General features: G+C 53.0%; 3 protein-coding genes across 4 annotated transcripts in view; 1 reads left to right on the top strand and 2 right to left on the bottom strand.

The window, feature by feature from the left end:
- Positions 1-2717: 2717 nt before the first annotated feature.
- On the bottom strand, positions 2718-13711 carry LOC129461789 (NADPH:adrenodoxin oxidoreductase, mitochondrial-like). The gene is given in 14 exon segments (XM_055241158.2): positions 2718-3167; positions 3297-3467; positions 4108-4279; positions 4361-4560; positions 4693-4777; positions 5037-5144; positions 5951-6052; positions 6362-6475; positions 6677-6799; positions 7013-7105; positions 12763-12834; positions 12925-13022; positions 13025-13039; positions 13578-13711. Coding segments are annotated over 14 exon segments (1563 nt in total). The 5' UTR covers positions 13657-13711; the 3' UTR covers positions 2718-3036.
- Positions 13712-18797: 5086 nt separating this feature from the next.
- Positions 18798-35559, bottom strand: FADS6 (fatty acid desaturase 6). Its single transcript, XM_063616528.1, has 7 exons — positions 35508-35559; positions 35173-35421; positions 34316-34482; positions 23807-23987; positions 22352-22539; positions 20533-20712; positions 18798-19587 (listed from the first exon to the last, which is right to left on the bottom strand). Exons 1-7 carry the CDS (start codon positions 35557-35559, stop codon positions 19525-19527), a joined length of 1080 nt encoding a protein of 359 aa, XP_063472598.1. The 3' UTR covers positions 18798-19524.
- Positions 35560-50863: 15304 nt separating this feature from the next.
- Positions 50864-61887, top strand: part of SUMO2 (small ubiquitin like modifier 2) — a 15129-nt gene continuing 4105 nt past the window's right edge. Inside the window, exons 1-3 of one of the 2 annotated variants that reach the window (XM_055241190.2) lie at positions 50864-51187; positions 52810-52941; positions 59283-59354. In XM_055241190.2, coding sequence (XP_055097165.2) covers positions 50972-51187; positions 52810-52941; positions 59283-59354 — 420 coding nt within the window. In that variant the 5' untranslated portion in view covers positions 50864-50971. The remainder of the gene's footprint in view (positions 51188-52809; positions 52942-59282; positions 59355-61887) is intronic. The other variant, XM_055241191.2, reaches the window with a different exon arrangement.

Raw genomic sequence — 61887 nt, forward strand, 5'->3', positions numbered from 1 at the left:
TCTTATACTCGGGCTGTGAAGTTCGGGGTATTTTTAGGCCGGCGATAAATAATTCACAGGGAACGTGGCACCAGGCTCTCCCCGCGGGAGGAGGGGGCGCGAGCAGCGAGAGCCACCGTCACCCGCGGCTCAAGGACACTCGCGATGCGGCGGCGGCGGCGGCGGCTCCGGGCGGGCACCCGCGCCACGCCTCCTGGCGGCCGAGCTGGGCACCACGCACCCGGTGCCCCGCGCTCCGCGCTGTCCCCCGCCGGCGTCCGTGGCTCCAGGGCCCCCACCCCCACTCCCCTGAGTCCCGCAGTCGGGGAACTGAGCCAGCCTGGCAGGCGGGCCCAGTACCAGCCCAGGCCCGCCCCGGGGCCCTGGGCGAACCCAGGTGTCCCGGACCTGCCCACCTGCCCCTGGCACGCTCTTACTCTTCGGGAGTTTAGAAACAGGCTCAAAGTCACTAGCACCGCCAAGACCTGGACGGGCTCCGAAATACAGCCCGCGGAATGGTACCCTCCCCAAATAAGTTTCTTTCCTCGATTTTCCTGTGGCCCGGGGTCAGGGACTGAACTAAGATGACGCCACCATCCGAGGGCTGGGGGACCGAGCCAGAAGTCCCCTTGGGCGGGAAACCGAGTGGACGAATGGAGTGGGCATCAGGGCCTGGCGGGAATTCCCGTCTTGCTCACCCAGCAGCTCCTTGCAGGGTCGCGGGACGAACCTGGGGGTTCAGGTTGCCGGGTGCCTTTGCTCCGCGTGTCCCCGCCTGCCCGCCTAGGCAGGAAACAGGAGGCTCGGGGCTTCCCCTTCCCGCCGTCGTGGGATCCTGGGCGAAGCCCCGAGAGACCAGCGCAGGCTGCTGGTGCGCAGCCAGGGCCCAGCGCCAGGTCAAGCTCGCCCGGTGCCCTCTCTGCCTGCCTTTCCCTTTGCGCTCTGGAAGCCCGGGAGCCGGGCACGGGCCAGCATCTGCAAGATGCCACTACTCTGGAAGCCCACTCCGATTCTCCCAGGTCGCAGGAGGGAGAGAGCTAGGCTGGGGCAGAGGAGATGGGGCAGAGCTAGAGGGGAAGAACCGGGACTCGCAGCGGGGAAAGGGGTCTGGGCGCCGCGGCAAGTGCGCAGCAGGTGCCCAGCAGACCTGGGGAAACCGGGGCACCGGGCTGGGGAGCCGCACAGCCCCCCTTTCGCCTTCTCGACTCCTTTCCAACCCCTCGTTCTGGTCGATCCCAGCCCCGGCCCCCGCTCCTGGCCCTGTTCCCCGCTCTCTGCCCCAGGGGATTCCAGCAGCAACAGTTGGGGTCCGCGGCAGCCCAGACTCCCCTGGTCCCGCGGTGCTGCCGCGCCAAGGGAAGGAGGAGGAGGGCTCGGCGGCCCCGGGGACGAACGTCTTGGACGCTTCGCCCGCGTCCTTCTCTCGCGTCCGCCGCGCACCTGTCTGCTGGGCCTCTTCTTAGCCTTCTCTCTGGCCGCCCGGGTCCAAACCCAAGAGGCCAAGTTCTTGAGGGTCCAGGTCCTCCAGCCGCCCCCTCCTTGCGCCCCGAGAGTCCTGCGCAGGCCCGACTCCCCGCGGGTGTCCCGCCTCTGTCTCCACCGTTCTTGCTCGCGCGCCGCGGGAACCCAGCCCCAAGCTGGCAGCGAAGTTAGCGCCCGCCGCCCGCCACTCACCGAAGGGAATGGGCGCTGCGCCTGCGGTGAGAGCCCGCGCAGGCCGCCTCCCTCGCGGTCTCTGTCCCAGAGCCTCGGCCCGGGAGCGCTGGCGCGCTCAGTCTCAGCTCCGCGGGCGCAGGAGCCCGGGCGCGGCGGGGCGGGGGCGGGTGGCGCGGCCTGGCCGGCTGGCCCCGACCCGCCCCCGCGCCCCACGCCCCTCACGAGGCTCGCACGGCGCCCGGCTCCGTCCGGAGCTGGGCTGCGCACCGCACCTCCTGCTCCCACGGCTCGCAGCCGACTGTGCGGGAGCTCTCACCGCCGCCCGCTAGGGCCCGCCCCGCCGGGGCCCGCCGCCTCCTCCCCGGCCCAGCCCGGCCCCCTGCCCCTCGAGGCCCCTCCCGCCGCAGGCCCGGGTCCCTCTGCCCTCTCCGGGACCGCGTCCCCAGACCCGACACTCGCGGCAAGTGCGCCTCGGAGGAAACACCAGCCTGCCCGGAGCGTGGGTTTGAGCCGGCAGCTCTCTAGTGTGTGACCTTGGGCTAATTTCGAGGACCCCTCAGTTTACACAGCGAGGCAGCATCTTGGGGGCTGCCATAAAAGGGAGTGACCACTCTCCGGACACTGCAAAGCCCTAGGGAGATTGAGGTACTATTTTTAAAGGCCAGTGGGTCTGACTGGAAACGGAAGCAGGAAGGCTTTGGGAGCTAAAGAATGGGCCCCGGGCTAGACTCGCCTGGGGCACCCAGAGGTACAGGGGACAAGCTGCTGCTCAGTCCCGCCCCCGCTCCCATTTCTTTTCTGTTTTGATTGTACTGAGGGCTCACCAGGGAGGGGGGGGGTCCCGGTCCCGGGCAGCCCTAGTGTGGACAGAAGACAGGCAACCCGCAGCCGCAGCAGGGCCGAGCGGAGAAAGGAAGGGTGCCTACGCCAGGGCTGGCTGACGAGCCCCATCAAGCCCCCAAGAGGCCCCTGAGCAGGGAGCCGTCTCTGCAGCGCCACCTGGTGACGGTAGGGGAGCTACGGCCAGAAGGTGACCCCCGACCCCAACCCTTCCAAAAAAAAGTCCCCCATCAACCATGGCCCTTGGTTGCAGCTGTTTTATTTCCAGCATGTTCCCAACCTGGTGACCCTCCACAGTCCAACAGTAGAGAGGTGGGTAAGGGGTTAGATCGGCCCACACCTCCACCTGTCCCTAAGGTTACCTCAGTTGCTGAAAGCTAAAACCTTGCGTGCAAGGGCGACCTTCCCCAGGAGGGAGGAGAGACGCTGGAAGAGCAGCCAAGCCTCCAAGCCAGGGCCAGCCGGGATCAGCAGAGGTGCACAGTCCCACTCAGATGGACCCAGCCCTTCCCCTCCCAACACTCACTCCTTCCCGGCTAGGGGCGGGGGCGGGGGCTGGGCTCAGTGCCCCAGCAGGTGCAGCATCTCCTGAGGATCCACCAGCTTCTCCCTGGGCTTCCCCGTGCCCCGGCCCCGGGCCACCTCCTCGGCATCCAGCTTCTCCCAGTCTGAGAAAGAGACTGGCCGGACCCCTGAAGCAGAGGGGAGATTGTCAACACCTCCTCCTTCACCCCTCCCAGAACAGCCCCCTCCCAAAGACTGAGGCCCCAGAGAAGGACCACCCACCCCACCTCCCAGGACCTCAGCATCAGGGCCCAGACCTCGGCTGCTGAGCAGGGCCTGGATGGCTGCGTAGCCAGGCCTGGGGCCAGAGGGGAGCAGCCCAGCCTTCAGGTCCTGCAGCAGCATCTGGCCGGTGAGGAAGCTGTCAGTCATGGTTGTGGCTATGACACCTGTAGGTCCTCTCTTCACCCAGCCGCTGCAGTAGAGGCCTGAGAGGGGGTAACAAAAGGGGAAGGGAGGGAGGTGGCTGGATACCACCCTGGCCATCCTGTGCCCACAATCTACACCCACGTGCACGCACACAGACACCCCACGCCTCTCAGCAGACAGTCGGCTGAGCCTGCTGTGGCCGCTGGTCCACTGCCCTGAATTCGTCTCTCCCTATTTTTACCAGGCCGACCCCCTTACACCTCAGTTTCCCTGTAGACGAGGGGATCCCTAACCTTAGGAGCTGAGGCTTGCTCCCCTGCAGTTTCAGTAGGCCCTTGGTAAATGTTTACCAAGTGAATTAATCACTAGACAGGTATGTGGGCACTTAGTAAAACTGGAAGCTCCCTGAGGACACAGGCTGCCTTATTAATCTCCAATCCCAGCACTAAGCACAGGGCCTAACCCAGAAAAGACCTCAGTAAATGTTTGTTGAATGACTTAATGACCCGACATATGTCCTAGCCAGACTGGAACTTCTCTCAGGGCCAAGAGGAGGGTGGCAGTGGGTCCTAGAGAGGGCCTGCCCTGCAGGAGCTTCTCAGTGCATGTTGCTAGATGAATGAATGCGTGGCCCCAGGAGATACCAGCTTCTCGGCCTCTCACCATAATTCAGCACCCAGCCTCCTCACACCCTCTCACCTGGCACATCCAGAACCCGGCCCTCCACATTCGGGATGACCCCAAGCTTGGAGTCAAAGGGCACGCTCGGGTCGACAGGGCGGCTCTTATACCCAATGCTGCTGAGCACCAGCCCACAAGGGAGGTCTTCCATGTCTCCCGTGGGCACTGCACGGGTGGCCTCATGGACACCCTGTTGGGGAGAGTGTGGGCAACAGCAGGTGGGATGGCAGAGGCCTGGGAAGGGGGTGTCTTTGGGAAACATGAGACTCACCTCCAGTCTAGTGACTGCTAGACGGACACCTGCTGCCCGCCGCCCATCTGGTGAGGGCAGCACCTGCTGGGGGCTTCGGAAAAAGCGGAGGCCCCAGGCACGGGAGGCCGATGCCTGGCGGGCAGCCTCCTCTGGCCCTGGCTTCTCTGTGGCCGTTCGAAGCAGCAGTTCCGTCAGCCGCTTCCTTGGGCGGGGGACCTCTGTCAGCAACATAGAATGTCTCCAGGCTGTCCCTGGGCCCCGGCCCTCTCCCTGCACACCCTTCCCCAATCCCTCTCTGACCTAGGCCACCCTCTCCCTAGTAGTTGGGGGGCCAGGCCAGGGCCCCTTACCTTTGATCTTGTCCTGGAGACCCAAGAAATCCGCAGGATCCAAAATGGGCCGGGCTCCCGGTAACTGAATCATCTCCCGAAGCTCCTTGAAGGTGGGAGCAGGGAATGGGGGAGGAGGTCAGGCCTGGAACACAGTCCACTTGAGCCCACCCCAGGGTCCAGCCCAGTCAGGAGAGACCACCACCCCCCTCCTCCCCAAAGGCACAGAGCCCCTGGGGCCCTGACTGCTCCCCTTCTTCCATTCCAGGCAGCAGCTACTCCCAGGGGCTCTGCCCCACCCCCACCCCTTAAGGAGAGGCCCCCTCCACTTGGAACCCTGGCTCCTCCCACTCTGGCCCCAGCACCTTAATGGTGAAGGCCACTTGCAGGGGTCCACGCCGGCCCACTAGCCACACTGTCTTCACTCGATTCTGCCTCAGTACACCCAGGGCTGCCTTCGTGATGTCCGTTCTCTGGCACAAAAGGAGGGCCTTGGAGTCATCAGACACTGACCCAGGAAAGGGGACTCTCCATTTGGTCATGTCCCCACCGGGAGCCAGGAGAAAGCTGGCGGCCCAAAATTGCACCACTGCTTCCCCCTGGTGGCCAGATGGAGCATTGCTGCCAACTCTGCAAATGGCTCCAACTAATAGCACACCAGGCCCACACTTTCATTCAACAAGTATTTAATGGGCCTCTACCATGTGCTCACCCCCGTGCAAAGAGCTTGGAGGGGCAGGGGTGGTCAATGGTGAGGAAAAGAGACAAGGAGCAGGCCCTCTCAGAGCTTGTGATCTGCTGGGGAGAGAAATACTCATCAAATACTCATCAATGTGTGTAAAATTGCCGTGGCGATGATATGCGGTGAAACAGAAGTAGACGGCTCTATGGGAGCAGGCACGATGGGGGAGTGGACCAATTCAGGGAAGTCTTGGAGGAAGGGACAACCGAGCTAAGATCTCAAAGATGAACTTTAGCTGTTAACTGGTGGGAGATGAGTGGGGATGATCCAAGCAGGGGATGGTGTGAGCAAGGGTCCTGTGGCTTACTGAAGAGTAAGAGAAACACGCCACTTAGCTGGAGTGCAGAAAGTGAAGGGAAAATGGTAGAAGAGGAAGCTCATGGCACTGCCCTTCAGAGGGCCTCTGCCTGGGCACCACGGGGAAACAGAGGCACTGAGCCCAGCTTGGAGAGGTGAGGCCTGAACCCTGCAGATAAGGGCACTCTCTCCTCAGGGTGACCCCACCTCCACGCCCCCCGGCCCCGACCTACCACTCACCTCCAGGTGCTCAGGTGGGGTCAGTAGGATGCGGGCCACGTCCAGAGCCACGTTCCCCTGCCCCAGAATCACGGCTGTGTCACAGCTCAGGTCTGGCTCCAGCTGGAGGGGAAAAGTCTTGATAGGGTCCCCCAGCCTTGCTCCACTCAGCTCATCTCAGTCTGCAGGTGCCTCATGCCTGGTCCCCACTGTGCCCTGGAGCTTCCCCACGCCAGGAAAGTCCACACCTCTGGTCCCTCCTCCCCCACCTGGACCCAGCTGTCCCCGGAGGCCCTCCACAGCTGGCCTCCCGCCTCTGTCAGCACAATGTCACATCTCGCCACTGGATGGCAGCTCCTCTTCCCCCAGGTCTGGCATCCAAGGGCTGAGGGACAGGGAGGAAGAGGCAGCAGGCGTGCTCCCCAAACTCACCTCCTGGTTCTCAGGAAGCCCGTTGTACCAGCCCACAAAGGCCCGGGCGGAGCACACACCTGGCAGCTCCTCACCAGGAATTTCCAGGGCCCGATGGTCCTCTGCCCCGTAGCTCTGATGAAAGATGGCAGGCCCAAGACCCACAGCCTTCAGCACCAGCACTGATAGGCCGGGCAGCCCCCTAGGCTCCCAGCGGCCTCCTTCCAGCTTCTCAGCAGCTTGCATCCTGGCCTCACCCCTGCTGCCTTCCACCCCGAGCCACCGGTCCCCTTCTGCAGCCCCTGCCTCCCCGACCCAGGGCCTGGCTGCACTCACCAGCACCACAGCATGGTAGGCCTCCCGCAGCTCCGGCACCGTCACGTCCCTGCCCACCTCCACGTTGCCCCAGAAGTCACAGCGGCCAGAGTGGGCCGTCTGGGTAAATGTGTTGATGACATTCTGCCAGGTCCCCCGGGAATGGGAGGGGTTAGAGGGTGAGGCAGCTCCAGGGACCATGTCTGCACCACCCTCACCACTCTGTCCCCAGGATGGAAGCTGGGTGGCATCGGCACAGATGGCATGAAGTCCTGTCATCCAGCCAGGGAGCCTCCCTGCCCTCCTCATCTTGATCAAAGTCTCCAAACCCCAGCCTCCAGGACCAGAGATACCCACCTTCACCTCAGGGTGATCAGGCGCCACGCCAAAGCGCACCAGGCCAAAGGGCACAGGCTGTTTCTCGTAGATGTCCACGTGGGCCTGGGGGTGCTGCTGGGGAACAGGGTGGCAGCTGGTGGGGCCGAGAGAGGCTGGGATGCCCCTAGGTCCTCCCCTTCCCCAGACAGAGCAGGAGAGTTTAGGACCTTGGGCTGAGAACACAAGGCTTCCACCCTCTGCAAGGAAAAAGAGTACTCACTCCTTGGGCGGCTCACGCCTGTCAGCCCAGCACTTTGGGAGGCTGAGGCAGGTGGATCACCTGAGGTCAGGAGTTCGAGACCAGCCTGACCAACATGGTGAAACCCTGTCTCTACTAAAAATACAAAAATTAGCTGGGCATAGTGGTGGGCACCTGTAATCCCAGCTACTTGGGAGGCTGAGGCAGGAGAATCACTTGAACCCAGGAGGCAGAGGTTGCAGTGAGCCAAGATTGGCCATTGCACTCCAGCCTGGGTGACAGAGCAAGACTCTGTCTCAAAAAAAAGAAAAAAAAGACGACCGGCCCTCAGAGATGGGGAGAAATGTAGCCAGCTGAGGAGGCCATGGCTTCCCCCGACTGGAATTATATAAGGGTGGCTTCTTTATCTTCTCAGGTCAAGCGCAACCCACAGCCCTGGCCTCCAACCCTTCCACACTTGGGACCCTCAGGTCCCAGCCAGTCTGAGGACCTGAGGGCCACCCTCTGAATTCACAGGTGCCTTAGCTCTAGTGCCCAGGACCGTGCTCTGGGGAAAGGGGAGCAGCAGGACAGGGAGGGGGCACAGCTGGGAATTCACGGGGAAGAGAGGTGGAAATGGGCCTGCTCCCAGTCTTAGAAAGACAGTCTCGGGCAGTGGTTCTGTGTTGACCGCTTTCCCAGGGCACCTTGACTTGAGAGGCCGTGTGGAAGGCACAGGGTCGGGGGTCTAGCAGGCAAGTCTGGTCTGGCTCTGCCACCCACCAGCCACATGATCCCAGCAAGTCCCAGGGTCTCCCCAGGTCTCAGTCTCCCCCTTTGCACACCAGGACGGATGACAGCTCCCTCTCATGGCTGCTGGGAAGCACCGGGAGGTCAGGGTGGTGAGACTCTGGGCCACGGGCCGGTTAGCAGTAAAGCAGTTAGGGGTCCCACGGCTGACACGCCCAGCCCCCCATCCTATCCTAGGTCCCCACTAGGACACCTCCAGCTTCACTGGGACTCAAGGCAAAGAAGCCCCTGCCCATCAGTCTCCCTACCCCCAACAAAGGCTCCCACCCACCTCCTCACCTTTGCCCAAATCCTCCCCCTTCCCCTCCACTCCCCTGCCTGCACCCAAGTCCACCCTGCCCCACCTCCTGCCTCTCTCCATCCCAGGCCAGCCACAGGGGGCTCCCCAAACCACCTCCCTCAAGCACCACGATGTTGTACCCACAAAGCGCTTCGGGCTTGGAGTCAAACAGGTAGCCTTGGATGCCAGTCCCAGCTCCAGCACTAGCTGGCTGTGCCCTGGGGAAAGTTTCTTCTCTGACCAAAAGAAGAGCCCTGTGGCGTCCTGCTCAAGGTTAAATGAGTAATCAGGCAGCCCAGGGTGCAACCTACTCTGAGTGTTCAATCAAGGAGGGAGCTTTCATTACTATTCTGTTGTTGTAGGTCACTGCCTTGCTCAAAAATCTTCGCTGGGGCCCAATGCCACAGCATAAAGTTCAAACTGCTCGGCCTGGAGGTCAACACCTCACCCAACCAACCTCTCTATCCTTATCTTCCATTCTTTCCTGCGACGGATCCTTCACTCTGGGTCACGATGTCCTCTCCAGGGCCACCTCCGGAACACTAAGTCTGCCGGATGTTCTTACCCCTTCTCTCTCGTGGCTGACCTCATCTTCCAGGTTTCCTCCTTCCCTCCCTCCCTCCCTCCTGTCCCTCTAGCTGCTCCCCGCTAACAAGGACATTCTTTGAGGTTCTTCCGATGTGGCCCCCCTCCCTCCTCCCTAGTGATTTAACCCACTCCCTCCTGCAACCCCAAATTCCCCTGAACTTGCTGATGACTTTCTACTCTCTCTCTCCTGCCCAGACATCTCCCCAAGCTCCAAACCTGAGGCCCCTGAATGTCCCACCCCAGACATCTCAAATCCATCCAGTTTCAAGCCAAGTCCCATTGCCCCAAATCGCTCCCCGCTTCTGCTCCTGTTCCCTCGACCCCATCCACTCAGAGCCCAAGCTAGAACCTGGGGCTCCTCCCTGACCCCCCACCTGATCCCATCAATCCCCACCCTCCCAGTCCTCTTCCTCACTACCACCCCAGCAGCTCCCCACTGCTCTCTGGCCACCAGCCCTGCCTGGATCTACCCTGCAGGCAGAGGGGGCATCCTGAAGGAAAACAGCACCCCGAAAACTCTCCAGTGAAGCCAACCACCTACAGCAGTGGGCACGAGAATCCTTCGGGGTGTTTAACATTGCTGACTCTTGGGCCCAGCCACAGAGCTTGATTAGGTCTGAGTTAGGCCCAGGAATGTGTATTTTGATAAGATGCCCCAGGAGACTCTGATGGGGGAAGAGGAGGCAGCTGTGGACACCTCCCAGCGAAACCTGCCTCCAGAGCCTGGTCAGTGGCTTCCAAGCCCCCCAGGATCTGGGTCCTACCTACCTCTCAGCCTCGGCTCTCACCTCCTCACGCCTTACTGCACACACGCACCTTCCAGAACTTGCCCTTTCCCCAGAGAGCCGTTCTCTTCCTCTTTGTTCACGCAGTTCTCTGTGCCTGGGACACTCCTGCTGTTGTCCCCCAACCTGACATCTGTCCTTCAGACTGCAATTGGGACATCTCTCCCTCCAGACTGGGCATGGACCCCCTCCCCGCACCCCAGTCTCTGTGCTTATAGCTGTCAGAGCCCTAAAATACCCTGTAAATTATCCACCTGTGCCCCCCACATTCGAATGTCAGGTCCTCGAGCACAGGGACCACGTCTGTCCTGTTCACGCCCATGTTCCCAGTAAAGCCTGCACCCAGAACATGTTACATCCAGTAAATGATTACTGAATAGATTAACATGGATGGCCTGGCATGGAGCTGCCTTTGCTCAGATCCCAGTGCCGTCCCTGCTCCGCGGTGTAAGCTTGGACAACCTCACTCAGCCCCAGCATCCTTACCTGTGAAGCAAGAGGCACGACACCTGCTTTGCAGGTTGTTATGAGGATGCTACGAGATGCTGTGCTCAGTGCCTGACTCAAGCTAAGGGCCACTGTCCCAAACGTGCTGCACGTGGTCCTGTCTTAGGAGCACAGCCAGTAGCTTGGAGCTCCCTGTGGGCAAAGATCAGCCCAAGGATCAGAACAAGGATTGTACCTGGCCTGAGCCCCTCCCCATCCCAATCCACAAGGAAAGCGTGTGCACGTGTCTGCCAGCTGAGTACAGTCATGCTAAGAACACTGCCTGGGCCAGGCGCGGGGCTCACGCCTGTAATCCCAGCACTTTGGGAGGCCGAGGTGGGCAGATCACTTGAGGTCAGGAGTTCAAAATCAGCCTGATCAATATGGTGAAACACTGTCTCAACTAAAAATACAAAAATTAGTTGGATGTGGTGGAGCGTGCCTGTAATCCCAGTTACTCAGGAGGCTGAGGCAGGAGAATTGCTTGAACTTGAGAGGTGGAGGTTGAAGTGAGCTGAGATTGTGCCACTGCACCCAGCCTGGGCGACAGAGCCAGACTCCATCTCCAAAAAAAAAAAAAAAAACCACTTCCTGGAAGGCTTACTCTCCCCCCTTCCAAAATTTCAGGCTCAGCTAAAAAAAAACTGTCCCTTATACAAAGTCCTTCGGGGCCTCTCCAGCCCCCATGTGCTCCCTGATCTCCATCCCAGAGCCCAGGCTGTCCTCCCTCCCACATGGCAGCGTGCCCAAGGCCTTGCATTCCAGGATGACTCCCCACATGTGGGAGGCCCTCACCAAAGCCCTCGGTCTGCTTCAATGCAGCTCAAATTCACTCTCTCTCTTCTTTTTTTTTTTTTTTTGAGACAGGGTCTCGCTCTGTCACCCAGGCTACAGTACAGTGGTTCGATCTTGGCTCAGTGCTACCTCCAACTCCTGGGTTCAAGCGATCCTCCCGACTCAGCCTCCCAAGTACCTGGGACTACAGACCTGTGCCACCACACGTGGCTAATTTTTGTATTTTTAGTAGAGATAGGGTTTCACCATGTTGGCCAGGCTGGTCTCAAACTCCTGACTTCAAGTGATCCACCCTCCTCGGCCTCCCAAAGTGCTGGGATTATAGGCATGAGCCACCTGGGCTTCCGGCCCAGGAAACAGCTTCTGATTGACCCCATCTGCCTCGGCTCACGCTGCCCACATTATTTTTTTTTTATTAATTTTTTTGCACACAATAAACATTTTCTAAAAATACATACAAACAAAAACAAAAAGGTGCATATCAAACATATTAGGAAGGTTGCACATGGGAAGACGGGGAATAGAAATGGGGGTGGGAATTAAAATAAATAAGAGAGGGACTTTGTATGGATCAATGATAATAACTCAATCATCTATTTGACAAAGAAGGAGAAGGAAGAGGAAGAAAAAGAAAGTGGGATAAAGGATCAGAAAGGGAAGAAAATAGAAAAAATTAGAGTATGACTCCAGGATAGACCTGTTTTGTTGTCGCTGGGTTGGTTGGTTGGTTTGTCTGTTGTATTTTTCATATGTTTCGCCATGTTGCCCAGGCTGGTGTCGAACTCCTAGCCTCAAGTGATCAACCCGCCTCGGCCTCCCAGAGTGCTGGGACCACAGGCGTGAGCCACCACGTCCAGCCCCCACATTGCGTCTGGCCTCCGTGGTAGACCTCCCAGACGGGGCGGCCGGCTGCCCACATTATTGTAATTAGCTCTTTCACCTGTGTTGCCTGGGAAGCATGCACGGGTCACTTTTCAGCAGAGTGATCAACTCATCCCAGTTTCCCAAGAACCTCCAGCTTAGCGCTGAAGCCCCTTGCCCTGGGCAGTCCAGGCCAGTTGGTCACCCTCCATTTCAAGCATCTGTGTGTGTGTGTGTGTGTGTGTATAATTAAGATATTCATCCTGTCTGTTGTCTCTCCATGGACACTCCAAGCCTCTCCAAAGCTAGGCAACTGTCTCATGTCTCAGTTAACCTGGGTATCCCCTCTCTACTCTGTCCCAAAGTCTGATGTGGAGTCTCAAGTATAACCTGTAGCCTTGGCTTGGGGCCCTTCCTGCCGAGGCGGACACTGAAAGCCTTGAGATCCTGGCCTTCACAGGGGAAGGGGGAGGGGCAGAGGGCAGGCTGAAAGAACAGAATGGCACGGAGGACTGGAGCTATGGGTGAGGAGGGCATGGCAAGGCAGGTAAAGTTACAGAAAGCAGAGGAGGTGGGTAGCCTTGAGATGTAGGATGTTTGGGACAGAGTGAAGATAGAGGAGAAAGGAGGGAAGATGAAGGAGGACAAAGTCATTTTGCAGGTCTACATAAGCCCCCTGGAGTGCTTGGCCAGGGAGGCAAAGCTGACCACCTGCCACTGACCACTCACCACCAACGTGTGTTTTATACCCCTGTCACACTGAGAACATGAGGGGAGGGGAGCCTCAGGTGTAGGTGAGGAAGCAAGTGGGAAGTGTCCAGGCCAGAGGGCTGGGAGTCCCTTCCCCATAAGGCATCCAGGAGTGCTCTTAAAACCCAAAGGGGGTGAGGCTTGCCCTTAGGAGTGGAGCAGCAGGTGAATGATGGACTATGAGTAAGTGGCTTACCTTTAGCAGGTGTTGGGCCGTGTAGAAGCCCGCTGGGCCACTGCCCACCACACAGATCTGGGGGGTCTTCTCCTTTGTGGAGAAATGGTGGCAGAGGCCTGGGGCCAGGCAGAGGAGAGGGAAAAGGTCAAAATTAACTTCTCTCCCCAGTCCCAAACCAACCTGAATATCCAACAGAAGCTGGAACTTCCCAAGCTTCACCCTCACCTGCATCCTCCTTCTCTTGTTCCTCAAGGCTTTGGCATTTGCAGGGTCTCTTCATCTGAACCCCCAAAGGCTGTGGGTTCATCCAGAGCCTCACATCTCACCCATGAACCTACTACACCACTGCCAATGGCCTGCCCAACAATACTTCATTCCCTAGAATCCCACATCCTTCCAACGGCCTCCGTATCATCCCAATCTCGCCCCCGTGGGTCTCCCCACAGTGTCCCTCCTCTAACCCCTCTCTCTCCACAAAACGCTATATTGCCTATATAGACCCGTCTTATTCCTACAGATCCCTGTTTCGACTCAGACTTCCCTCTCGCCCCCACAGACCTCCGTATCACCCTCCATTCACCCCGTCTCACACCTGTGGATCTCAAAGTCTCTCCTTGTTCACCTTTGTTGACCTCCGTCTCTAACCCTAGAAGCCTCACATCTCACGCACAGATCTCCGCCCACCCCCGTACACCACCGCGATCTCGCCAGCAGGAAGACACCCCTTCAGTCTCACCCCTCTCCAGCCCTGCCCCAGCTCTGCTCCGACCCCTGATCAGCGCTCGCAGGCCTCCCCGCGCTCCCATCCAGCCCCAAAGGCGCCCTGCTCCTACTCGGGGTGCTCCCGGCGGGAGGCAGCCGGGTCCGAGGCCACGCCGACCAGCCCCACCAGCGCCAGCAGCGCGAAGCCATGGCTGGGAACAGCAACCTGCAAGTGGATCTGGTCCTGGCTACTGCTGCGCAGTGCGAGCCCGCTCCTGCCCGGGCCCGCCCACAAGCGAGGCCCCGCCCCAAACCCCGCCCCCTGCGCTCTGGGAAAGCGGAGCGTTGCGGCTCCACCCCGACTCCCGAGAGAATCCCGCCCCCAAAAGAGAGACCCGCCCTTAACTACGCCCCACCGTCGAAGCCCCGCCCCTCGGAGCATCCGGGGTATACGCGATTTATTTTTTTATTTTTTTATTTTTTTTTTTGAGACGGAGTCTCGCTCTGTCACCCAGGCTGGAGTGCAGTGGCGCGATCTCGGCTCACTGCAAGCTCCGCCTCCCAGGTTCACGCCATTCTCCTGCCTCAGCCTCTCCGAGTAGCTGGGACTACAGGATACATTTCTCCCCAAGCCTCACCGTCCCTCCAAATCCCGGAAGCCTAGAGTTGGAAGAGAGCGAATCCCCATCGCTGTTTCAGTCCCTCCCCAAGGAAACAGCCACTTAGAAAGGAGCTTATTTTACTTAGCCGCGCCCCTCTCGGGAGGCTCTCGTCGCTCGCTGATGACGCATACGCCTTTGCCATTTGATAGCGAATCCTCCCGCGTGACTTCGTTCCAAGCGAGTCCGACTCCAAGCGAGCCTTACCGCCGTTGGGAAATAACCAGAGTGCGGAAGTCTGGGGTAAGGCAGCTCCTGCTCGGAGCCCAGCAGCCTCCTTCTTTGACCCCGGGTGTTGTGCCGATGTAACCCCTCAAATCCCCGTCTTTGCCGGGCCAGGGAGAATATTAAACCCTGGAAAGCTCGTCCCACCTCACCTCCTTTCCCATTACATAGGTGAAGAAAAGCGGGGCGGGGCGGTGGTTTACGTATGGTACTGAGGACAGTCTCCGACCCCCGTGCAGCCGAGCCAGGACCAGGGTTGAGGTACTCCCCTCGGGTTCAGAATTTAAGGGGGCTCCAAAACACTTAGTAATCAAGATAAATATAATACTACAACGTTTTAAAAGGTCAAAATTAATGCAAAAAGTCTATGATCAAAATATTTTTAAAAATAAGGACAGAATCCGTAGTCACAGCTGACCCAATAAGTCTAACCCCTCTTCCTTTTCCCCATGGGCCCTCTTGTCAAACATTACTTCCTTGGAGAAGGCTTTTCTCTGACCCGTCCCCTCCCAAGTTCCAAAGAGTTAAAGCCTTCTCGTTCCACAGCATCTGACCTTATCCCATCATGACTTACTACACTGTCGTTTTTAATGAGATTTTAAATTCAAGAATAGCATACAGAAAAGTACACAAATCATAAGTGTACAACTTGACAATATATCACAAGGTGTAACCATATAACCACCACCCAGATCAACAAATAAAACATGGCCAATATCCCAGAAGTCCTCTGTACCCTTACTGGTCACTTCCCCTCCCTCCCACTGGTAAGTAAATACTGTTCTGCTTTCTAATAGGTCACTGTGTTTTATGCCTGTCCCACTAGACCAGGAGTAGGCAAACTATAGCTTGCAGGCCAAATACTGTCCACCAGCATGTTTTGGATCACCAACAAGAATGGCTGTTACTGTTTTTTTTTTTTTTTTTTTTTTTTTTGAGACGGAGTCTCGCTCTGTCGCCCAGGCTGGAGTGCAGTGGCGCGATCTCGGCTCACTGCAAGCTCCGCCTCCCGGGTTCACGCCGTTCTCCTGCCTCAGCCTCTCCAAGTAGCTGGGACTACAGGCGCCCGCCACCACGCCCGGCTAATTTTTTTGTATTTTTAGTAGAGACGGGGTTTCACCGTGGTCTCGATCTCCTGACCTCGTGATCCGCCCGCCTCGGCCTCCCAAAGTGCTGGGATTACAAGTGTGAGCCACCGTGCCCGGCCTTACTGTTTTTATTTTTTGGAGGTTTTGGGGTTTTTGTTTTTGGTTTTGATTTTGTTTTTTGAGACAGGGTCCCGCTCTGTCACCCAGGCTGGAGTGCAGTGGTGCCATCTCGGCTCACTGCAACCTCTGCTTCCTGGCTTGGCTCAAGCGAGCCTCAGGCCTCAGCCTCTGGAGTAGCTGGGACCACAGGTACCTGCCACCACACCCGGTTCATTTTTGCATTTTTTGTGGAGATGGGGTTTTGCCATGTCGCCCAGGCTGGTCTCGAACTCCTGAGCTCAAAACGATCCTCCCACCTTGGACTTCCAAAGTGCCAGGATTACAGGAGCGAGCCACTGTACCCAGCTTGTTTTTACATTTTTAATGGTAAAAAATAAAATTTTATGACACATAAAAATTACATGAAATTCAGACTTCAGTTTGAATAAAGCTTTATTGGAAGACATCCATGCTTACTTCTTTTTTTTTTTTTGAGACGGAGTCTCATTCTGTCGCCCAGGCTGGAGTGCAGTGGCGCAATCTCGGCTCACTGCAAGCTCCGCCTCCCGGGTTTACGCCATTCTCCTGCCTCAGCCTCTCCGAGTAGCTGGGACTACAGGCGCCCGCCACCACGCCCGGCTAATTTTTTTGTATTTTTAGTAGAGACGGGGTTTCACCGTGGTCTCGATCTCCTGACCTCGTGATCCGCCCGCCTCGGCCTCCCAAAGTGCTGGGATTACAAGCGTGAGCCACCGCGCCCGGCACAACACTGGGTTTGAATCCCTCTTCCTCCACTTACTAGCTATATGACATTGAGAAATTTAATCTCTCCAGGACTTTTTTTCACCGTCTGTAACATTTGGGGGAAATATGAATAGTGGCAATTTGTTGTAGACATTAAAATCAGATGATGAAGTAAAGACAACTTCCATAAATGCTAGATAAACATTAGCTATTATCGTCATCATCCATGTGTATTATGACCTCCCATATGTCTCTATAGATTAGACCTTAGGTCTCTGCAGAGACCTGGATATACTTCATTCACTCCTGTCACCTCCCTCACCTCTCAGGCCCCAGAAATTCCCAGCCCACATCCTAAGTGAAACAGAAAATGGAGCCTCAAAGCAATCGAGTGACTTGTTCCCAGGACACCCATGGTACAGCCAGATCTGGCACCAGGGCCTTCAGCTACTGCCCATACCCCAGTCAGGTCCGGATCAATAACAGTGAGTCATTGTTTATGTATTTGGATGGTTTTAATCATGAGCCAGGACTGTGCAACTGGGGCCTTTTCTGCCACTGCATTTCTCAAATGGAGAATTAGCAGTTTGATTAATTACACCCCTAAACCTCAAGGCCATTTCTAAGCTGTTAATGCATTTCCAAGGAGCAGCAATAGCATATAGCAAAGCAGTGGCCTGGGGAGCCGCCAAGCCTGCCTCATGCCAAGAGGGCTGCCTGGATCCAAAACTCCACTCTATCAGTCAGCCTCCTAGCAAGAAACAGATGGCACACTCAAAAGGGGTGATTGAGGACAGTTTGATGAAGGAGTTTGTATACAGAGGTGTGAGCAGGGTGAAGGGAATGGAGAAGCACTCCAGGCTAGCAACAGCTGGAAACCACTACCACCACAAGCCTGGAGGGAGCTGTTTCAGAACTAGTGAGAGTCTGTAGCTATGGAAAAGGGCGTCTAAAGGAACTGCGGTGTTTGGTAAAGGAAGGCATGGTGGAGATGAATGGGGAGTGCACATAAAGGAACCAGTGGCCTCTGTGCAGCTGCCTAAGGCCACACCACAGAGCGGCTCTCCCAGGGAGCAAGGCTCAGGGAATGCCTGTGCCTGTAGCCAGACCCCTCTGCCCATCCCACGGGCTCCCATTTGCTGGCAGTTTGTCTCCCTATCAGCAGGGTCAGCATGCCTTTCACCCCATCCAAGGCCTTCACTGAAAAACAAGGCAATTACACGCTCAGAGAATGACTTGCATGTTCTCAACTGGGTCAACTCAGCAATGTCTGGAGACATTTTTGATTGTCACAACTTGAGCTCCCAGCATCTAGTACGTAGAAGCCAGTGACTCTGCTAAACATCCAACAATGCACGGGACAGCCCCCAACAACACAGAATTGGCCAGATAAAATGTCAGTAGTGACTGGGCATGGTGGCTCACGCCTGTAATCCTAGCACTTTGGGAGGCCAAGGCGGGCGGATCGCCTGGGCTCAGGAGTTCGAGACCAGCTTGGGCAACAAACATGGTGAAACTCCGTCTCTACTAAAATACAAAAAAATTAGCCGGGCATGGCAGCAGGTGCCTGTAGTCCCAGCTACTCGGGAGGCTGAGGCAGGAGAATCGCTTGTATCTGGGAGGCGGAAGTTGCAGTGAGCTGAGATCACGCCACTGCACTCCAGCCTGGGCGACAGTAAGACTCCGTCTCCATAAAAAAAAAAAAAAGTCAATAGTGCCAAGGTGAGAGACCCTGTTTTCAACTAATGGGTCTGGCCTCCTTCTCTCTCTCCCTCAGCCTCCATCTGGGCACTTCCTAGCACCCTCCCAGTCCAGCCCCCAGCTGGGGCAGCTCCCAGCCCTCTCTCAATACTACCCACTGTGGGCTGAATCTCAGTGGTGTCCCCCAGCGCCTTGGCCTCTTCCTCTGCCTGGCATTTGTAGTTCCCTTATATTCCCACCTCACTCCCCGGCTGCAGACCATCCTTCCACAGCCCTGCCCAGCCCTGACTTCAGGCTCTTCTGTCTGCACCCCACCCTCCTCCCATTCCTCTCTGAGGTCATCTCTCCTCCAGACCCTGTTCCCAGTACCCCCTCCAGCCCCAGCCCCCTCCTACAAATTCTTCTCTCTCCCAGTGGATGATCCCCAGGTTCACCCCAGGTTCACTTTTAAACATCACAGAACAAACTGTTTGAACTAGCCAAGGTCACATTCAAAGCTATTTATTCTTTTTTTTTTTTGAGATGGAGTCTCGCTCTGTCACCCAGGCTGGAGTGCAGTGGTGCAATCTTGGCTCACTGCAACCTCCACCTCCTGGCTTCAAGTGATTCTTCTGCCTCAGCCTCCCAAGTAGCTGGGACTACAGGTGTATGCCACCACACCCAGCTAATTTTTTGTATTTTTAGTAGAGATGGGGTTTCACCATGTTGACCAGGCTGGTCTGGACCTCCTGACCTCGCAATCCGCCCGCCTTGGCCTCCCAAAATGCTGGGATTACAGGCATGAGCCACTGCCCCTGGCTGGCTATTTATACTCTTTCCCCAACTCTGTCCCTGAGGAACCTTCTCCCCTCACTTCCCCTGGAGTTCCCTCCCCACAAAACACATTCACTTTTATCTTGCTGATACTGCGGCCTGGGGAACTGCTGAGCCAGTGTCTTGCACAGGTGCCTTTGGCTGAGGATCGAGGAAGGCCTGCCAAAAGCAAGCTCACCCTGATGTCCCCGGGGAGAGGGCACCTTGGTGGGCAGAGCCTGAAGGAAGCAGTAGCCAAGGCCGTGTGGGGCTCTCCGGATGCCCAGCCGAGGGAGCTGACCCTGCTCTCTCTGTGCCCCCCGCTGTCTCCCAGGTGGCCCCTGCACAGGATCCCTGTCACCTCCCTTTAACCCTACCAAGGCTCGGATGGAGCAGAGGGAAGGACCCAGATCTTTAGTCCTGAGATGAAGTTGCTGAGGTCCAGACTGACCTGAATGCACAGCCACCATTACTGCTTCCCCCAGACACCCCTCAAAACCCAGAAAAGCACACAAGGCAGGTGGCCTCCAGACCCCAGGCCTGAGCTCCCTGCCCCCCTGCCTGCCCGGTGCCTCCACTCTCCAGGTCCACCACCAGCCACTGAGCCACACCCCCTGGGCCAGCAGCAGCAGGAGGGCCAGGGCCAGGCCAGGGAGGGGCAGGGTGGCTGCACTGGCCCGGCCTCATTGCAGCCCCACAAGCTCAGTGATGGGTGGGGCCTGCACCATGAATTCCTCATAGCGATGGAGAAACAGCTGGAAGCGAGCCAGCTACGAGTCCTCGTTGTACGGTAGCTGCTTCTCACGGAGGAACTGGGACACCACGGGCTTCACCTGGTGGAAGATGGGCAGGAGAGGGCCTGTGAGCAGGGGCTGTGGGCAGACCCATCATCCCACTGAGGGAGGGAGGGACGTCATCTTCCCACCCCCAGAGTGCAGAGGTTGAGGCTGCAATGAACCATAATCGCGCCACTGCACTCCAGCCTGGGTGACAGAGCAAGACCCTGTCCCCAACCCAGCAGAAGAAAGGACTAGCTTCTCCCCAACATCCAGGGATCCTGACTGCGTGACAGCCCTCCTTGGCAAAAGGGGGATAAAAACCAGAGCTCGCTTTTACCAAGCACCTAGCGTGTGCCAAACATTTCAGATAATATTTCTCCATTTCATCCTCAAAGCCTGTCAACATAAGCCCTTCTACTCCCATTTTACAGAAGAGAAAGCTGAGGCCTAGAGGCATTCAGTTCACTTGTCCAGAGTCGCCCTGCTAGTAAGAAGCCTGGGGATCTCTGATCTGAAACCCACGCTGCTGTGGATACACTGGGCTGTCTTTCCTGGGTGACCTCTGACCAGGCCAGTTGGGGGACTTGGAGTTCAGGTGAACCCTGAAGGTTTCTCCCTCCCCTCACCACCTTTTTTTTTTTTTTTTTTTTTTTTGAGACAGGGTCTTGCTCTGTCACCCAGGCTGGAGTGCAGTGGCGCGATTATAGTTCATTGCAGCCTCAACCTCTGCACTCAGGTGGTCCTCACCTCAGCTTCCAAGCAGCTGGGACCACAGGCACGTGCCACCACACCCGGCTAATTTTTGAATTTTTTGTAGAGATGGGGTTTCACCATGTTGCCCAGGCTGCTCTCAAACTCCTGGGCTCAAGCAATCTGCCCACCTCAGCCTCCGAAAGGGCCAGGATTACAGTGTGAGCGACCCCGCCAGGCTGAAGAATTTTCCTTTCCACCCTCTAAGAGTCCCTTTATTCCAGCGCCCCCAGCCCAGCCCTCGACTACCTTCGGGCACATGTTATCAGACAGCCTGGGGAAGAGGTGGTGTTCCATGTGGCAGCTGATTATCGAGTGGCCGAATGCCCAGTCCAGCACGGGCAGCCGGGCCAGGTTAAGCACACCCAGGCTCATCATGTGAATCTGGCGGGGCTTGCTGTCCCGGGAGAACATGGGCAGTCCGATGTGCTGTGACAGACACGTGGGTCACGCCGGGCAGTCTGGACCTCCCCACCCCACTCCAGGTGTCCTGGGAACTCATGCTACCCAGAGGGTTCTTGTGTCCCCCGCCTCCCATGTGGGGGGACCTGGTAGAGGGGCTTCTGGCCCGGCTCCGATGACGACCCTGTTTTCTGCACTGAGTCTCATCCATCTCTGGGCCTCCCTCCCCATCTGAACAGTGAGGGGCTTAGCCTGGGCACCTCTCAGGTCCCGTGGTTCCCTAATGCTCTCGACTGCCTACCACTCAGTCTCATCACACCGTGCCCTTGCCTCATCCTAGAGAGACCCTTCCTGCTCTGTTCACCAGTCAAGATCCCACTCATCATTCAAGGTCAAGTTTAATAGGCGGTGTCAAGTTCTTCCTCTGCCAGGTGCTGTCCTAGGTCAGGAACTCAGAGGTGACCAGGAGCTTCGGTGGGTTCAGGAGAGGACACAAGTATGGGATTAAGTAATTAAGTAGTTAACAGCAGTTGTGGTAAGTGCTGGACAAGGAAGTACAGGAAGCTCTACTCTGAGGCCTTCTCTGGGCAGGGAGCAGGGAGACGTCCCTGTGGAAATGACGCTGGAGCTGAATGTTGAGCCCTGGCCTCCCATGAGGAATTCCATCTCCAGTTCCTCCATCTGCCTCGGGGCAGGCACTGGGGCCTTTATCTCCTACTGCTTGGCGTCCGCGCAGGGAGGGAGGCATGCTGACTATGTTGAGGAGAAGCTCGCTTCTTTATTATTATTATTATTATTTTTTAGCTGGTGTCTCACTGTGTCCCCCAGGCTGGAGTGCAGTGTTGAGGAGAAGCTCGCTTCTTTATTATTATTATTATTATTTTTTAGCTGGTGTCTCACTGTGTCCCCCAGGCTGGAGTGCAGTGTTGAGGAGAAGCTCGCTTCTTTATTATTATTATTATTATTTTTTAGCTGGTGTCTCACTGTGTCCCCCAGGCTGGAGTGCAGTGATGCAATCTTGGCTCACTGCAACCTCTGCCTCCCAGGTTCAAGCGATTCTCCCACTTCAGCCTCCCAAGTAGCTGGGATTACTGGTGCTCGCCACTGTGCCCAGCTAATTTTTGTGTTTTTAGTAGCGACAGGGTTTTACCATGTTGGCCAGGCTCCTGACCTCAGGTGATCCACCCACCTCCGTCTCCCAAAGTGCTGGGATTACAGGTGTGAACCACCGCACCCAGCTGAGAAGCCTGCTTCTTACCTGAAACCAAAACTCTTGAATGATCCTTGCAGCAGGGGGTGGTCAGGAGGGGACCACTTACCACAACTGCTGTTAATTACTTAATCCCATAATTGTGTCCTGTCCTGCACCAACCCGAAGCTCCTGTTCACCCCTGATTTCCTAGACCTAGCATAGTGCCTGGCAGAGGAAGCACTTGACACTACCTGTGAAAGTTGACTATGAATGATGAGTAGGATCTTGACTAGTGAGAGGGCAGGAAGGGTCTCTCCAGGATGAGGCGAGGGCACAGTGTGATGAGAGCGAGAGGGAGGATGCCTCATCCTTCAGGTGGCCCCTCTCTCCTTAACCCAGAGTCCAGCCTGCAATCAGGGCCCCTGGAGAATGCTCCCCTTAGCTGCCCAGCGCCCCAGGTTGGAGTGGCCTCACCTGGAAGATGTTGACGTGGAGGTAGGGGTGGGCCAACAGGGATCTGGTGAGGAACATGCAGCCCAGGGCCAAGCTGGGGTTCTTGAAGCCTGACATGTTCAGGAGCAGCCAGTAGTGAGAATAAAGGCCCAGGGAAATCAGGGCCAGCGTCCGCAGGGCCGTCCCGCACTCCACCTTCCTCAGCCGCTCTGCCATAGAGGGAGGGGACAGGCAAGGCTCAGATCCATCAGGAGCGGCTCCCTGCTGTCTCAAGCATGCTAAGGCAGTGACGGGGGCTAGGTGTGTTCAATTCATACCCACAACAGCCCTGAAAGGCAGGGTACCCCATTGTGTGGATGAAGAAACGGAGGCCAGGCTCGGTGGCTCAAGCCTATAAACCCAGCACTTTGGGAGGCCAAGGCAAGCAGATCGCTTGAGCCTAGGAGTTCGAGACCAGCCTGGGAAACATGGTGAAACCCCATCTCTATCAAAAATACACAAAATTTGCTGGCGTCGTGGTGCACACCTGTGGTCCCAGCTACTCAGGGGGAGCCTGACCTCCCAGGCTCGGGTGATCCTCCCACTTCAGCCCCCTGAGTAGTTGGGACTACAGATGTGTGCCACCTGCAGTAAGCTGAGATTGTGCCACCGCACTCTCCAGCCTGGGCGACAGAGCAAGACTCTGAAAAAAAAAAGAAAAGAAAAGAAAAGAAAAAGAAACAAAGAAACAGAAACATTAAGCAATCTGACCAAGGTCAAGCCCTGGGATTTGAACCCAGGTCTAGCTGCCCCATCACGCCTGCCTCCGTCCACCATATGACATTGCTCTCCTGATATCAAAGCTGATAACACGAAGTATTATTTGTGCAAGGCATCTGCAAAGCATTTTTTTGTTTGTTTTCTAAGACAGGCTTGCTCTGTCACCCAAGCTGGAGTGCAACGGTGAGATCTCGGCTCACTGCAACCTCCACCTCCTGGGTTCAAGTGATTCTCCTGCCTCAGCCTGCCAGGTAGCTAGGACTAAGGTGCCCACCACCATGCCCAGCTAATTTTTTGAATTTTAGTGGAGATGGGGTTTCACCATGTTGCCCAGGGTGGTCTCAAACTCCTAAGCTCAGGCAATCCACCTGCCTCAGCCTCCCAAAGTGCTAGGATTACAGGCGTGAGCCACCACGCCCGGACCCTGCAAAACATTTTTATACCTAGGACCTCATTTTCTTTCACACCATACTTGAGGAGCAGATACAGGACCTGAGGCTCTGACAGGTTAAGTTGTCTGCCCATGGTCCCCAGCTAGTAAGCAGCAGAGCCAGACTTAGCTCCAGGTCCGAGGCTCTTTCTACCCTGCCATGCTGTCTCAGCAAGTATCTATTGGGCCTTCCTCCATAAGCAGCCTCCATGAAGCCAGGCAGGGGAGGAAAGCAGGGGAACTAGGTCCATGCAGGGCACTGTGGACCGGGCTCTCATCGCACTCACTGACAGCCACCAGTGGAGTGGCGATGGGGAGGAGGAAAGGAGCAAGGAACATGTAGACATAGCGGTTGAGGCAAGGCAGCCTCCGCGTGCTGGAGTCCCCCAGGCCCACCACGTTGGTGTAGGCATGGTGCATCTTGACATGCCCGTGCGTGGCATGCTCTGCAGTGAAGGCTGTGCACACCTAGAGGAGGGAACCAGAAATGACACTGGGTTCCGTGTCAGGCACAGTTGAGCAATGCAGGACCTTTGAGAGCCCGGAGAACACCCCCACCTCCTCAAACCCTGCCTGTCCAGGGCCGTCCTGCCTTACAGCCCCAGCTAATCAGCTTTGACCATCAACTCTCCGGTATCTATGACCACGGAGTGGCAGCCAGTCAATACAATCGCGTCCGTTTGACGAGGCTCTGCAAAGCATTTGGGGGTGGGAGGCTGGACCCCTGGAGTGCCAATCTGCCAGTGACTGCTCAGGCAATGAGTCTCAGAGGCTGTCGTGACTGCGGGTGGTGATCCTGGCATCCAATGCAATGATTTTGTGTGTGTTTCTCTTAGAAGCATCTGCTCCTTCATAACACTGAGCACTCTCAGCCCGGAGCAGCAGCCAGGAGAGGCTGCAGGAGTGGTCTGAGAGTGCAGGGACACCATCCCCTGACCAGTCCACAAGGTGGGGGCAGTGCCCTGGTGGGGGCCGAGAGCTTCTCCCTCGAGGTGACTCTTCTCCAGCGTGGATCCCCAGTGGGATTCTCGGAAGCCGCTCTGAGCAGCAGCACATGTGCTCTGACTCCTAGGAGAGCAGTCAGTCTGGAATGCAAAAGCCACGCTAAGGTGTTTCTTAAGCAGATACATGCAAATGGTATGCAGATGTAAGCCTCTTCCGATATTTTATCTAGGACAGAAAATGTGGCTAATTTTATTGAAGATGCTGCCTGACTGTTTCTGGAACGACGTGAAAAGTTTCCCAATACCACTCACTGCAAGCCAGGAAAAGAGAGCGGAACACCCCCGCGGAGGGCTCACTGCACCAGGCTCAGCGCCCTTCACTCGCACACTTCCTGAGGGCAGTGGCGGGTGACCACATGCTGCTGAGTTAGTTGGAAAATGGATGGTCCTGCTGAAAAAGATTATTTATTTTATTTTTATTCTGTTTTGAGATGGAGTCTTGCTCTGTCGCCCAGGCTTGAGTGCAGTGGTGAACCTCTGCCTCATGGGTTCTTGGCTCACGGCAATCTCCGCCTCCCGGGTTCTCCTGCCCCAGCCTCCCGAGTAGCTGGGACTACAGATGCCCACCACCATGCCTGGCTAATTTTTGTATTTTTAGTAGAGACAAGCTTTCACCATGTTGGCCAGGCTGGTCTCGAACTCCTGGCTTCATGTGATCCACCCACCTCGGACTCCCAAAGTGCTAGGAATACAGGTGTGAGCCACCGCGCCCAGCCCCATTTATTCTTTCGTGCAGTTGTTTGTTCACATAAGCACTGTCAGATCCCCGATGGTGCCCAGCACCGTGCTAGGCCTGTGGGGTTCCCAGGGCCTTGTCCCCGGGAAAAGGAAGAGAATGACATCAGCGCCATTTGATGGGCTCATCGCCGACTGTACGGGACCCGCTCCCATCAGGGTAAGGTGCTCTCGAGGGCTATTCTTGCTGTGGCCCTCACCAGGGTCCCTCTCTCATCCCAAAGGTGTCTAAAACATGGCTGCATTCACCCAGATCCTGCCTCAGAGCCAGCCCGAAGAGTTCCCTGAGGACTTGCGCCCGGAGACTTGTACTCTCCTTGAGCAAGACTGCCAGGTGTAGCAAATGAAAAGACAGGATGCCTTCTTAATTCTGAATTTCAGATAAAAAATACTTGGAATATTTGGGATATACTTATACAAAAATATTGGTTGTCTGAAATTCAAATTTATCAATGTGTGTTAGGCCATTCTTGCATTGCTAAAGAAATACCTGAGGCTGGGTAGTTTGTAAAGAATAGAGGTTTAACGGGCTCGGGGTTCTGCAAGCTGCACAGGAAGCTTGGTAGGGAGGCCTCAGGATGCTTACAAGCATGGCAGATCACAATCGTGACAATCGTGGCAGAAGTCCACGGGGAAGAGGAAGAGGGAGCAGGCAGTGACACGATGAAAGCAGGAGCAGCGAGACAGGGATGGGGTGCCACACGCTTTTCAATGACCAGATCCTTTTCTTTTCGTTTTTTTTTTTCCGTGTCTTGCTCTGTCACCCAGGCTGGAGTGCAATGGTGCAATCTCGGCTCACTGCAACCTCCGCCTCCCGGGTTCAAGCGATTCTCCTGCCTCAGCCTCCTGAGTAGCTGGGATTATAGTCGCACGCCACCACACCCAGCTAATTTTTTATACTTTTAGTAGAGAAGAAGTTTCACCATGTTGGCCAGGCTGGTCTCGAACTCCTGAACTCAAGTTATCCTCCCGCCTCGGCCACTGTGCCCAGCCTAAATGACAGATCTTTTGAGAACTCACTGTCACTGTCACCAAGACAACACCAAGGGGATGCTGCCAAACCATTCATGAGAAACCCCTCCATGATCCAGTCACCTCCCACCAGGCCCCACCTCCTCCTTACTGTGCAGTAGCAGCGGCAGCTGGCCACTGGGGTTACTGCCTTTGTTGGCAAACTAGGGTTTATCTGCCTGTAGACAAGTCTCTCTCACACCAGCAGAATTACCAGTACTTCCAAAACCAACTCACCTGACCTGCAACTCAAAGGCATTTTTTTAAGGAAACCACCAAAAAAAAAAAAAAAATTAAATATTACATTTCATCCTGAGATTTAGGTGGGACAAACATCAAAATCATATCACTGGGCTTTTTGTATTTTACCTAGAAAACCTACTGCTGAGGGCCATGGAGCCCTAGAGGCCCCCAGCATTCTGAAGCCAGATGTGAAGGGGCTGCTCATGCTGTGGGAACCAGCAAGAGTCTAGAGAGAGGAACGGAAGCTGTGCAGATCCAGCCCGGAAGCCCTCCTGGCCAGACCAACGCTGCCCCTGCAACATCCCGCAATCCGTCTTTCTCATCCTGGTCATTCCTGCTGCCTGCCACTCCTGCACCTCTTCCTCCTCCCCACAGATCCCACTCAGACAGCCTCCACCTACACCCTCCTCCTTGAACCCCATCCCTGCCCTTCTGTCCTTACCATCTCTCAGCCTGCCCATGCCAACACCTTCGTCCCATCTCCTGCCTTGTCTGCCTCAAATCCAGTAGAGTGACACAGTGAAAACCCAAAACTGCAACATAATTTCCCAATTATGGTCTTAATCCTGTAGTGTACTGTTTGTTTAAAAACTAAAAGCAGGGCCGGGCGCGGTGGCTCACGCTTGTAATCCCAGCACTTTGGGAGGCCGAGGCGGGCGGATCACGAGGTCAGGAGATCGAGACCATCCTGGCTGACATGGTGAAACCCCGTCTCTACTAAAAATACAAAAAAAATTAGCCGGGCGTGGTGGCGGGCGCCTGTAGTCCCAGCTACTCGGAGAGGCTGAGGCAGGAGAATGGCGTGAACCCGGGAGGCGGAGCTTGCAGTGAGCCGAGATCGCGCCACTGCACTCCAGCCTGGGCGACAGAGCGAGACTCCGTCTCAAAAAAAAAAAAAAAAAAAAACAAACAAAAAAAAAAACTAAAAGCAGGGCCAGGCACAGTGGCTTATGCCTGTAATCCCAGCACTTTAGGTGGCCAAGGCGGGCAGATCACTTGAGGTCAAGAGTTCAAGACCGGCCAGGTGCGGTGGTTCACGCCTGTAATCTCAGCGCTTTGGGAGGCCGAGGCGGGAGGATCAGGAGATCGAGACCATCCTGGCTAACACGGTGAAACCCCATCTCTACTAAAAATACAAAAAATTAGCCGGGCGTGGTGGCAGGCGCCTGTAGTCCCGGCTACTTGGGAGGCTGAGGCAGGAGAATGGCACGAACCTGGGAGACGGAGCTTGCAGTGAGCGGAGATCCCGCCACTGCACTCCAGCCTGAGCAACAGAGCGAGACTCCATCTCAAAAAAAAAAAAAAAAAGAGCTCAAGACCAGCCTGGTCAACATGGGTAACCCCTACTAAAAATACAAAAATTAGCAGAGCGTGGTGGTGCACACCTGTAGTCCCAGCTACTTGGGAGGCTGAGGCAAGAGAATCACTGGAACCCACGAGGTGGAGCCTGCAGTGAGCCGAGATTGTGCCACTGCACTCCAGCCTGGGCAATACAGTGAAACCCTGTCTCAAAAAAAAAAAAAAAAAAAAAAAAAAGAGGAACATATTAGAGAAGAACATAGAGGAAGAGACTGATAACCTCCAGCCATCATCTTCCAGGAGGAAATGGGACATCTGCAGAAAGGGGCAGGACAAAGACCTCTCCCAATACTTGTTGAATTCCGAATCATGTAAACACATTATCTATTAGAAAAATAAGTTAGTTTTGAAAACTACCAACTTAGATTAACACCTTTGGCCACAAGACCAAGTTCCAGGTCCTCTGCCTGCCACACGCCCCCTTTCCCCTCTCCAGGGTCCCCATTGGATTCTGGTGACCCCTGATTCCTGAGGGTCCTTCATGCACTGTGCTGCTTCCCACAGCATTTGTCCATACATTTGTTCTGTCTGAAGCCACCTTCCTGCTCCTTAGTTTGGCCAACTCTGTCCTGATAGCATCTCCCCTGGAAACCTTCCCTGGAGTTTCTCAGCCCTGCATGATTCACATTTGGGACTCAGGCACTTTTTGTGTCAGGGACTGTCCTGTGCACTGTAGGACATTTAGCAATGTCCCTGGCCTCTACACACTAGATGCCGGTAGCATGCACACACACACACACACCAGTCTTTTTTTTTTTTTTTTTTTTTTTTTGAGACAGACTTTTACTCTGTTGCCCAGGCTGGAGTATATGGAGTATAGTAATGAAATCTTGGCTCACAGAAGGCTTGAACTCCTAGGCTCAAGCAATTCTCCTGCCTCAGCATCCAGCCTCCCAAGTAGCTTGGACTACAGGTGCACACCACCATATCCAGCTAATTTTTGTTTTGTTTTGTTGTTTTGTTTTGTAGAGACAGGTTCTCGCTGTGTTGCCCGGGCTGGTCTCAAACTCCTGGGCTCAAGTGATCCTCCTGCCTTGGCCTCCCAAGGTGGTGGGAGCCACTGAGCCTGGCCCACACCCCCATCTTGATAGCCAAAAATATCTCCAGACACTGTCCAGTGTCCCTGACCTGCTCTTCCCACCCTGAGCTCTCAGAGCTTTCACTCTACCCTGGTCAATGCCCTCATCACATTCTGCCTGCCCCAGTCACCTACCAGCTGGCGTGGCATTGCACAAGTGGCTTAAACTCCCGGATCTTGGCCGGGCGCGGTGGCTCACGCTTGTAATCCCAGCACTTTGGGAGGCCGAGGCGGGCAGATCACGAGGTCAGGAGATCGAGACCACGGTGAAACCCCGTCTCTACTAAAAATACAAAAAAATTAGCCGGGCGTGGTGGCGGGCGCCTGTAGTCCCGGCTACTCGGAGAGGCTGAGGCAGGAGAATGGTGTGAACCTGGGAGGCGGAGTTTGCAGTGAGCCGAGATCGCGCCACTGCACTCCAGCCTGGGTGACAGAGCGAGACTCCGTCTCAAAAAAAAAAAAAAAAAAAAACTCCCGGATCAGTGTTTCCTCATCTACAAAGTGAGGGTAACAGTAGCTTCACCCTCATAGGGAGGTGTGACTCTGAAATGAGGTAATTTACACAAAGGATGCAGGAAGCAGCCAGTAAGCCTTAGCTAGTGCGATCAGGATTTATTTTGATGATGATGATGATGATTATTATTATTATTATTATTATTTAAGATGGAGTCTGGCTCTCTCACCAGGCTGGAGTGCAGTGGCACAATCTCAGCTCATCACAACCTCCGCCTCCCGGGTTCAAGCAATTCCCCTGCCTCAGCCTCCTGAGTAGCTGGGACTACAGGCACGTGCCACCACGCCCAGCTACCTTTTTTCGTATTTTAGTACAGACGGCATTTCACCATGTTGGCCAGGATGGTCTCTATCTCCTGACCTCGTGATCTGCCCTCCTCGGCCACCCAAAGGGCTGGGATTAAAGGTGTGAGCCACCGTGCCCGGCCGGGATTTGAGTCCCTGGGGAACCGGAACGGGGTCTTATTCACAGTTATGTCCCCAGCATCTACTGGAGCATGGTGTAGGTGGAGCTGGGACACCACACACACACACACACACACACACACACACACACACGAGTACCAATGTCCGTTTCCTTGGTTTTGATATTGAATGACACTTAGATAAAGGTAACTATTGCATGAAACTGGATGAAGGCTACACCAGACCTCTTTGTCCTATTTTTGCAAGGCCTGTGAATCTATAATTATTTAAAAAATAAAAAAGGTTTTACAAAAGTATATTTTGTACTGCAAATCTGAGTTTTCCCTTCAAATAAATATTAAAAATTAAAAAAATAAGAAGTCATAGTTGAACTTAGGCAACAGCTCTCGAGGTTTGCATGGGAACAGGCAGAGAGAAGGTTGGAGAGACAGCCTGGAGGGTAATGGTCACACTGAACTCCTGTGAGGAGAGAACGTTCCAGGATCACGACTTAGGCGGGGGTTCCTGGCCCTGTTTCCACCCCCACAAGAGCCCTGAAGGAAGCCAATGGCATTCTCCTACGAGGCGCCCCTCCCCCACGCCAGAGCTCCAGTCCAGCAGCTGTGGCTCCACCCCTGCAGCACAAAGCCGACTTCACAAGGAGGATTTGAAGCGGAGACACCGGAGCTTAGGAACTGGCAGGGCCTGTTCCCTCCCACTCAGGGGAGCACTTGGATTGTGAGTGCCATGCAGGAGAGGCCTTTCAGGAGTTAATCTTTCCCAAGCTTCGGGGCTTAAATTACGGGGACCTGCCCACCCCACACTGCCCCCCACCTTCCTGTGGCCATCTGAGCATGGCACAGTGCCCTTCACTGGCAGTCCCTGAGAATATGCCCAGCGGTCCCCATGGTGACCCAGGACAGGGCTGGGCAGGTACTCTCCCTGGGTAAGGCCAAGGTTATCAATGGCAGGAGAGAAGGTCAGGGTTAGGCTACCAGGAGGGATAGAACTTTCCTATGTGGAACACAAATGGGTCTTTGGAGGTTGGATACTTTAGGAGAGAAACAACAGCCTGCAGTGGAAGCCTCCCTTTCCAACCTGTCTGCCCCTCCCCCAGATCCGATGGCCCAGCTTGGAGCTGGTAAACCCTGAGACAATCCCAGCAAAAGCTGGGCACCCGGGACAGCCAATGATACTCAGTTAATGCCTGAGGCTGCAGCATTTGCCATACACCTAAAGGAGCCCAGGGCCTATGGCTGCATTATTCTGCAATGAAGATGTCTCCTGAGCATCAAGGTTTGGGAAAAGCACAGATAACCCACAAGGAAGGATCCTAAGAGAGAAGGCATCAAGACATGGGACGAGAGTCAGAGATCCAGGAAGGGTCCCGGGGCATCCTCTGAGGTCCTAGCAGCAAGAACGTGTCCTCTGCACCCTGCAGAGGCCCAGAGGACGCAGCACCCAACCCCCCAATATATACATAGCCCTGTTGAGCTTTGCAAACTTGCAGTTAAAAAAACAACAAAAACAAACCAAACAAACAAAAAAAACGACAGGCCGGGTGCAGTGGCTCATGCCTGTAATCCCAGCACTTTGGGAGGCTGAGGTGGGTGACTCACCTGAGGTCAGTAGTTCAAGACCAGCCTGGCCTACACGGTGAAACTCTGTCTCTATAAAAATACAAAAAAAAATTTGCCAGACATGATGGCGGGTGCCTATAATCCCAGCTACTAGGGAGGCTGAGGCAGGAGAATCACTTGAACCCTGGAGGTGGAGGTTGCAGTGAGCCGAGACTGCATCATTGCACTCCAGCCTGGGCAACAGAGAGAGACTCGTCTCAAAAAAAAAAAAGACAAACAAAGCAAACAACTGGTAACTCTTTCCTTGCAGGTGACCACGTTAACTCCAGAGAAGGAAAGTGAAGATCATACCAGTGGAGGGTGTCAGGGCCAGGCCCGCCGTTAAGGTCTGCACTGTTTCGTTTAATCCGCATGCTGGCCTCATGAGGGAGGTCATGTTATTTCTCCTGTTTATTAGGTGAGGAAAGTGACACTTACATGTTGAATTAAGTAACTTGCTCAAGGTCAGGGCAGCCAGTGGGGCCGGGATTTCAACCATGGCTTCAAAGACTGGTCTTGAACTCCTGACCTCAAGTGATCCTCGCGCCTCGGCCTCCCAAAGTGCTGGGATTACAGGCGTGAGCCCCACTGTCCTCGCCGCCACCCTGTGTGGCAAACAAGACCAGCACCCTCCTCCAGCAATGCATTTGCCTCACCAGTGTCAGCCAGACTGGGGAGACTGGTCTGCCCCTTCCCCCACACTTGGAACTGGACCCTCCCCAGAGGGTAGCTGGAGGGCACCTGTGGGATGAAAAAATCAAGACGCATCCCACGTAGGTTAGTCGGCCCTGTTCCTCAGCCCACTGCAGTCCACCAGGCAGGTGTCACGACACAAGGCGGGAACCAAGCCTTCCCTCCCCAGCTTCAAGGGGGCTCGCAGGCCTGAACCTGGTTCCCTAGACAACTGCAGGGTCATCGTCAGCAAATATTGATGGAAGAATATTGCCAAGAGCTCAAGTCTGTGCCAGGAGCTGAAGAGGCAAAGATGAAGCCACTGGGCTTACGGGGACAAGACAGCATTCACAAGCAGAATGCAGCCCTGAAGCTATCTGGGTATCTCAGGCGTGCTGGGTTTCTGGTGGAGCACTCCAGTAGAGAAGCCTGGGAAGGCTTCTCAGAGGAGGCGTCCTTGGCCTCCTGCGTTCATTTGGCACACGTGATAGCTACTGTGTGGGTGTAACACTTTGGTGGGTATCAGATTCCCCTGTGGAACTTCGTAAAAACACAGTGGACTGAGTCCTCTTCTCCAGCAAGCCTGGGCCTCCAGATCATTCTGCTACACACTGAAGTTTGAGAACCTTTAGGTCACCTCTGTGCAATAAATCCCTTACAGCCAAGCAGTCCCAAAGTCTCAGTACCTGCTCCTCATCCTCAGCTGCCTCCAGGCTCCTGGTACTCAGTACAGCTTTCTTCTTCCTTTTTTTTGAGACAGTCTCACTTTTTCTCAGCCTCCTGAGTAGCTAGGATTACAGGTGGTGGCACACCATGCCCGGCTACTTTTTGTATTTTTTAGTAGAGATGAGGTTTCGCCATGTTGGTCATGCTGGTCTCAAACTCCTGACCTCAGGCGATCCACCCGCCTCGGCCTCCCAAAGTGCTGGGATTACAGGATTGAGACACCACACCCAGCCTCAGTACAGCTTTTTAAAAAATCAAAACAAACATAGCTCATTCTGCCCCTGTGACCCAGCATTATGACACAGTCCATGTCACCAGCACAGCCCAATGTCTCCCTTGCCTCTCTGTGGATTACAGACTTGGCGGGCAGCTGACCCAGACTCCAGAGCTTGGCCCGTGTCTTAGAGTCTGGCCGGCACCAATGCTCAGCGCTCCCTGGGAAAGGAATTGTCTTGAAATTGACCCTGAGGATCAGAAGCCTGTCAGTTCCTCTTGTCTTCAGCACTTTGATGTGTGTGCTGGTGAGAGGGGCAGGGGAGGGGAAGAAGCAGAGGATAGTGCTAGGTGAGAAATGCTTCATCCACTCAGCTGAGTGGGTAGTATTATAGTTATATGATATATGTGTGTGTAGACAGTTATATAAAGTTATATAACTTTATAAAAACTTAATAATTCAGTTAATTGGTCACAATAACCAGTCCTTCCAGAAAAGAACTATTTCTGGTCCCAGCTTTCCTATTTATTCATAAGGTGCGGCCATTTATTTATTCAGGGGAACCATCACCTGGGTGGCCAGGAGACGGTCCCCCTGGAAAGGAGGAGGGAGCAGGCTCAGCAGAGGAACTGGGGAGGCCTGGAGACCAGTCAAGAGAGAAAGACAAGCTGGTGGAAACTTTTGCCTTCCTGGGCTTGCCCGAAGGTATGAAGGCCAAGGTCGAACTGGGAAGGGGTGGAAGAAGGGAGAGCAAGGGTCAGGTGAGGTAGGTACTTCCTGGAGCTGACCCCGGGGAGCAGGGGGCTTCTCAGGAAGGCTAGGCCGTGTCCAGGCATCAGAGGAGTATCATCCGGAGTGAGGACGCTGCCCCTTGTGGACAGTGGGCCCCTCCTCCCCCTCCCCTTCTGTCTGTGGGTCACATTTGAAACCCTGACTGCAAAATCTGGAGGCCCCAGTGGTTGTAACTGTGGGCCAAGACAGTGGCATACTCATCGTACAATTCTCTACCCATGGGGTGCAAAGACCCACTCAAGGGCTTGGAAAAGTCCTCAGACACGCTGTAGTGCATACTGCACCAGTGGACCGGCATACCATCAGCTGCAGCGGCCTGCCCCGTGGGCACATGCACAGCTGGACACACCCGCATACTCGAACAGAAGAATGAGGTTGCCACACGGTCCCAGCAGCTGCCCACATCCTCCTTCTCCCAGGCTCACTTCCACAAAGAAAAGCAGCCAGATCTTGCTCCAGCGTTTGGACTCGGTGAGGGCCCCGTGAGTGGCCAGGTGGCTGCCCTTGACAGTGAGTGTGTAGTGGCACACACCCAAGACGGTGATGCCCGATGCAAAGACCAGGGCATTCTCCGAGCGCAGGCACAGGAACCCTGCATGGAGAGGAGGAAGGGGACACGTCTTTCTCTAGCTCTGGGTGATCTGGGCCCAAATACCTCAACCCTTACCCTGGGAGCCCAGGCTAAAGCGGGCTAGGCTCTGGGGGCTGCCACTGACCGGAGTGAGGCAGGTCCCACTGTGGCCTGAGGGGGACCAGGACTGCCCCTCCAGTGGTCCTGACTCTCCCGTGCCTGGTCCTGACTCTCCGGTGCGTGGTCCTGGGCCCCCAGCCAAAGCAATGTTGGGGCTTCAGGTACCATGGGTGTTCCAGACCAGGAAGGGTCCAGGGGAAACTCCCACCTCCTCCCCACTCACCTGGGGTCCCCAAAGAACACCATCTCCCTTCCCGGGCGCGGTGGGGGGCACCTCATCACTCCCGGCCACTCCCCCGCTCTTCTCAACTTTCCCTTCCACCACCCTCCTGCCATCAGACCTCCTCCCTCCTCCTGCGCCCCGCTCCTAGGGGACACAGGGCAGAACACCCTAGTCCAGACTCTTAGGTTCGGGGTGTGACCCTCCATCCTGGGGTGCGGGGCCCGACCACCTCCGCCTCCCTGCCGCCGCCAGTCCACTCCGCACGGCTGCACTCCCACCGCTGCTGTGAAGACCCCGCGCCGCCACCTCCGCCGCACCCCGCCCCCACCCGCAGCCCGGCCGGGACGCCGGGTCCCCGCGTTCCTCACCTGCCAGCAAGGCGAGGAGGCTGAGGGCGAGGATGGCGCAGTCCACACCCTGGCGCTCCCACCAGGAGCTCGTCCTCACCACGTCCTGCACCAGCACCTCCAGCTCCCGCAGCAGCGCCTGGAGCCGGCCGATGCGCTGGGAGTGGCGGGGCGGGGAGGCGACTCTGCGGTGAGACCCAGCCCCGGGTAGTAGGGACGGAGGCGTCAGGGGCACGGAGACACCCCCCACCCCCGCCCCGCCCAGAGGGCCTCCCCTGACCTCCGACCTCAAATAACTCCCTGAGTTCCCTCTGTCCCTCGGATCTGTCCGAGCATTCTCCTTCCCCGACCCTGACTATTCGTAGTGGCACTGAGCAGCTCCCCTCGCACGTGACACATATGACACATGCTGTCGTCTGTCTCTGCCAACAGACGGGACCCTCAGTGCCGTAGAGGCGTCCTCGTTTTGCCCAAGCTCTGTCTTCAGTACCTAGGGCAACGCTTGGCACAGAAACATCTGGGAATTCCTAGGGCAGAAGGTTCAAGGACTCCCCACTCCCCAGCCCCGTGGGTCAAGGAGTGAGAGGTCCCCTCTGAGTCTGGCTTCAGCAGAGGTGACCCCAGGGGAGCTGGCTCTTCAGCCCAATAATGTTGGGTGAGAGGGGGTAGCTACAGGGAAAACACATCCAGAGGTCATCGTTCTGGGTGGGCAGGCAGACCAGCACGGTCCCGTTGACATTCCACTCCCTCAAGAGCACCCAGGTCTGAACCCAGGGCCAGGGCCTCAGCCAAGCCCTATAGCATTTGGGAGAATTTGGTTAGAAGGGAAGCTTGTGTCTGTTGTCCTAGGATCTGGTTGCGTGACTTTCAATAACCAACAGAGTTACCTGAAAGCAGTCAGCGCTGCTTTTGTGGAGATCAAAACCACCAAGTTCACAAAGAAGGTGAGTTGGCTGGTTTATGCCCTTACTCTAGGGTGTATGAGAGGGGTTTGGGCAGTTACTACCCAGGGCAGGCCTGAGACCTGAAGCTGTGTTTGTGCTGGGTGTGTTTAGCAAAGTGAGCCGAACTCCTGAGAATTAACATTGAGGTTAGGGTTTGGGAGTGGGCTTGGTCTTTGTATGCCCAGGAGGAAGGGAAGTGGGACTGTTGAGCCTCTTCAGTGTGTAGGGTGCCTTCCCTCACTGTGGTATTTCTTTGGCATTGCTAAGTAGCCTGACTTCCTATTTTCCAACCTTTCGGGAATCCTCTGAACACTTGCCTATATTGCTAATTGATAGAGGGCTGAGGTACAGTTTGCCAAGAAGACCAGGCATTGAGGTGTGCAGTTGCCTGGATCCCAGAGGCATCCAGCCTGACTCTGCATGGTGCATGAGTCTGTCCTCTAGAACCCCTTTCTGTACTTCAGGCCCATAATTCTCTCCAAGCCTCCTTCAAAACAGGCAAATATCCTGCATTCCGATATCCCGCATTCCTGTGTGTGGCCAATAATGTGCCCTTCTTCTATAGCCTATTGAGCCTCCTGCTAAGAAGAGCCACTTCATCTTCTTATTTTGCCTTTGTACAGGTTCAGACTGAGCCCTACCTAGAAGATTCTGTGTGTCATATCTGCAGTTCTCAACCTGGTCCTTTCTTCTGTCGAGATCAGGTGGGTCCGATGTCTATGAAGTCCCTGCCCTCAATTAAAAATTGTCGGCTGGGCGTGGTGGTTCACATCTGTAATCCCAGTACTTTGGGATGCCAAGGCGGGCGGATCAGGAGGACCAGCCTGGCCAACACGGTGAAACCCCGTCTCTACTAAAAATACAAAAATTAGCCTGGTGTGGTGGCATGCGCCTGTAATCCCAGCTACTTGGGAGGCTGAGGCAGGCGAATAGCTTGAACCCAGGAGGCGGAGGTTGCAGTGGGTCGAGATCACGCCACTGCACTTCAGCCTGGGACAGAGCAAGACTCTGTGTTAAAAAAAAAAAATTGTTATGCCAAGTTCATGACGTTGAATGTTGGAGTTCTGAGGTACCCTGTGGTGTCTGACAGCATAGAGGAGGCAGCAGTAATGTTTGCTGAAGGTCAGACCAGGGACAGACACACTTTAGATAGCTTGATCCAGAACCCTTAAGAAAATATGTTGAATTGAGTATACTTTGGCCTTTTTCTTGCCTGGGATGTTGCTATGCAGTATGCCACTATTGCTGAGAGGTGGTTTTGTAGATGATAGAAGCCTGGCTGGGTGTGGTCAGCAGCACGTGGGAGCCAGGCTCAGCTGCCTAACCCTGAGGCCTTCTAAGCTGATTTTTCTCTACTCAAGGGCCTCATCCTCCTTTACATCTGAACTTCTGGACGACTTTGATATTTGCACCTGGGCTGTACCCACAGGTGTCAGCGACAGGCAGAAAGCAGCGAGGTGGCTTTCTATTGAATGTTCCTGGGTGTTGGAACGTGGATCTGGATGTGTTTGGTAGTGCTTCTCAAACCTTAATTACAGACGCATCACCTGAGGATCTTAGATTCTGATTCAGTGGGTTTGGGGCGGACCCTGAGATTCCATGTGTCCAACAAGTATCCAAGTGGTGTCAGTGCTGCTAGTCAGCATCATCATTTGACAGGTGTTAGGGGAAGTTTGGGACCTCTTACGACACAGCAGCAGTCCATCCATGCTTAGTGGGTGCTTTTTAAATTTTATTTTAAAATTTTTTGCAGTGATGCCATTGATCAGATTTGGAGTCTCTGAATATGGTTTAACTGAGGCTCTCAAGTGAGAGTTGGAAGTTAAGTTTGGATTGTTAGCTAAAGCCTGAGACCAAGTGTACGATCAGCCTCATCTACCAGGCTTTTATGGATCTGGATCTTTCACAGATAATCTCCATAGTCAGATAATTGCTCAGAGATTAGTGGCTTGCCTGAGGTTACACAGCAACCAAGAGATGGGACTAGACTGAGAAACAAACCCAGTCACCTCTCCTCACTTAATGGGAAGAAAGCAGGATGTTGCCTAGCATTAGAATTTTTAGTCAGTGTCTTTATACATTCTCCACGTTAGCAGCCATGTGATACAACTACTCTGTAGGAGGTGAGAAGGGCAGGGGAATGGGAGAGCAGCTGTCATGGTTAGAGGGGGTAAGAGAAACCAGCATGGTCTCTGCACACACTACGAGCCCAACATGTTTAAGTAACAAGGATGGTGGGTTTGCCATAGTCAATCAGGCTTCTGTGTTGGGGTGACAGTGCTCCTATGGACCATCTCTTCTAACCCACAGAGGCCATCGGGAGTCTCCCACCCCTTCTCCAAACAGAACAAGCAGCTCATGCAACAGCTCCTGTGTCTGATGCTGACACAGGCCTGGCATCCTCCTTTTTGTTCCCCCAACCCAGGTCTGCTTCAAATACTTCTGCCGGAGCTGCTGGCACTGGTGGCACAGCATGGAGGGCCTGCGCCACCACAGCCCCCTGATGCGGAACCAGAAGAACCGAGATTCCAGCTAGAGGAGCTGGCCTTGCCCAGTGGCCTGTGGCGCCCGAAGCTGGCAGATCAGGTAAGCAGCCTGCACCACCCTGCCACTGGCGACCAGGGAGCTGGCTTCCCGAGGACAAGGGAAAATTGTAGTCACCTTTACACTTGCTGAATCTGTCTTTGTTTCTGCACTAATTAATGCACATTGAGTTTCGTCAGGTTTTGTTTTCGGGGGGTATACCAAGGGCAAGGACCCTGTGGCTTACCCTCCAAGTGACTCTGTAGTTTCCCCAGATTTTAGTTCCTCATTTTGTAGATGAAAAGCGGAAAAAAAAAAAAAACAAAAAAAAAGAACTACGTGTCCAGAAGGTATTGAGGTATTGACACGGACGCCGACACCTAGGTTTATTTATTAAAAGCGCTTTTTTACATTCCTTGCGATACTGATGGGGATGATGCCCAGGTCTCATTTGTTTCATTGTTGCAGTTGCCATACAGTGCCTTTCCATTTATTTAACCCCCACCTGAACGGCATAAACTGAGTGTTCAGCTGGTGTTTTTTACCGTAAACAATAAGGAGACTTTGCTCTTCATTTAAACCAAAATCATATTTCATATTTTACGCTCGAGGGCTTTTACCGGTTCCTTTTTACACTCCTTAAAACAATTTTTAAGTCGTTTGGAACAAGATATTTTTTCTTTCTTGGCAGCTTTTAACATTGTAGCAAATTTGCGTCTGGGGGACTGCTGGTCACTGTTTCTCACAGTCGGGAATCAAGGCATTTGCAACCAAGGAAAAAAATGTTTTTGTTTTATTTGAAACTGGACCAGATAAACGGTGTTTGAGCGGCTGCTGTATATAGTTTTAAATGGTTTACTGAATCTCCTTAAGTTGCACTTATGTGGTGAGGTGGGGTTGACAGAAGTTTTTGTTTTTTTTTTTGTGTTTTTTTTTTGAGACGGAGTCTCGCTCTGTCGCCCAGGCTGGAGTGCAGTGGCACGATCTCGGCTCACTGCAAGCCCCGCCTCCCAGGTTCACGCCATTCTCCTGCCTCAGCCTCTCCAAGTAGCTGGGACTACAGGCGCCCGCCACCACGCCCGGCTAATTTTTTCTATTTTTAGTAGAGACGGGGTTTCACCGTGGTCTCGATCTCCTGACCTCGTGATCCGCCCGCCTCGGCCTCCCAAAGTGCTGGGATTACAAGCGTGAGCCACCGCGCCCGGCCTCAGAAGTTTTTAATCACAAAGTCACAGGACTTTTTTCTTTTGTAACTGAGCTAAAAAGGGCTGCTTTTTGGTGGGGGCAGATGAAGGCTCACAGGAGCCCTTTCTCTTAGAGGGGGCAAGTACCCTTCCCTTATATCTTTAATTTGAGGAATGTATGAGATAACAGTTGCAGTTGACTGAAATGCCACTGGAGTTTGAAAACTTGACTTTTTTCTTTCCTTTTTTTTAAAAAAAAAACAAAAACAAAAACTACTTGCCCCTCCTAGGGAAGCTGTGTGCCAAAGAACCAGTGTCATAACGCCTCCCTCCTGCTGAGCTGACGTTGCATTGTTGCATATCCCAGCTACTCTGTGGGTTTTGTGAAGTTGTGTTTGAAGTCTCTACCTCATTGCAGTATATGCAGGCAAGACCGCACTCTCCTACAGATGTGTGGAGTAAGCTGTGGTGTAGTTTTTTTGGCATATAATAAACACGTTGCAGCAGAGTTCTGGTTTGGTCTCTGTGTTTGAGGTCTGGGAGCAAGGGGCTAACGGGGGGAGTAAGGGGGTAATGGCACAGCCACAGCTTGTTTCCTTGGATTTCTGTGATGGGATCCTGGCCCAGGATAATGGTGGGACCGTGTGGGAGACCTGCCCTGTGAGTACTTCTTGGTCCCTTCCCTCGTCAAATATACTTTGGAGATGCCTCTCCAGTGCGGGGGGTGCTTCTAGCCCAAATATAAAAAGTCCTCTTTTCTTAGATTCTCAGGGGTCCTCACAGCCTCCAGGTCCAGCTTGGAGAATGCTGGAGGCACAGCTGCTCACATGCCAGCAGAAGCCACTTGTTCTCAGCTTCTCCTGGAAGCCTTGGCCTATTACTTCTTCGGAGGCTGCTCATCCTCTTGGACCCACCTATGATGACCCAGTTCCTTTCTGAGAGGGAGTGATTTGGTTTTTGCTGTTCAGAGAGCCCTATCAACTGAAATTTCTCAGAGCTCACAGGATTTGTAGCAAGGTCTGCTGATTTTTTTTTTTTTTTTTCAGTCAAGTTGGCCTGGGCCCAGCTGTTGAACTGATTCTTTGGGAACCTCCAATTTAGTCTGAGGTGGAGGGAATCCTGCATACTGAAGCTGTCTCTTCTGAGAGAGGTGCAAGAACTATTGGTCAAGGTGGGGGAGTCTCCTCACGAAAGGAGAGGCCTGGCCGGGCGCGGTGGCTCACGCCTGTAATCCCAGCACATTGGAAGGCCAAGGTGGGCGGATCACGAGGTCAGGATTTTGAGACCAGCCTGGCCAACATGGTGAAACCCCTTCTCTACTGAAAATACAAAATATTAGCCGGGTGGTCGTGGCGGGCACCTGTAATCCCAGCTACCTGGGAGGCTCAGGCAGGAGAATCTCTTGAACCCGGGAGGCGGAGGTTGCTGTGAGCCAAGACCATGCCACTGCACTCCAGCCTGGGCAACAGAGTGAGACTCCGTCTCTAAATAAATAAATAAATAAATAAAATTAAAAAAAAAAAAAAAGGAGAGGCCAGACTGGGCACAGTGGCTCACACTTATAATCAGCACTGTGGGAGGCTGAGGCAAGAGGACTGCTTGAGCCCCAGGAGTTTGAGACCAGCCTGAGCAACACAGGAGACCCCATCTTTAAAAAAAAAAAAAAAATTAGCCAGGCATGGTGGTGTGTGCCTGTGGTTCCAGCTACTAGAGAGACTGAGGCAGGAGGATCATGTGAGCCCGGGAAATCGAGACTGCAGTGAGCTGTTACCGTGTCACTTCACTGAAGCTTGGGCAACTGAGCAAGACTCTATCTCAATAAAAAAGGCTGGCCGGGTGCAATGGCTCACACCTGTAATCCCAGCACTTTGGGAGGACGAGGCGGGCGGATCACCTGAGGTCAGAAGTTGGAGACCAGCCTGGCCAAAATGGCGAAACCCCGTCTCTACTAAAAAAAAAAAAAAATACAATAATTAGCCAGGCGTGGTGGTGCACGCCTGTAATCCCAGCTACTTGGGAGGCTGAGGCAGGAGAATCGCTTGAACTTGGGAGGCAGAGGTTGCAGTGAGCCGAGATCGCGCCACTGCACTCCAGCCTGGGCGACAGCAAGACTCCGTCTCAAAAAAAAAAAAAAAAAAAAGCCTGATCTTTCACTTCCGGCCTGACAGCAGCTTGACTGGAAGTTTGCTCCCGCAATTCTGAGATTCTGGCCTTTTCTTCTGTCCCATTGCTACTTTTGCTGCCAGGGTTTCCTGCCCTTCAGGTTTCCATCCCCAGTCAGTTGAGAGTCCGACTGGAGAACCCAAGGTGCGTCGAGGAATGAGGCACAGCCCTGGGCTGCTTAACTCCTCCAGCCCGGCCAGCTCAGCCTTCCCCTGTCAGGTGGGAGTCTAGGACTGCCATCAGCCCAGGGAGCAGAGTTGGAAGAAGGGGGCAGGGCCCTAGCTAGGCTGCGGCTCATCGGGGCAGCCTGCACTGGTGGCTTCGGAAGGCCCTGGTTTGAGGATGGGTATGGCAGGAACAGCCTGAAGATAGTGGATGGAGAAGGTGCCTGAGGTGTTGGGAGCTCTGCTGGTGAGTTTGACCCTTCACGTCAATGTTAGAGAGGTTGCTATGTGCTAGGCGCTGTTCAAGCACTGGGAATTAGCTAAACAAAATGACCATTACTGTCATGGAGCTCACCCCTAGTTGAGAAAAATAAGCCGATTCACACGGCAAGTGCTAGGAAATATAAGCAGGGATAGTGAGGGAGTTATTTTACCTAAGTTTGAAGGGAAAGCCCTCTGATAAGGCGACATTTGAGCAAAGGCCCGGAAGAAATGAGATATGTCTCGCCCAGTCGCACCCTGTCTCTACCTGACAAGTCTCCGGCCCGCGGACTGAGTGGGGGACCTGGGCGGCGGCCATCCCCCACTTCCTCATTGTTCCACGGCCCTGGATCGCCTTCCTTTCTCGGTCCTCCCGAGGACTGGATGCTTCTCTCCTTGGCGTGTGTGGAACAGATGGACGGCTCCTACGCTAGAGCACATCACACGGGCGGTCCCATTAAAAATCAGATGGGGGAGAGAAGCGAGCCCAAGTCAACCGAGGGGAGCGGGGAGCGGAAAGGGAGGAGCCGTCGGGGGCGGGACAGACACCCTGCCCGCCGGAGGGGCGCGCCACCGCCGCTCCCGCTCCATTCCGCCAGGGGGCGCTGTGTGGCTTCCGAGGAGGCTCAGCGCGCCCGGGGCCGGGCGGAAGCGGCTTTCTGGCCTAAGCTTTAATAGGCCTCGCCTGTGTTTCTTGTTTCCTCTTTTACCAAGGACCCGCCAACATAGTAGGTGTTGTGGCTGGAGGCCGCCATCCTCCACAGTCGTCCCCCATCTGCAGCTTCCCGCGGTCCTCAGCCCACAGAGAGAGACCCTGGGCCGGGCAGGCGCGGAGCCCTATCAGGCTGGAGCGCAACGGGCCGGCGGCTTCCGCATTGAGCCCGGCGCCCGGCACTGTCCAGTCGGGCCCTCTCTGGCTCAGCGCAGCCGGCCGTCCCCAACCACACCCGCGGGGGCTCGGCGCCGCACTCTCATAGGCGCCCACCACCACGCCCAGCTAATTTTTGTATATTTAATAGAGACGGGGTTTCACCATGTTGACAAGGTTGGTCTTGAAGTCCTTACCTCAAGTGATCCACCTGCCTCGGCCTCCCAAAGTTCTGGGATTACAGGCGTGAGCCACTGTGCCCAGCTATTTTTTTTCTTATTTTTTTTTAGATGAAGTTTCGCTCTTGTTGCTCAGGCAGGAGTGCAATGGTGTGATCTCAGCTCACTGCATCCTTCGCCTCCCAGGTTCAAGCAATTCTCCTGCCTCAGCCTCCTGAGTAGCTGGGATTATAGGCGTGCGCCACCACGCCTGGATAATTTTTGTATTTTTAGTACAGATGGGGTTTCACTATGTTGGCCAGGCTGGTCTCGAACTCCTGACCTCAGGTGATCCACCCGCCTCAGCCTCCCAAAGTGCTGGGATTACAGAAGTGAGTCACTGAGCCCAGCTTTGAACATGCATTATTATTATTATTATTATTATTTTGAGATGGAGTCTCACTCTGTCGCCCAGGCTGGAGGGCAGTGGCGGGATCACAGCTCACTGCAACCTCTGCCTCCTGGGTTCAAGTGATTCTCCTGCCTCAGCCTCCTGAGTAGCTGGGATTACAAGCGCCTGCCACCGTACCCACCTAATTTTTTGTATTTTTGGTAGAAATGGGGTTTCACCATATTGGGCAGGCTGGTCTCAAACTCCTGACCTCGTAATTCTCCCGCGTTGGCCTCCCAAAGTGCTGGGATTACAGGCGTGAGCCACCACCCCTGGTTGAACATGCATCTTATACAAATTCCTCCTTTGCCTGAAGGTGATTTTGTAATTTGGTGTAATAGGTTGTCAGGTAGTTTTTTTTTTTTTTTTCTTTTGAGACAGTCTTGCTCCTCTCGCCCAGGCTGGAATGCAGTGGCGCAATCTCAGCTCACAGCAACCTCTGCCTCCCAGGTTCAAGTGACTCTCCTGCGTCAGCCTCCTGAGTAGCTGGGATTACAGGTGCCCGCTGCCACGCCCAGCTAAGTTTTTTGTATTCTTAGTAGAGACGGGGTTTCACCATGTTGGTCAGGCTGGTCTTGAACTCCTGACCTCAGGTGATCCGCCTGTCTCAGCCTCCCAAAGTGCTGGGATTACAGGTATGAGCCACTGTGTCCAGCCAGTATCTCTTTTTCTTTTCCCTAGCACACAGCAGGAGCTCAGTTAACACTATTTTCTAGCTGTGTGATAGCACGTTACTTAACCCCTTTGAGAGTGAGTAGCAAATAACTACTACATCTGCTTGGAATCGTTTGTGTAAGAGGAAAATGTGCTAACATTAGTAATGTCCCACTTAGTGCCTGATAGGTGGCAGGTATTCAGCAATTGTTGGTTCTCTTTCTCTTTCACTTCTTGTGTATTTCCTCCTCCCCCAATCATAAGTTACATGAGTCAGAGATTTTGTCTCACCTTCTTGGTATCTCCAGTGTCATAGTATCTTACACATAGTAATGGGTTTTGTTTTTGTTTTTGTTTTGTTTTGTTTTTGAGACAGGGTCTTGCTCTGTCACCTAGGCTGGAGTGCAGTGGCACAATCTCGGCTCACTGCAACCTCTATCTCCCGAGTTGAAGCGATTGTCCTGTCTCAGCCTCCCAAGTAGCTGGAATTACAGGCATGCACCGCCATGCCCAGCTAATTTTTGTATTTTTAGTAGAGACAAGGTTTTGCCTGTTGGCCAGGCTGGTCTTGGAACTCCTGGCCTCAGGTGATCCACCCACCTCGCCCTCCCAAAGTGCTGGGATTACAGGCATGAGCCATCGCACCTGGCCCAGTAATAGGTTATTTTTGTTGTTGTTTTTTGAGGTAGGGTCTCACTCTGTCACCCAGGCTGGAGTGCAGGGGCACAATCATAGCTTATTGCAGCCATAATCTCCTGGGCTCAAGCAATCCTCTCACCTTCTCCCAAAGTGCTGGAATTACAGACATGACCCACTGCGTCCAGCTGATAGTTTCAGTTCATTCATTCATTCGTTCATTCAGTGAGTCCTCGAACACCTACAACGTACAAAAGCTTGGGGTTGAGAGAGAACATTTAGGAACCCCAAGTGATTGAATATGACCAAAGCAGAGGCTTCAAGATGAGAAACAAGGCTATAGGGTGGTTAGTTTGGATTAGTTCTCAAAGGGCGCGTAGGTCGTATCCTGTGAAGCACATGATTAGTGAGGAACCAGGGAGTGTCAGAAGCTTCTTTTGGTTTATTTTTTATTGTATTTTATATTTTTTGAGATAGAGTCTTGCACTGTCGCTCAGGCTGGAGTGCAATGGCACAGTCTTGGCTCACTGCAACCTCTGACTCCCGGGTTCAAGCAATTTTCCTGCCTCAGCCTCCTGAGTAGCTGGGACTACAGGTAGCCACCATGATGCCCAGCTAATTTTTGTATTTTTATTTATTTATTTACTTACTTATTCTGAGAGGGTCTCGCTGTGTTGTCACCCAGGCTGGAGTTCAGTGGTGCCATCTCGGCTCACTGCAACCTCTGCCTCCCGGGTTCAAGTGACTTCCTTGCTTCAGCCTCCTGAGTAGCTGGGATTACAGGCGCCTGCTACCATGCCCAGCTAATTTTTATCTTTTTAGTAGAGGGGATTTCACCATGTTGGCCAGGCTGGTCTTGAACTCCTGACCTCAGGTGATCTGCCTGCCTTGGTCTCCCAAAAGGCTGGGATTCCAGGCGTGAGCCACAGTGCCCGACCCTTTTGATTTATATTTATTTTATAATGGCTTGTGTTTCTCAAACTTCATTATTTATTACCTTTTTTTTTTTTTTTTTTTTTTTTGAGGCAGAGTCACACTCTGTCACCCAAGCTGGAATGCAATGCTGCAATCTCAGCTCATGGCAACCTCTGCCTCCTGGTTTCTAGCAATTCTCCTGCCTCAGCCTCTGGAGTAGCTGGGTATGCCACCATGCCTGGCTAATTTTTGTATTTTTAGTAGAGACAGGATTTCACCATGTTTCCCAGGCTAGTCTTGAACTCCTGAGCTCAGGTGATCCCCTCACCTCGGCCTCCCAAAGTGCTGGGACTACAGGCATGAGCTACCATGCCCGGCCTCAAACTTTAGTGTGTTTAAGAATCACCAGGGCTGGGCATAGTGGCTCCCACGTATAATCCTATCACTTTGGGAAGCTGAGGTGAGAGGATCTCTTGAGCTCAGGGGTTTGAGACCTGTCTGAGGAACATAGTGAGAGCCCCACCTTTACAAAAAATTAAAAAAAAAATTAGCCTGGTGAGGTGGCATGCACCTGTAGTTGAAGCTACTTGGGAGGCCGAGGTAGGAGGATCCCTTGAGCCCAAGAGGCAGAGGTGGCAGTGAGTTGAGATTACACCAATGCACTCTGGCCTGGGCAACAGAGTGAGACCTTACAAAAAAAAAAAAAAAAAAAGGCAGATTTGGCAGGGTACAGTGGCTCATGCCTGTAATCCCAGCGTTTTGAGAGGCTGAGGCTAAGGCTGGAGGATCACTTGAGCCCGGGAGACGCCATTTCTTTTTTTTTTCTTTTTTTTTTTTTGAGATGGAGTTTTGCTCTTGTTGCCCAGGCTGGAGTGCAGTGGCGCGATCTTGGCTCACTGCAACCTCTGTCTCCCGGGTTCAAGTGATTCTTGCTGGGATTACAGGCATGAGCTGCCACGCCTGACCAGGAGATGCTATTTCTATAAAAAATAAAAATAGGCCAGGCACGGTGGCTCACACCTGTAATCCTAGCACTTTGGGAGGCAGAGGCAGGTAGATCACGAGGTCAGGAGTTCAAGACCAGCCTGGCTAACATGGTGAAACCCCATCTCCACTAAAAATACAAAAATTAGCCAGGCGTGGTGACACGTGCCTGTAATCCCAGCTACTTGGGAGGCTGAGGCAGGAGAATCGCTTGAACCCAGGAGGTGGAGGTTGCAGTGAGCCGAGACCGTAACACTGCACTCCAGCCTCCCAACAGAGAGAGACTCCATCTCAAAAAAATAAAAATAAATAAATAAAATAATAATAATAATAATAATAAATAAATTAGGTGGGCGTGGTGGTGCCTGTCTGTAGTCCTGGCTACTCAGAGGCTGAGGCGAGAGGATGGTTTAAGCCTAGGAGTTCGAGGCTGCAGTGAGCTATGATTTGCGGTATTGCACTCTATCCTGGGTGGAAAGCAGACCTTTCTTAAAAAAGAAAAAAAAATTAGGTGAATTCCAGAGCCAATCTTCCAAGGGGCCCAAAAATTTGTATTTAAACCAGCCCTTTAGATGATTCTGACTCACTTAAATATCCATGCATAATGGAGGTACTTTATTTTTTTTTTGAGACGGAGTCTCACTCTGTCGCCCAGGCTGGAGTGCAGTGGCGCGATCTCGGCTCACTGCCAGGTCCTCCTCCCAGGTTCATGCCATTCTCCTGCCTCAACCTCCCAAGTAGCCGGGACTACATGCGCCTGCCACCATGCCCAGCTAATTTTTTGTATTTTTAGTAGAGATAGGGTTTCACTGTGTTAGCCAGGATGGTCTCGATCTCCTGACCACGTGATCCATCTGCCCGCCTCGGCCTCCCAAACTGCTGGGATTACAGGCGTGAGCCACTGCACCCGGCCTGGAAGTACTTTAAAACAAATGGGTTAGGCCGGGCGCAGTGGCTCACGTCTGTAATCCCAGCACTTTGGGAGGCCAAAGTGGGCAGATCACCTGAGGTCGGGAGTTCGAGACCAGCCTGACCAACGTGGAGAAACCCCGTCTCTATTAAAAATACAAAATTAGCCAGGCATGGTGGTGCATGGCATGCCTGTAATCTCAGCTACTCAGGAGGCTGAGGCAGGAGAATCGCTTGAACCCGGCAGGCGGAGTTTGTAGTGAGCTGAGATCTTGCCATTGCACCCCAGCCTGGGCCACAAGAGGAAAATTCTGTCTCAAAAAAATAAACGGCCAGGCGTGGTGGCTCACGCCTGTAATCCCAGCACTTTGGGGGGCCGAGACAGGCAGATCACGAGGTCAGGAGATCGAGACCATCCTGGCTAACACGGTAAAACCCCATCTCTACTAGAAATACAAAAAATTATCCAGGTGTGGTGGCACATGCTACTTGGGAGGCTGAGGCAGGAGAATCGCTTGAACCCGGGGGGCAGAAGTTGCAGTGAGCCGAGATCGTGCCACTGCACTCCAGCCTGGACGACAGAGTGAGACTCCGTCTAAAACAAAACAAACAAACAACAACAACAACCAAAAAAACAGATGAGTTAGGAGAGTATTTCCATATTGCAGTATTTTTTTTTTTTTTTTTTTTTTTTTTTTGAGACGGAGTCTTGCTCTGTTGCCCAGGTTGGAGTGCAGTGAGTGGTGTGATCTTGGCTCACTGCAACCTCTACTTACTGGGTTCAAGCGATTCTCCTGCCTCAGCCTCCTGAGTAGCTGGGATTACAGGCACCTGCCACCATGCCTGGCTAATTTTTGTATTTTTAGTAGAGACACCGGGTTTCAGCATGTTAGCCAGGCTGGTCTCAATCTCCTGACCTCAGGTAATCCATCTGCCTCGGCCTCCCAAAGTGCTGGGATTACAGGCATGAGCCACCAGAGGGTTTCACCATGTTGGCTAGTCTGGTCTCAAACTCCTGACCTCAGGTGATCTGCCCGCCCCGGCCTCCCAAAGTGTTGGGATTACAGGCGTGAGCCACCATGCCCGGCTGATATTGCAGTATCTTTTGAGAGTGTTGATCTGAACTAGATAGTCTTCCTACTTTGGCCTATCACACATCTAAGGTCTTAAGCCTCTTCCTCCCCAAACAGGACCTACAGAAGGCCAACAAATGCAGCTCTATCCAGAGGCTGAAGAAATTAGATTTGGTAAGAAGGTGGAATAGACAAGATTTGGCCAAGATTGATTGGATGAGGAGTGTGTAAAGGAGAAGAAGTCAGGAATGTCGCTGGCCTTTCCAGCCTGGGGCAGCTGTTGTAGTGGTGTGTCACTCAGTTTAAGAGTGGTAGGTCAGGAAGAAGGACCCATGTGGAAGTTAAAGTGAGGAGTTTTAGTTGAGAGTTGCTGGGTTTGAGGTCTCTGGGACATCCAAGTGGAGATGTTCAGAAATCAACTGGAAGCTCAGAAGAAAGACGTGGACTAGAAATAATGGATTTGAGGATCATTAGCAAAGAGATGGTAATGAAAGTCGGTGAAATCATCCTCGGAGAGGGAATGGAGTGATAAAAGGATCTTGAAGAAAACCCTAAGGAACAGTTAAGGGAAGGAGTGAGTAAGAAAAAAAATTGCAGAGAGAACAAAGGACAGGCTAGAGTTGAGAGGAAAACCTACCTCCTGCAAAGTTCAAGAGAAGGAGTGACAAACTGAGAAGCATACTGGATTCAGCAAAGAATTCTGCAGTGACCTTGTGGAGAGCAGTTTTAGTGCAACTTTGGGGACAGCACCAGATTGCAGTGGGTTGAAGAGTGAGTGGGAGGGGAGGGGTTGGAGACAGCTGGCGGGGACATTTTTTCAAGCTGTTTGGCCAAGAATGGAGAGAGATAGGATGGTAACTTAATAGAATTGGGAGCTTTTTTTTTTCTATACTAACGGAGGAGAGGAAGAAAATTCAGGGACAAAAGGAAATAATAAATCCCAGGGGGAGGAGCGAGATGGAATCCAGTGCAAACACATCGGATTGTTCTTCAGACAGGAGGGACTCGTGTATGTTTTAACTGGATGCAAGGAGGAAAGGATTCAATTGGCTGGAAGCTTGATTGTTGGGTAGTTCTCGCTTATGGGTACTGTTTCCTCTTGGAAGATAGGCGACGAGTAAGGAGTTCATTGAATGAATATATGAATATTTTCCCGTAGCTAGTCAAAGTCTAGGGTTACCAGCAGGACAGAAGACACTGCAGGCCGGGCGCGGTGGCTCACGCCTCTAATCCCAGCACTTTGGGAGGCCGAGGCGGGCGGATCACGAGGTCAGGAGGTGGAAATCATCCTGGCTAACACGGTGAAACGCCGCCTCTACGAAAAATACAAAAAATTAGCCGGGCGTTGTGTCGGGCACCCGTAGTCCCAGCTACTCGGGAGGCTGAGGCAGGAGAATCGCTTGAACCCGGGAAGCAGAGGTTGCTGTGAGCCGAGATCGTGCCACTGCACTCCAGCCTGGGCGACTGAGCGAGACTCCGTCTCAAAAAAAAATAAAATAAAAAAGACACTGCATTTTAGGCAAGAGTCCGGTGGAAAGCAGGTTGAGACTGACTTAGAGGAAGTAACCATGGGAGGGCTGCTGGTCCACTGAATGAGAGAGATTTTTCCAGAACCTCATGCTGGGGCTTTGATTTAGGAATCCCCTTCCTCCTGTAGTGGGTCTGCCTTCCCTGGCCTATGGCTTACGTCTAAAGCCTCGAGCCTCATCGTTCCCACCGAGGACCAGCTGGAAGCCATTTTGATTATGCTCCACCACGAAGGAGGACAATACAGCCCCGCCCAGAGCCAGGCGCGCCCCCGCGGCGGGCCGGGTGCGCGTGTCCGCGTCTCTTCCCGCCGGCCGGGCGGGCGCCTGGCCCAGGACGCGGTGGCGCGGGGCGGGGGGTGGGGGTGGTTATGTAAGCGTTGCGCGCTCCCGCGAGGCGCCAGCCAATGAGAGGCCCCGGCTGCTCGTGCTCGCGCACGCAGGGTTGGGGGAGGGAGCGCACGACGTGCGCGCACCCTCTCCCCTCGTCCACCGCTGCCGCCTCCTTCTTCTGCCGCTCCTGGCGCTGCTTGTGTGCTCGTTTGGTGCGGACCTGGTACCTCTTTTGTGAAGCGGCAGCTGAGGAGACTCCGGCGCTCGCCATGGCCGACGAAAAGCCCAAGGTGAGCTCGCCGTCGGCCCCTTCGCCTCGCCGCGCGGTCGGGGTCATGGCGCGGGCCGGGGTCCGGCCAGAGCCCGCCGCTGGCTCCCAGCGCTTTCCCGGGCCCCCCACGGGGCCGGCCACGGCTCAGGCCCCGGCGCTCCGCGCCATTTTCCTCCCTCCCTCTTTTCCTCCCTCCCGCGCCGAAGGAGGCCCCGCCGCTCTCTCCCGCCCCCGGCGGCCTCAGAGTGCGCGCCCGGCGCTAGTTGGGCGGGCAGATCGCGGACGCCCGCGGGCCCACCAGCCCCGAACGGGGATTCTTGGCCCAGCCGGCCGGCGCGCGTGAGGAGGGGCGTTAGGGCGCGCGGGGTCTTCACCCTCCGTCGACCCCGCGTCGGGTGTTGCAGTCTCCGAGGCGGCGGGGAGTCCCCTGGGCTCGGGCTTCACCTCTCAGGGGTAGGAACTGCGGGCATCTGGGGACCTCTGCCCGGGCTGCGGCGGCGGGGCGAGGGTTCGGGGCGAATCAATGGGCTGCTGATGGGCAGGAACCTGGATGCCCGCGGGCCGCCGTCCTGGGCCTGCGGGTAGGGGGATTCCCGTGGAGTATTTCCCACTTTAATGGACTCAGGGACCCGAAGGGGGAGGGGCAGCGGCTTTTCCCTGGGTGCCAACGAACCCCTAATCCGCGAACACCATGTGGTTTCATGAAGTTGGAGGCACAGATACGAGCAGAGAGACTTTGTGCGGCTTAACTTTTGAACGCGGCTTTTGAGGCACCCGGAGACTTCCCGAGAGGACTTGGGGACACCCATCATCGGGGCACACGGGACTTGCTGCCTAGTTTGGTGACACCCCCCGCCTCCCGCGCCTTTACTTTCTGGAGCGTTTTAGGGCTACAGAATTGCTTCTACGCTCGATTTTGGACGATTTTAGGTTGGTTCGAAGTCTACAAGAAACACTTAGAATAAAACTGTGTATTTGACCCATGACAACAAAGGGGAGGGGAGAATAAGTGCTCTTAACCGAAAATAAAAATGAAGCTGCTAATAGAAGAGAACGTCAACTGTGGTCCTGAGTATTACGGTTGTTCCGGAGGGAATCGGGATATTCTTCGATTGTTTTTTTTGTTTGTGTGTTTCCCTTAATGGAGATTGGATTTAGGTTATTAAACTGAGTTTGGTAACTTTCTAACGACAACGGTAATGAGTTTTGAATGGCAGGCTGTAGATTTATTGTTTTGTTTCTTGCCGTTGTACTTAAAGTGCTTAGAAAAGAGAAGGGACTCTATTTTTAACTTTTTTGGGGGGTAAAGTATGTATTTTGGGAGTGATATAAGCCATTTTAGAAAGTTTAGCTTCAAGAGAACGTTGCAATACACTGAATAGGACCCAACTTTAAACATGTATTGTTGCTACTGATAGTATTGCATGTAGGCTTTTCCGTATCTGACAGCTATCTAATACTGTTGCTGCAGGATTTCTCCTCTTTCACGTTGATTTCAGCAGCTGAAAACAGCCGTATGCCGTTTTAGCATACACTATGAGAAACCTGTTGATTTTAGAAGCAACTAGGGCTGCTGCTGCTTTAGAAAACGTGTTCATTGACCACATTTCCCAAATTATACTTTTATTTTTCTTTTAACAGGAAGGAGTCAAGACTGAGAACAACGATCATATTAATTTGAAGGTGGCGGGGCAGGATGGTTCTGTGGTGCAGTTTAAGATTAAGAGGCATACACCACTTAGTAAACTAATGAAAGCCTATTGTGAACGACAGGTGAGGAATTCCTATGTGTATTTCCACTGAATAAAACTATTTCCAAAAATCTTATTTTCATGGGAACAAAAACTAGACTAGCATATTAGTGATGGGATGAATATGCACTTGGCCCATCAGTTTTATCGTGCACTTGGTATATTGATAGCTCATGAAAACCCTTAGGATGATTTGGTTAGTATTATATGTGGTTCCAGTCCTGTGCCAGGAATCTATCAAATTATATTTACAATAATTTTTTTTTTTTTTTACCAAGGAGATGTAATTTTATGTTTATAAGAAAATAAGAGTGAACTTGGTAAAATTACTTATCAGTCTTTTATTATTTTATTTTTTTGAGATGGAGTTTCATTCTTGTTGTCCAGGCTGAAGTACAGTGGCGTGAGCTCAGCTCACTGCAGCCTCCACTTCAAGCGATTTTCCTGCCTCAGCCTCCCAAGTAGCTGGGATTACAGGTGCCCGCTACCAGGCCTGGCCAATTTTTTTTGTATTTTTAGTAGAGATGGGGTTTCACCATATTGGCTAGGCTGGTCTTAAACTCCTGACCTCAGGTGATCTGCCCGCCTCGGCCTTCCAAAGTGCTGGGATTACAAGCATGAGCCACCGCGCCAAACCAAGAAGTCTTTTTTTTTTTTGAGATGGGAGTCTCGTTCTATTTTTTTAAGCTAGAATTTATCTACCTTGTAAATTGTGTTTTATTTTTGTTTTTGTTTTTGACGGAGTCTTGCTCTGTTGCCCAAGCTGGAGTGCAGTGGTGCAATCTCGGCTCACTGCAACCTCTGCCTCCTGAGTTGAGGCTATTATTATGCCTCAGCCTCCTGAGTAGCTGGGATTTCAGGCGTGCGCCACCACGCCCGGAATTTTGTATTTTTAGTAGACCTGACCTCAACTCCTGACCTCAAGTGACCCGCCCACCTTGGCCTCTCAAAGTGCTGGGATTACAGGTGTGGGCCACCGTGTCTGGCCCCTTCAGATTGTTCTAAATAGGCTCAAAATAGAATAAGGCTTAAACCTGTGTAAGTTGGGAAATTGAGTTTGAGTTTATTCTTGAAAGATCAGTGAAGATAGAAACTTCCTTTAGGCCTGGTGCAGTGGCTCACATCTGTAATCCCAGCACTTTGGGAGACTGAGGCAGGTGGCACTTGAGATCAGCCTGGCCACCATGGCAAAATCCCATCTCTACTAAATACGAAAAAATTAGCTGGGCGTGGTGGTACACGCCCATAATCCCACCTACTCCGGAGGCTGAGGCTGAGAATCCCTTGAACCTGGGAGGTGGAGGCTGCAGTGAGCCAAGATCACACCACTGCACTCTAGCCTGGGTGACAGAGCGAGAGCATTTCAAAGGGAAAAAAAAAAAGAAACTTTAGAATGTTTGAAGTATTTTTATGCCTAGTGTATTTACAATGTAATAAGAAAATACTGTGCTCATAATTCTTCATATGTAAACCTTCTTATGTGTAGTTCCTTATAAAGATACCATCTTTTTTTTTTTTTTTTGAGACAGTCTCGCTCTGTTGTCCAGGATGGAGTGCAGTAGCGCGATCTCGACTCACTGCAACCTCTGCCTCCCGGGACCAAGCGATTCTCCTGTCTCAGCCTCCCGAGTAGGTGGGACTACAGGCGCATGCCACCACGCCCGGCTAATTTTTGTATTGTCAGCGAGATGGGGTTTCACCATATTGGTCAGACTGGTCTTGAACTCCTGACCTCAGGTGATCCACCTGCCTCGGCCTCCCAAAGTGCTGGGATTACAGGCGTGAGCCACTGTGCCCGGCAAGATACCGTATACTCTTATTTGAAGAATTTTGCTGAAATCACCCTACATGAACTTATGAATTGTGTTAAATAATTTATACACTGGCATCTTCTATATTTGAACACTAGTGCCCCTTCAGGATACAGGGGAATTTTAAAAGGTAATCCTTTTGGAGAACTTCTTTAGCAAAACTGCATACAAAATAGAAAATCATAGGCTGGACGTGGTAATCCAGCACTTTGGGAGGCCAAGGCTGGAAGACCAGTCTGGACAACATAGTAAGACCTCATCTCTTTTTTTGTTTTGTTTTGAGGTGGACTTTTGCTCCTATTGCCCAGGCTGGAGTGCAGTGGCGCAATCTCGGCTCACTGCATCCTCCACCTTCCAGTTTTAAGCAATTCTCCTGCCTCAACCTCCCAAGTCGCTGGGATTACAGGCGCACGCCACCATGCCCAGCTATTTTTTTTTGGTATTTTTAGTAGAGATGGTGTTTCACCATATTGGTCAGGCTGGTCTCAAACTGCTGACCTTGTGATCCACCCACCTTGGCCTCCCAAAGTGCTGGGATTACAGGCATGAGCCACTGCGCCTGGCCCAGACCTCATCTCTTAAAAAAAAAAATTAGGTGGTTGTGGTGGCACACACCTATAGTCCAGGCTATTTCAGTGACAGAGGCGGGAGGATTGCTTGAGCTTGGCAGGTCCAGGCTGCAGTGAGCCATGATCTCATCGTTGCACTCCAGTATGGGTGACAGAATGAGACCCTGTCTCAAAACCACAAACAAACAGAATCATGCTTCAGTTTGGTGGTTTTGAACAGTATTCTTTTTTTGAGAGAGAGTCTTGCGCTGTTGCCCAGGCTGGAGTGCAGTGGCACCATCTCTGCTCACTGCAACCTCCGCCTCCTGGATTCAAGCGATTCTCCTGCCTCAGCCTCCCGAGTAGCTGGGACTACAGGTGTGCGCCACCATGCCCAGCTAATTTTTATATTTTTCGTAGAGACGGGGTTTCACAATATTGGCCAGGATGATCTTGATCTCTTGACCTCGTGATCTGTCTGCTTCGGCCTCCCAAAGTGCTGGGATTACAGGCGTGAGCCACCAGTGCCTGGCCTTGAACACTATTCTTATGCATATCTTATTTAACTTTTCTGCAATTGCAAAATTTTGCCTTTTTTTTTTTTTTTTTTTTTTTACACAGGGTTTTGCCCTGTTGCCCATGCTGAAGTGCAGGGGCAGGATTATGATCATGGCTCACTGCATCCTCTGCCTCCCAGGCTCAAGCAATCCTCCCACCTCAGGCTCCCAGGTAGTTGGGACTATAGGCTTGTGCCACTAGGTGATTTTTTTTTTTTTTTTTTGAGATGGAGTCTCCCTCTGTCGCTCAGACTTGAGTGTAGTGACATAATCTCGGCTCACTGCAGCCTCCACCTCCCGGGTTCAAGCAGTTCTGCTGCCTCAGCCTCCTGAGTGGGTGGGATTGTAGGCACCTACCACCACGCTCAGCTAATTTTTGTATTTGTCGTAGAAACGGGGTTTTACCATGTTGGCCAGGCTGGTCTCGAACTCCTGAGCTCAGGTGACCCACCCGCCGCGCTGCCTCGGCCTCCCAAAGTTCTAGGATTACAGGCGTGTGAAGCACTACTCCTGGCTTTTCTTTTCTTTTTTTTTTTTTAAGATGGAGTTTCCCTTTTGTTGCTGAGGCTGAACGCAATGGCGCAATCTAGGCTTACTGGAACCTCTGCCTCCCAGGTTCCAGTGATTCTCCTGCCTCAGCCTCACAAGTAGCTGGGATTACAGGCATGCGCCACCACACCTGACTGATTTTGTATTTTTAGTAGAGACGGGGCTTCACCATGTTGATCAGGTTGGCTGGTCTCAAACTCCTGACCTCAGGCGATCTACGTGCCTTGGCCTTCCAGAATGTTGGGATTACAGGCATGAGCCACTGCACCTGGCCACCATGCAATTTTTTAATTTCTTTTTTTTGAGATGGAGTCTTGCTCTGTTCCCCAAGTTGGAGTGCAGTGGCATGATCTCAGCTCACTGCAACCTCTGCCTCCTGGGTTCAAGCAATTCTCCTGCCTCAGCCTCTTGAATAACTGGGATTACAGCGCCTGTCACCTTGCCCGGCTAATTTTTTGTATTTTTATTTATTTATTTAATTTTTTTTTTTTTTGAGACAGAGTCTTGCTCTGTTGCCCAGGCAATGGCACGATCTCGGCTTGTTGCAACCTCCACCTCCTGGGTTCTTGCAGTTTTCCCCACTCAACCTCCGGCTGCAGTAGCTGGGATTACAGGCGTGTGCCATTGTGCTCAGCCAATTTTTGTATGTTTAGTAGAGACGGGGTTTCACCATGTTGGACAGGCTGAAACCCCGTCTCGAACTCCTGACTTCAGGTGATCTTCCACCTCAGTCTCCCAAGGTACTAGGATTACAGGCGTGAGCTACAACACTTGGCCTTCGTTTTTAAGTAGATGATGGTTATGTACTGTTTTTCATCCGTTTTATTCCACTGACACGTACCGAGCAGCACCTACTATGTGCAAGGGATAGACTGTGTAACTAAAACAGTCTAGGTTCCTATACCTCCTGAAGTGTGCTTTTTAGTAAGATGATAAGTAATTACAGATTTGGGTACATATTAAAGGAAATTAAAAAGCAGGTGCTTTTTTAAAGCTATTCCAGGAAGTTCAGGGGTGTAGGTTGGGGCATTTTAGGTCGGTTTTGTTGTTGTTTTTGAGACTGAATCTGGTCTGTTGCCCAGGCTGGAGTGCTATGGCACGATCTCGGCTCGCTGCAAGCTCCGCCTCCCAGGTTCAAGTGATCCTCCTGCCTCAGCCTCCCAAATAGCTGGGATTACAGGCGGATGCCACCACACCCGGCTAATTTTTGTATTTTTAGTAGAGGTGGGGTTTCACCATGTTGGCCAGGCTGGTCTTGAACTCCAGACCTCAGATGATCCGCCTTGGCCTCCTAATGTGTTGGAATTACAGCGTGAGCCCCCGAGCTCAGACTGGAGTCTTTAAATGGGCATTTTTTTTACTTTAAATTTCCTGTCAGTGGCTGGGCGGGCAGATCACGAGGTCGGGAAATTGAGACCATCCTGGCTAACACGGTGAAACCCCATCTCTACTAAAATACAAAAAATTAGCCCAGCATGGTGGCATGAGCCTGTAGTCCCAGCTACTCAGGAGGCTGAGGCAGGAAAGTCACTTGAACTCTGGTGGTGGAGGTTGGGCTGAGCTGAGATCGTGCCACTGCACTCCAGCCTGGACGACAGAGCAAGACTCCGTTTAAAAAAAAAAAATTTCATTTCTGTGTCTAACTCATTTAAATGCATATTTGTCTCAAGCTTTGTTCTATTTAACATTATAGTAGCTGTGTCTGAAAAGCAGTAAGCTTTTTAAAAGAATGACTTACTGGCTTGGCGCAGTGGCTCACACCTGTAATCCCAGCATTTGGGGAGGCTGAGGTGAATGGATCACTTGAGGTCAGGAGTTCGAGATCAGCCTGGCCAACATGGTGAAACCCCGTCTCTACTAAAAACACAAAAATTAGCTGGGCTTGATGGTGAGCGCCTGTAATCCCAGCTACTCGGGAGGCTAAGGCAGGAGAATCACTTGAACCCAGGAGGCGGAGGTTGCAGCGGGCCAAGATTGTACCACTGCACTCCAGCCTGGGCGACATAGCAAAACTGTCTTAAAAAACAAACAAACAAAAACAACAACAACAAACAGGCCGGGTACAGTGTCTTATGCCTGTAATCCCAGCACTTTGGGAGGCTGAGGTGGTCAGATCACCCGAGGTGGTCAGATCACCTGAGGTCAGGAGTTCGAGACCAGCCTGGCCAACATGGCGAAACCCTGTTTCTACTAAAAAATACAAAAATTAGCCAGGCGTAGTGGCGCCTGCCTAGTCCCAGCTAATCAGGAGGCTGAGGCAGGAAAATTGCTTGAACCCAAAAGGCGGAGGTTGCAGTGAGCCAAGATTGCGCCACTGCCCTCTAGCCTGAGTGACGGAGTGAGACTCTGTCTCAAAAAAAAAAAAAAAAAAAAAAAAAAAACCAGAAAAAGAAAAAAAATAACTACATCTTACTCTTCACTGAAAATGAGAGGCTGGGCACCGTGGCTCACTCCTGTAATCCCAGCACTTTGGGAGGCTGAGGCGGACGGATCACCCCGAGGTTAGGAGTTCGAGACCAGCCTGGCCAACATGATGAAACCCAGTCTCTAATAAAACTACAAAAATTAGCCGGTTGTTGTGTCAGGGGACCATAGTTCCAGCTACTCTTGGGAGGCTACGGCAGAAGTCTCACTTGAACCAGGAGGTGGAGGTTGCCTTGAGCTGAGATCACGCCACTGCACTTCAGCCTTGACAATAGAGCAAAACTCTGTCTCAAAAAAAAAAAAAGAAAATGAGAATCACCCCAAATCTTTTTACCTATAGGGTATGTTGACATGTTGGCAATTGTTTATTTAGGTATTGCTTTAATACATTCATGGGTAAATATGCATGTACTTTTATCTAAATAGAATTCTGTTTCTCTTAATGCTGTTTATTGCTTTTAAATTCTCGTTCAGGGATTGTCAATGAGGCAGATCAGATTCCGATTCGACGGGCAACCAATCAATGAAACAGACACACCTGCACAGGTAAAAAGTCTCTCCTAATTAGAAAAATTACCATTTGTAATTTTTTGAACAGCTATGTTTATGAATTTGAACGTTTAGATACTGGAGTATAGTTCTTGTAGAGTTCAGAGCTTTGGGAAGTATGACCAAAGGGGAAGAGAAAGGAAAATAGGAATAGGCTCAGGAAATGCCAATGATTTTTATTCATTTATTTTTAATTTTCATTTTAATTATTTTTTTAGGAACAGGGCCTCTCTGTTGCCTGGGTTGAAGTGTAGTGGCCTCATTATAGCTCACTGCAGCCTTGGCCTCCCAAAGTGATGGGATTATAGGCACGAATCAATGTGCCCAACCCCACCAGTGGTTTGTGTTTGTTTTTTTGTGACGGAGTCTCACCCCATCGCCCAGGCTTGAGTACAGTGGCACGATCTTGGGTCACTGCAGCCCTTGCCTGCCATGCTTAAGCAATTCTCCTGCCTCAGCCTCCCAGAGTAGCTGGGATTACAGCATGCACCACCATGCCTGGCTAATTTTTGTATTTTTGGTAGGGATGGGGTTTCACCATGTTGGCCAGGCTGGTCTTGAACTGCTGACCACAAGTGATCCGTCTGCCTTGTCCTCCCAAAGTGTTGGGATTGACAGGTGTGAGCCACCGCACCCAGCCAAATCCTCACCATTTTAGTTCTACATGCTGAATTGAAATTCTCTTTTACGTGTCTTCATGAACGAAAAGGAACTAATGGCCCTAACTGCCACGTCCCATAGCTTTGTTTGACAGGGAGAGCCCCTGATAATAGGAGATTTTCCAAACCCTTACTGCAAAACGTGATGCTCTCTGATCCTTTAACTCTTTATGTACCACTTCATTTTGTTCTGTCACTTTCTGTAGGATCAGCTGGATTGTCTTCTGTGGCAGAAGCTCTTTGTTTCTTTTTACCCTCTCAAAGTTCCATTAAATACTTCCAGTTTTGGCCTAGCTAGGTGGCTCATGAGAGCCGTTTTCAAGATTACAAAGTGCTTCTAATGCCAGCACTGTGATGCCAAGGCGGGCGGAGCGCTTGAGTCCAGGATTTCAAGACCAGCCTAGGCAACATGGCAAAATCCTCTCTTTACAACAAAATACAAAAATTAGCCAGGGAGTGGTGGTATGTGCCTGTAGTACCAGCTACTTCTTAGGGTGAGGTGGAAGGATTGCTTGAGCCCAGGAAGTGGAGGCTGCAATCAACCAAGATGGCGCCACTGCACGCCAGCCTGGGTGATAAAGTGAGGCCCTCTCTCAAAAAAAAAAAAAAACGACTTCCGGTCTTGTCCTGACTTAATGGCTCACACCTGTAGTCCTAGCACTTTAGGAAACTGACACAGGCAGCAGGGTTGCTTGAGGCCAGGAGTTTAAGACCAGCCTGGGCAACATAGCAAGACCTGGTCTCTATAGGAAAGAAAAAGAGCTGGGCATGATAGCATGTGTCTGTAGTCTCAGCTACTTGGGAAGTTTAGTGGGAGAGGTGCTTGAGTCCAGGAGTTTCAGGCCGCAGTGAGTTATGATCATACTACTGCACTTCAGCCTGGGCGATAGAGCAAAACTGTGTCTCAAAAATAGAAGACTTACAGTTTCTGAAACATATTTTAAAATGTTGTGATAGTAGAAATTTAAATTGGATCCCAGGTACTTTTGAATTTCAACTTTATCACCCAGTAAAAACTAGAAAGTGATAAATGTGGCATGAAACAGCACATCCAGATTGTAGTTGATAATCTTTGAAAATTGGAAAAGCCCCTGAGTTGTACTGAAAAGAATATTTTGAAGACATTTCAACTGGTGACAGTCTCTAAAAAGGAATTATGGGCTGGGTGCACTTGCTCACACCTGTCATCCTAGCACTTTGGGAGGCTGAGGCAGGCAGATCGCTTGAGGTCAGGAGTTTGAGACCAGCTTGGACAATATGGTGAAACCCTGTGTCTGCCAAAAAATACAAAAATCAGCCAGGCATCGCCGGGCGCGGTGGCTCACGCCTGTGATCCCAGCACTTTGGGAGGCCGAGGCGGGCGGATCACCTGAGGTTGGGAGTTTGAGACCACCCTGACCAACATGGAGAAAACCTGTCTACTAAAAATACAAAATTAGCTGGGTGTGGTGGCCTGTAATCCCAGCTGCTTGGGAGGCCAAGGCAGGAGAATCGCTTGAACCCAGGAGGCAGAGGTTGCAATGGGCCGGAGATCACGCCATTGCACTCCAGCGTGGATAACAAGAGCGAAACTCAAAAGCCAGGCATGATGGTGCACGCCTGTAGTCCCAGCTACTCAGGAGGCTGAGGCGGGAGAATAACCTGAACCCGAGAGGCGGAGATTGAAGTCAGCAGAGATGGTGCCACTGCACTCCAGCCTGGGTAACAGACCCTGTCTCAAAAAAAAAAAAAAAAAAAAAAAAAGTCTAGGTACAGTAGCTCACGACTGTAATCCTAGCACTTTGGGAGGCCGAGGCGAGTTGATCACCTGAGGTCAGCAGTTCAAGACTAGCCTGGCCAACATGGCGAAACTACCCTGTCTAGTAGAGACA

Source organism: Symphalangus syndactylus, chromosome 14 (assembly GCF_028878055.3).
Source record: "Symphalangus syndactylus isolate Jambi chromosome 14, NHGRI_mSymSyn1-v2.1_pri, whole genome shotgun sequence".
NCBI classification, from domain to species: Eukaryota; Metazoa; Chordata; class Mammalia; order Primates; family Hylobatidae; genus Symphalangus; species Symphalangus syndactylus.

Bases quoted from the DNA above. Each gene is read 5' to 3' on its own strand.
- FADS6 (XM_063616528.1), bottom strand. From the start codon at position 35,559: ATGTGTCATATGTGTCACGTGCGAGGGGAGCTGCTCAGTGCCACTACG. The intron at 34,483-35,172 runs GTGAGGAACGCG...CTCTCCATGCAG, and splicing joins CCTCCTCGCCTTGCTGGCAG to GGTTCCTGTGCCTGCGCTCG. The intron at 22,540-23,806 runs GTGAGTGCGATG...CCTCTATGGCAG, and splicing joins CACTCCACTGGTGGCTGTCA to AGCGGCTGAGGAAGGTGGAG.